This window comes from Lynx canadensis, chromosome B2 (assembly GCF_007474595.2).
Source record: "Lynx canadensis isolate LIC74 chromosome B2, mLynCan4.pri.v2, whole genome shotgun sequence".
NCBI classification, from domain to species: Eukaryota; Metazoa; Chordata; class Mammalia; order Carnivora; family Felidae; genus Lynx; species Lynx canadensis.
In genome coordinates this window covers 35,497,972-35,552,741 of record NC_044307.1, presented here as the reverse complement: position 1 = coordinate 35,552,741, position 54,770 = coordinate 35,497,972, and the positions used below count along the sequence as shown (strand labels likewise).

At 46.1% G+C, this 54,770-nt stretch overlaps 1 protein-coding gene and 2 long non-coding RNA genes across 5 annotated transcripts; 1 reads left to right on the top strand and 2 right to left on the bottom strand.

Moving 5' to 3' along the window:
* Positions 1-26,163: 26,163 nt before the first annotated feature.
* LOC115513870 lies at positions 26,164-30,112 on the bottom strand. 2 transcript variants are annotated; one of them, XR_003968820.1, is made up of 3 exons: positions 28,499-30,112; positions 27,055-27,096; positions 26,164-26,868 (listed from the first exon to the last, which is right to left on the bottom strand). It is a non-coding gene; the product is annotated as an uncharacterized LOC115513870 (long non-coding RNA). The 2 variants fall into 2 exon arrangements; XR_003968819.1 differs by lacking the exon at positions 28,499-30,112 and adding an exon at positions 27,347-27,459.
* Positions 30,113-32,399: 2,287 nt separating this feature from the next.
* Positions 32,400-35,523, top strand: LOC115513869. Its single transcript, XR_003968818.1, has 2 exons — positions 32,400-33,031; positions 33,912-35,523. It is a non-coding gene; the product is annotated as an uncharacterized LOC115513869 (long non-coding RNA).
* Positions 35,524-43,693: 8,170 nt separating this feature from the next.
* Positions 43,694-51,260, bottom strand: SRSF3 (serine and arginine rich splicing factor 3). 2 transcript variants are annotated; one of them, XR_004343625.1, is made up of 7 exons: positions 51,124-51,260; positions 49,375-49,582; positions 47,979-48,113; positions 46,695-47,151; positions 45,699-45,737; positions 45,375-45,461; positions 43,694-45,214 (listed from the first exon to the last, which is right to left on the bottom strand). XR_004343625.1 is itself a non-coding variant. In XM_030315380.2 (6 exons), the coding sequence occupies exons 2-6, from the start codon at positions 49,578-49,580 to the stop codon at positions 45,187-45,189; spliced, it is 495 nt and encodes a 164-aa protein (XP_030171240.1). In that variant the 5' UTR covers positions 49,581-49,582; positions 51,124-51,243; the 3' UTR covers positions 44,233-45,186. The 2 variants fall into 2 exon arrangements, 1 of the variants encoding a protein (XP_030171240.1); XM_030315380.2 differs by lacking the exon at positions 46,695-47,151 and having other exon boundaries at positions 44,233-45,214; positions 51,124-51,243.
* Positions 51,261-54,770: the final 3,510 nt, after the last annotated feature.

Genomic DNA, 54,770 nt, shown 5'->3' with positions numbered 1-54,770 from the left:
GGCTATACTTAATAACAGTTTTAGAGGATGTAAATCAGAACTAGCCAAATGAAGAGACACATAGGTGAGGTCTGGGAGGGTCCCAAACATAGACTTTCCCTGCCCCCTTCCCTGTGGAATCAGGATGTGCCACCTTCCCAGCACATTGATGGATTTACTAGCCAGGAGGCTCCCCCAAGCTTTGGGTGTCCACAGTTTTTGTTGGGATTTCATTATATACACAATTGATTGAACTGACTCTCCAGCCCCCTCCTCTCCCAAGAGGAAGTTAGGCTGATACCATGTGGCTCAAATCCCCAACCCTCTAATCACATGGCTAGTCTTTCTGGTGTGACCAGCCCCATCCTGAGTTACTCATTAACATAAACTCAGATGTGGTCTAAGGGTCCCATCGTAATTAACAACGATAGTCTATTTGGAAAATTAGGAAGGGTTCAGAATCTTCCCTACAGGAACCCGGGACAAAGACCAAATTTTTTATATATAACATGTATCATCAGATTAAAGAATCATTGAGGGGCGCCTGGGTGGCTCAGTCAGTTGGGCATTTGACTCTTGATTTCAGTTCAGGTCCTAATCTCACAGTTCATGGGATCAGGCCCTCCATAGGGGTCTGTGCTGACAGCAGGGGTCTGCTTGGGGTTCTCTTGCTCTTTCTCAAAATAAATAAACTTGGGAAAAAAAAGAATCATATTGAACCCAAGCAGAATTTTCTTTTTAGCTTTATTGATTCCTTTTTAATAATCTCTACACCCAATGTGGGGCTCAAACATGCAACTCGGAGATCAAGAGTCACATGTTCTTGACTGAGCCCACCAGGTGCCCCGAGCAGAATTTTTTTTTTTAATTTTTTTTTTCAACGTTTATTTATTGACAGAGAGAGACAGAGCATGAACGGGGGGAGGGGCAGAGAGAGAGGGAGACACAGAATCTGAAGCAGGTTCCAGGCTCTGAGCTGTCAGCACAGAGCCCGACGAGGGGCTCGAATTCACAAACTGTGAGATCATGACCTGAGCCGAAGTCGCATGCTCAACCGACAGCCACCCAGGCACCCCTACATACATTCAATCTTAAATAAAACCCAAACCATTGTTTTAATGATTTCTGATGTAACTCATTCCAGAGTATATCACCCCATCCTTCGCTTCTTAACAGAAGGTTCAAATTCAACATTAGTGTGCTCTTAGATAGTGAGACTCCCGGAAATTACTGAGGTCTGCTAGGCTGTTTGCACCTGCATTAAATAGTCCCACACTGCTGTGCTTTCTATTTCTCTCTGCTTTCATAATTCGGTCTCAGTGTAGTGGTTTTATTGAGCCTTTTAATCTGTTGCTGCATCTAATATGCAATTGTTTGAATATGGGCCAGGGGCTTTCACTGTCTTCCTAATGTCTATAGCTCACTATATGGCACTATGTGGCAGATTATTCCAAAAATGGGCACCACAACATATCATATCCAACATGTTCTTACAATGTAATGTTGACATTCCACCCACCACGTATGCTTTCTCCCCTTGAATCTGAGTGGGTTCATGATGCTATGTGACTTACAAGGTCATAAAAGATGATACCGGTTCCACTCAGTCCTCTAGAAATGCTGGTTCTTGGAACCTAATCATGCCACAGCAAAGGGGCAAACCCACGTGGAGAGGCCACATATGGGTGTGTGTAGCAGACAGCTGAGGCCCCACTCACCAGCCTCTACCCATCTGAATGAGTGAGTCTTCAGGTGATTCTAGTCCCAGCCTTCGAGCCACCCTAACTGATGCCAAGTGGAGCAGAAATAAGTCGTCCCCGAGGAGCCCTGCCCAAATTACGGGTTTATGAGCAAAATAAATAATGGTTGTTTTCAGCCTCTAAGTTCGGGGTGGTATTCACGGCAATAGATAACTGGAAAACCGTGTGACTCCTTTTTCTTCACTGCTTAAAAGCTGCTCCAAGTGTTGGTTGGAGCTCTTTGGGAGCCTTAACCCAAAGGTGTCCCTTGCCAATTGTAAGGAAGTTCAAACGTAAGTTATTTCGTTTCCTCCTGCTCTAGACAAAGCTTCTTTGGTTTCAAGAAAAAGAAGCCCATTCGGTTTACCTCAGGAAAAGTTATCCTGAAGGATGCAGCAGGCTCGTGGGAATCCAAGCACAGGAACTGCGGCCGCCATGCATGGGTATGTGTGGTCTTTCTGCCCCTCTGCACACATACCCTACTCTTTTCTCATTGCATATGTCTGGTTTATGTACTCATCAATCCAGAAGTGGCTCATCATACCTTTTGCCACTTCTGTCTATATCACAACCTTTGTAATTCAAGTGCCATGACTGATTCGACGGCCATTCTTGGATTTCCCAATTCCCAGTTCTTGAAAAGGCATCTGACTGAAACAGCTCCTCTTTACTAAGCCAAGTCCCACAAAGCACGAGAGCAGCGGGGCTCGTCACAGCCCAACTGACCTTGCTCAGTTGTCTGCCTTGGAACAATCAGCTGGGACCCTGAGGGCAGGTTTTCAGGTAACGGTCCCCCAGGAGGAATGGGGGTGGGGCACGCAGTGACTGCGTCTCTAGGACACCGCCTCAGTAAGGCTGTGAACTGGTCAGAAAAATGAAAGCTAAGACTGAGCATAAGCATGAGCTCCCGATGAGAGCAGCACATCATCAGGAACTGCCAGTCCAGTGGAGGATCAGGAACTGGGGAGGAGGAAGAGGAGCCGTGGCTGGGAGCAGATGGTGGGATCTGCAAGCCTCAGTAAAGCTTGCAGGTGGCATTTCACCCTCGAAAGCTCCGTGGCATCCACAGAGTCTCTGGAGTCTAACAGACTTCGTTCAAACTCCAGGTCAGCTAATTTAAAACCTGTGAGACTTCGGGCCAATTACCCTCACCCTCTCTAACCCTTGATTTCTTCATCTATAAAATGGGGATAACAGTACCAGCCTTGCAGGGTGAGGGTGGGAATGAAACAACTCTGTTAAGTATTTAACACACAGTCTGGCTCATCGGCAGCTGCTCACTAACCGTGGGCTCCCTTTCTTCCTACCCTTTGGAGTTGGGAGTTCGCCCTTCCAGATTGTGAAATGTGCTGGGACAAAGATCCTATGACTGGAGCTCAGAAAGCTTCTCACCCATTACTCACCACCTCAAAGGAGTTCTCTGCCTCAGGGCTTTGCACCTTGCAAAGGTGAAACTAGCGTTGAGTGGGTCCAGAAACCCCCTGATGGACCCTGGAGCTACCACCCTCACCCTTTTGGCTCCCCCAAATCTGCAAAACAATTAGGCTGCAATTAGGTTTGGAGTCATAACCAAAAAAACACACATATTAAAAATCAGTGACTAGGGGCACCTACTTGGCTCAGTCTGCTCAGCCCGTTGAGTTTCTGACTTCAGCTCAGGTCCTGATCTCACAGTTCTTGAGTTCGAGCCATGCATCGGGCTCAGTGCAGAGCCAGCCTCAGATTCTCTGTGCCCATCTCTCTCTCAAAAATAAAAATTAAAAACATTAAAAAAAAAAAGAAATCAATGAATAGAGGGCCTCCTGGCTGACTCGGTCGGTGGAACGGTGGAGTGTGTGACTCTTGATCAGGGGGTCATAAGTTTGAGCCCCATGTTGGGTAAAGACTTTACTTTTAAAAAATAATTTTAAGAGAAGACGTCAATGAATAGAAATTTATGGTGCAACAACACTGAAGCAGTGCTTTTGGATGGGTCCTCTCATTTTAAGAACTCAGCGAAATTCTGAAACCATGGGGTAGATCTCACTCCTCTGAAGACTCTCTGTCCTTAGGCAGTTCAAGAGCAGTTACCCAATGGCAAACATCACACATCAAATGCCAGCGCTGAGGCTGAGCACTAGATCAGGCTTGGGGTCCATTCCCAGCCCTGCTGTTGACTAGTTGTGTGTCCTGGGCAAGTCACTCATTCTCCAAGCCTGGGTCTCCACACCTGTAACAGAGAGGTTGGGGGCGCCTGGTGGCTCAGTAATTGAGCAGCCAACTCTTGATTTTGGCTCAGGTCATGATCCCAGGGTCATGGGATGGAGCCCTGCATCAGGACCCACGCAGAGCATGGAGCCTGCTTGAGGTTTTCTCTCTCTCTGTCTCTCTCTCTCTCTCTCAATCTCTCTCTCTCTCTCTCTCTCTCAATCTCTCTCTTCCCCTCTCCCTGTCTCTCTCTGGTTATGTGCACTCTTTCTCTAAAAAAAAAAAAAAAAAAGTTGGACTAGATGATTTCCAAGAGGCCTCAAACTCAGGGAAGGGGTATCTTAGCAGTTAAAAGAACCCTTAGTTGGTGTGCCTGTGTGGCTCAGTCAATTAAGCATCTGACTTTGGTTCAGGTCATGATCTCACGGTTCATGTGTTCGAGCCCTACGTCAGGCTCTGTGCTGACAGATCAGAGCTGGAGCCTGCTTCGGATTCTGTGTCTCCCTCTTTCTTTGCCCCTCCCCTGCTTGCTCTCTCTCACTCTCTCTCTCTCTCTCAAAGATAAACATTAAAAAATTTTTTTCTTAAAGTTTATTTTTGAGAGAGAGCGCTAGTGAGGGAGGGGCAGAGAGAAAGGGAGACAGAAAATCCCAAGCTGGCTCCATGTTGCGAGCACAGAGCTCAACACAGGGCTTGAACTCATGAAACCACGAGATCAGGACCTGAGCCAAAACCAAGGATTAGAACCTTAACTGACTGAACCACCCAGGCACCCCAGAATGGGCATTTTATTTATTTATTTACATTTATTTATTTATGTATGTATGTATTTATTTATTTATTTATTTGTTTATTTGTTTAGAGGGAAAGAATCAGAAAGGGCATTTTAAACCAGTGCCCAAGTTACTGGTTCTTGTCAGGGAAGCTTAGGAACCCCTGGCAGAGAGGGTGTGTCGGCCCTTCATGGCCTGGTGCATTGTGGGGAGGAGAGGGAAAGATGCAGGGGAAGCACGAGGTTCCCTGTGTGCCAACGGACCCTTCCCCAAGGTGGCATGGGGGCAGGGAGTGGCAGGGAAGGGAGAAGTGCCTCTATGAAGTGACTGAATATTTATCTGTTAGATGCAGTTTATTTTTATTTTATTTTATTTTATTTTATTTTATTTTATTTTATTTTATTTTACTTTACTGTACTTTACTTTATTTTATTTTATTTTATTTTATTTTATTTTATTTTATTTTAGTAGGCTTCATGCCCAGCCCGGAGCTCAGTTGCGGGGCTTGAACTCACAACCCTGAGATCAAGATCTGAGCTGAGATCAAAAGTTGGACGGTCAACCATCTGAGCCACCCAGGAGCCCCTAGTGAATGGAGTTTAATGGGAACAGACCAAGATGCCTAACTGGTAAGTTGTCCCCTCCCTTGCTGGCTCCTACTGCCTGAGGTGGGGCTCAAGAGACAGATTGTATCAGTAACGGAGAAAAAGAAACTATCTTCTTTACACATCTGAGTGTCCTGCAAGTGAATTGTTTCTCTTGTTACATCACATCAGCATCAAAGTGTCACATCATTGTCATCAAGAACTCTTCATAGGACAGTCTTTCAGGCTTTAAAGGCTGTGGGCCCAGGGTCACTCAGGAACGAAGCCAGGTTTGGGCCCTTTTATGTCCTGGAAGCTGCCCTTCGTTCTCAGGGCAGGAGCCAGGAAGGACTCTTCCAGTCTGGCTGGGAAACAATTTGGGGGGGCAGGAGGCTGGGGATTAAATCTTCCCCAAGGGATTTCACAGCCACCAAATTAAAGGGTAAGCCCACGCAGATGGATTTTGAAATTCCCAGATCATTGCTTCCCTGGCCTTGGCATTCTGGGTTTCCCCTCTGGTCATACTGCTTCTGGGCTGAATGGTTCGAATCCCTAGGGCTCTGCACACTTTGAGGGGGATTTCCTTTCTCTCTTTTTGCTTTTTCTAGGCACTTCTCACTCTGCCCTGGTACAGATGCAAAATTCGGAAATTCTGAACGTCAAATCTGTTTGATTATTAATCATGGAAATATTAATTATAATAAACTCAGATTTGAATCATCATGTATACTGTTTATAAGTTTTAAAAAATTGGGGTAAAATAAATATAACCTAAAATTTACCGTTTTAAGCACTTGAGTGTACAATTCATGGCATTTAGTACATTCATGGTGTTGTGCAACCGTCACCTCTGTCTAGTACCGGAACATTTCCGTCACCTTAAAAGGAAACCCCATACCCATTAATCAGCTACTTTCCGTTTCTCCTCCCCCAGCCACTGGCAACCACTAATCTCTCTTTCTTTGTATATTTGCCTGTTGTGGATATTTTACATAAATGAAATTATGTGTCTGGCTTCTTTTGCTAAGCACAATGTTTTCAAGGTTCATCCATGTTGTCACGTATCAATACTTTGTTCCTTTTTAAGATTGAATAGTATTCCATTGTATTGGTATGCCACATTTTGTGTATCCGTTTGTCGGCAGACGTCCTTTATACTTTTTTTTTTTTTTAGCGTTTGTTTATTTTTGAGAGAGCTCGAGCGCGCGTGTGTGCATGCAAGTGGGGGAGGGGCAAAGGGAGAGGGAGACCAAGGATCTGAAGCAGCTCTGAGCTGATAGTAGAGATCCTGATGCAGGGCTCAAATCCGGGAATCATAAGATCATGACCTGAGCCAAAGTCGGGCGCTTAACCGACTGAGCCCCCCACGTGCTCCCATCCTTTATGCTTTTAAAATGCTTTTATATACATTATGTCAGCTGATCCTCACAGAAAGTCTGGGAGATAGGGAGGGACTATTCATTATTATAATGATTTTCCCCATTTTGTAGATAAGGAGACTGAGGCTCATAAAGGCGAAATTACTTGTCCAAGATCTCATAGCTGGTTAATGGTAAAGCCAGATTCAGAGTCCAGGTCTCTCCAGTTTGGATGACCCAAATCTTTGCTGGGCAGTTTGGTTTATAATCACTAGTTAGTGTCCTTCCACTGAGGACATTCTGAGGGGACACGTGCTCCCTATGGCAAGGCAGTTTAGGACCAGTGAGAGCCCAACCCTTGAACAGGCCTAATTTTAGGCCCGATTTTGTCCACTGTCAGAGTCCGTCACTGCCTACAAGGCCTGATCTTGCCAGGCCTCTGCTCAGACCTTCTTGAGGACCCCTGTTCTCTCTCTGCATGAAACCTCTTGGCCTTGGGATGCCATAGGAGCCTAGAGCCCAGCAAGGGCAGGGACTGGATTTTGGTACCCTGTAGTCCCAGCACCAGGCCTGGCAGTCAGGATTCCCTAAATGTTTGCCAACTTTGAAGGGCCCAAAGGTGCTCTGATTTGGGCTATTTTTCTCCCCAGCAACATGTCACCGGTAGAAATCTCCCACCACCATCCAGGGCAACTCCTTGGGCTTCGTGACTTGGAATGAATAACAGTCAGGGAGCTCAGGTCCTTAGCACAAATCAGCAGCACTTCAGGGATCCCACTCTACAGCAGTGAGGGTTCCATTCCTGCTAAAATAACAATGAAACCACATAATGAAAAGTTTGGAAAACTGAACAAAACAACAAAAATGACTCATTATCTTACTTCCCTAACACAACTGTTGTTTTGAAGAACTCCCTTCCACTAGATTCCCTCCCTCCCTTCCTTCCTTCCAGGTGTCATGAAAATAATACAAAATATTGTAATGTTTTAAAAATTATCAGGGCATCTGGGTGGCTCAGTCGGTTAAGTGTCCGACTTCGACTCAGGTCATTATCTCGCGGTCCATGAATTCGAGCCCCACATCCAGCTCTGTGCTGACAGCTCAGAACCTGGAGTCTGCTTTCCATTCTGTGTCTTCCTCTCTCTCTCTCAATCTCTGCCCCTCCCCCACTCATATTCTGTCTCTCTCTCTCTCTCTCTCTCAAAAAAATAAACACTAAAAAAATAAAAATTATCTAATATCTCATGACAACCACTGTGAACATTTTGCATATTTCCTTCTAGTCTTTTTCAACCTTGTTTCCATAATTCAGATTATACAGAATATACAATTTGCTTAGTATATATGTATTTTCTTATGTCACAGGTTTGTTTCTAATAATAAAATTGGGTGCCTGGGCATGCTGACAGCACAAAGCCTGCTTGGGATTCTCTCCCTCTCTCTCTCTCTGCCCATCCTCCACTCATTCTCTCTTTCAAAAATAAATAAACATTAAAAAAGAAGTAGTGTGTGTTTATTATAGAAATTTGGGGGGAAAATTACAAAAAAGAAAGGAAATAAAAATTACCCAGACTATCCCTTCCACAAGATAGAAATTTTTAACATGCATTTATTTTACATGTTTATAATTCTGAATACAGATTTTTAAAAATCTTTTTTTCTCACCTATCTTATAAACATTTTTCCATGCTGCCTCATAATCTTTATAGTTAACTTTATTTTATTTTTATTTTTATTTTTAACAGGTTACATATTTACATGATACAATATTCAAAAGATTCGCAGGCTCTTCAGTGGAAAGATCTCTTCCTACCTTGTTCCCCATTTGCCCATTTTCCCTCCCATGATGCTCACTGTTACCCATTTCCTGAGACTTTCCCTAAAGACTCTTCTACACATATGGAAACAAATAGGTATATATTTAAATACATTCCTTTCCCATTACTCCAGTTTTTACACTACATGAACTACTACACTCTTTGTCAACTTCTGTTTTAATGCAACAGTATGTCTTAGAGGTTTTCCTATTTATATCCAAAGAGAGCTTCTTCCGGCGCCTGGCTGGCTCAGTAGGTAGAGCATGTGACTCTTGATCTCAGGGTCATGAGTTCAAACCCCACTCTGGGCACAGAGTTTACTTAAAAATAAAAACAAAACAACAAAGACAACTTCTTTTTTTTTCATACTGCGTAGGATTCTGCTCCGTATAGGTGTAGCATAATGTATTAAATAGACCCCATAGGCGCCTGGGTGGCTCAGTCAGTTGAGTGTCCAACTTCGGTTCAGGTCATGATCTCACCGTTTGTGGGTTCATGCCCCACATCAGTCTCTGTGCTGACCTCGGAGCCTGGAGCCTGCTTCGGATTCTGTGTCTCCTTCTCTCTCTGTCCTTCCCCGTTCATGCTCTTTCTCTCAAAGATAAATAAACATTAAAAACAAATTTTTAGGGGCACCTGGGTGGCTCCGTCGGTGGAGCGTCCGACTTCAGCTCAGGTCATGATCTCACCGTTCGTGAGTTTGAGCCCCGTGTCGGGCTCTGTGCTGACAGCTCAGAGCCTGGAGCCTGCTTCGGATTCTGTGTCTCCCTTTCTCTCTGCTCCTACCCTGCTTATACTCTGTCTCTCTCTCTCTCTCTCTCTCAATAAATAAACATTAAAAAAAATTTTTTAAGTAAAAAAATAGTCCCCATAGATGAACATTTAAGTCGTTGCCAATCTGTTGCAAACAATACTACAGTGACACCATACCTGTATCATTTCACATGTGTGAGCATCCATCTGTCCAATAAACTCAGAGAAGTGAAACTACTGGGTCCAAAAGTGAATGCATTTATCATGTTGAGAGCTGTGGCCAAACTGCACCCTGCAGGCAGCGGTAACATATGATTTAACCCAATGTCTAGCCTTAATTACTCTCCCTATCATCTGTTATCCCTAAATAACAGAGTTAGGACCAACTTCAGGCATAAACCAATTTCCCTTCGTGGGCACACAAATGTAGTCTGCAATATACTGGAGCCCTGTTAGATGACGGGCACTTGCTGGGTGCTGAGCTACAAAGATGTGTATGACAGGGTGCTGTCCTGGGGAGCTGGTCTAGGAGGGAGTGGGGGCCGGAAAGGTGGGGGCAAGGAGGAAGGGATATGTAAGAAGAGCCCCTGTCCAGCGGGCCCTAAACTCCCATAGAGGCAGAGCTGGGTCTGTTTTTCACTCTCATCCCAGCACCCAGCGGAGCACAGGGTAGGTAGCCAGCACTCAATATATGCTGATTAAATAATTGAATGTCTGGTGTGGAGGAAGTGGGGACAGGCACCGGAACTGGGACAGTGGTCAGGTCAGGTTTCACAAAGGAGGAAGAACATTCGAGGGCTACCTTTTTTGAGGATTAATTTCACCAAGTGAAATTCCAAGCCAGAGGGATGAATCTCTGTTGGTCTCCTGACTCACAAAGCACAACTGGGCAGGTGCGATGACAGGGCGTTGCGGGGTGGGAATGGGGTGATGGGTGATAGCAATGATCTGGGGGCAGATCTGAATGGGTATAGTTTGGGCGTCCTTCTGATCAGCCCTGGACAAGGGGCATTCCCAAAATAAGGCTGAGGGTCTCTGCGCTGAGACACAGGAAGGGAAGGGAGAACAGCATGTGAGGACTGCCAGAGAGAAGTTCCCCATTTCCCCACTCTGGTGCAGAATGCAGCTGTGTGGGGAACAACCATTCTCTCTGCCCCGCCCCAGACTTAAGTACACCCTGTGCAGTCCAGAGGCCACACCCTGCCGGTGTGGGCTGCAGAAAGGATGCCCAGCCCCTGTCCCACCAAAGACTCCAAACCCTGGAGGCTGGTCTGATAGTTCACAAGCTCTGGCTCTATCCCCAGGAACGCAGGTGCCCGTTTTTCTCCTTAGGGAGGAAACCAGCATGATGTCAACTCCTCTAGTCCATTTCCTAGAATTTTAGAAAGAACAGTTAAAGATCTGACTCTTACAGAAAATCCAGCACTAACCCTTGTCCTATCAGCCTGCCCATTTTACAGGTGAGGAAGCTGAGGTCTGGAGACGTGAGGTGGCCTGCCTGAGGTCACGGAGAGAGTTAGAAGCAGAGCTGGAGCTAGAAACCGAGCTCCTGGCTCTGCATCCAGGACTGTCTGCTCTGGACCAGGGGACGGAGGCCAGGACGGTGACCTAGATGTGGGGCCAGGGAAGGGAGACCAGCGGAGAGCTGGAGGCAGGGTCAGAGCTGGGGTAGGGTTGGGGTCAGCTACCCACACCTGTCCCAGTTGCTGGGTTATAAATCCTCCAGGAATTCCAGACATTCCACTCATGTCCAAGTTTTCTGCTTGGAAACAGGTTTGCCAACGTGGGTTTCGGAGAGGTGTCGGCCCAGAGAAGACAGGTGTGCTGAGAAGCAGCCTGGCCGAGGCAGGGGGTTGCCAGGCCATTGGATTCATGGGACCACCTTGGCGGGGAGCTGGCCCAGCTCTGCACTCCCGGGAGCCCAGAATGGCCTCTAGCAATGACAAGACTTGCAGGCAATGTTCTGGGAACCCAGCCAGAGGGGGAAGGGGTGGCAGCAGGCCCGGACCCCTCTGTTTCCTGGACAAAGGGTGGGAAGCTACCCCTTCTCCTGGCCTCTGGGGACATTGACTCACCTTTGGAAACTGCTTGAGAGTTTGCCAGAATTGACGTTATCTGCATAAAATCCTTAAGAAGAGAGTCTCCCCTGGGGATTTAGACTCTGAAATACCTTTCTGGATATCCCTGTGTCCCTGGCCCACCCCCAGCCAGGGATCCCCGAGGGGTGAGGGGTATGTGCATTCCTTTGTCCTGAGATGGTAGAGAAACAATTCACGTACTAGAGTAGACAGACCTGAATGAAATGATGAAATAACAAAACCATCTCTTACCGCATTGAGTGTGTGCCTTCAGGTGCTTTGGTTTCTAGTAATCTTCATAGCACATCTGCGAGTGGGTTTGGGAGAGAGGGAAACTGAGGCCCAGGCCGGTCATGTCACTTGTTGCAGGACACAGAGAGGAAAGAACCCAAAGTCAGGGCTCCATGGCTATGGCCTGGACAAAGTGACTCTGCCCATTCAGGTCCTCCCCTGAGGGTCCTTTCCCCACCCCCCCATCCCCACCCCCACCCCACCGCACCACCCACCCCAAGCCTCCTCTGGATGGTTGACTGGCTTTTCAACCATCAACTTACTCAGAGGAAAATTGAAAATTGCTGGTAAATCAGTGTTTTTATTTTTTTTTTCCAGACTTTGTGGATTGTAAGTCACAGTAAGAAATGCATTTAATACCACAATGCAGTAACCAGACACACAAACATAACTCATAGCGTTTAGAATAATGTGTAGTTACTTCATTTGTTTATTTACAAATATGTAAAACCAAATTCAAGTTTCAAGAAATAATGTTTCCCTTCCTGCCTGAGATGCACTCTGGCATTCTCTAATCTCTGCTATTCAGTGTCATTATTTTTGAAAAGTGCTCATGTGACTCACTGCATTGATTCCATGGCCTGGCATTTGGGTTTTGAAGATTTCTTTCCCTTTTCAAATTTTTCTTTAAATTCTGGTTAGTTAACATACAATATTGCAATATTGGTTTCAGGGGGTAGAATTCGGTGATTCATCGCTTACATACAGCACCCAGTGCTCATCCCAGCAAGTGCCCTACTTAGTACCCATCACCCATCTAGCCCATCTCCCACTCACCTCCCTCTTCAACCCTCAGTTTGTTCTCTATTAAGAGTCTCTTATGGTTTCTTTCACTCTCTCCACCCCCCCAACTTGTTCATCTGTTTTGTTTCTTAAATTCCACCTATGAGTGAAATCATATGGTGTTTGTCCTTCTCCGACTGACTTATTTTGCTTAGCGTAATGCACTCTAGTTCCATCCACGTCATTGCAAATGGCAAGATTTCATTATTTTTGATGGCTGAGTAATTCCATTCCATCGTATATGTATATACCACATCTTCTTTATCCATTAATCAGTTGGTGGACATTTGGGCTCTTTCCATAACTTGGCTATTGTTGATAGTGCTGCTATAAACATCGGGGTACGTGTGTCCCTTTGAATCAGTATTTTTGTGCCCTTTGGGTAAGTAGTAATGCAATTGCTGGGTTATAGGATAGCTCTATTTTTAACTTTTAAAAAATTGTCTTAATGTTTATTTATTTTGGGGAGACAGGCAGAGCACAAGCAGGGGAGGGGCAGAGAGAGAGGGAGACAGAATGTGAAGCAGGCTCCAGGCTCTGAGCTGTCAGCACAGAGCCCGACACGGGGTTCGAACTTACAGACCGTGAGGTCGTGACCTGAGCCGAAGTCGGACACTTAACCGACTGAGCCACCAGGAGTCCCTATTTTTAACTTTTTGAGGAAACTCCATACTGTTCTCCAGAGTGGCTGCACCAGTTTGCATTCCCACCAACAGTGCAACAGGGTTCGTCTTTCTCTGCATCCTCTTCAACACCTGTTGTTTCTTGTGTTGTTAAGTTTAGCTACTCTGACAGCTGTGAGGTGGTATCTCATCGTGGTTTTGATTTATGTTTCCCTGACGATGAGTGATGTTGAGCATCTTTTCATGTGTCAGTTGGCCATCAGAATGTCTTCTTTGGAGAAATGTCCGTTCATGTCTTCTGCCCATTTCTTAACTGGATTATTTGTTTGTTGGGTGCTGAGTTTGATAAGTTCTTTATAGATTTTGGATATTAACCCTTTATCAGATATGTCATTTGCAAATACCTTCTCCCATTCCGTAGGCTGCCTTTTAGTTTTGTTGCTGCCTTTGCTGTGCAGAGGCTTCTTATCTTGATGAAGTCCCAATAGTTCATTTTTGCTTTTATTTCCCTTGCCTGCGGCAACATGTCTAGTAAGAAGTTGCTCTAGCTGAGGTCATAGAGGTTGCTGCCTGTGTTCCCCTCTAGGATTTTGATGGTCTCCTGTCTCACATTTAGATCTTTCATCCATTTTGAGTTTATTTTTGTGTATGGTGTAAGAAAGTGGTCCAGGTTCATGCTTCTGCACGTCGCTGTCCAGTTTTCCCAACACCGTTTGTTGAAGAGACTGCCTTTTTCCATTGGATATTCTTTCCTGCTTTGTCCGTGACCTGAAGTTTGAACAGTATCGTGGTGGTTGGCAACTGGTTCCCCCTTCCCTTGCCTGCAGGTGGGCAAGGCAGGCAGTGAGGACAGAGGCCCAAGCGTGTATATTTTGTGTGTGGCATTGAAGACCCTGAAGACACAGGAAAGCTACATCTGCCTGGATCTCACCTCCAGTTATTTATAAGCAGAGAAACAAAGTCCTCACACATAACACAAGGCTGACACAAATTAATGTCAGAAAGAATCAGTACCTCTTAAAGACTGCATTAAAGTATTCTACAGCTGCCATAACAAAATACCACAGGCCATGATTTAAACAAGTGTACTTGCTCATAGTTCTGGAGGCTGGAAGGCCAAGATCAGGGTTGCCAGAAGGCTTCATTTCTCTGGAAGCCTCTCCTTGGCCTGCAGACAGTTGCCCTGTTGCTGCCTCCTAACATGGTCGTCCCTCTGAGCATTCATGCCCCTAGCGTCTCTCTGTGCCTCCTAATCTCTTTTTATGAGGACACCAGTTAGACTGGATTAGGGCCCACCCTAACGGCCCCATTTTAACTTAATTACCTGTGTAAGAGCCCTCTCTCCAAATACAGCCACATTTAAGGAACTGGGGTTTAAGGCTCTTCAACATATGAATGGGGAACGGGGTGGGCACAATTCTGGCCTAACAAGGAGCAACACTGCGTTCAGCACATCAGCTCATGTAATTTCACCCCAGCCTGGGCCCTGCAGGCCTCGTTCCTGTGTGAAAGATGGGGGAGCTGGTGCTGGGACAGGGGTCCACCAGCTGACAAGTAATGGCAGAACGTTTGAGTTCGCACCCCGCCGTCTCACGTGTGGCCTTTTGTGGGAGAAGCGGAGGGAGCCAGGCTAAGCTCTCCAAGACCCTCCTGCAGGCGGAGGGGAGGTGAGCGAGGCCCCAGGAGTGGCAGGAGGCCATGCCTGGACAGGATGGACCTGGCAGGTTTGTCCACATGGAGGAAGAGGAGCTGGCTTTCCAGGCAAGGACGCTGAGAGCTGGAAGGCCCTCCTGAGAACTCGAGCTCTTCTCCCATCTGATGGTGAGGAGACTGGCGAGGGAAGTTTCCACAGCGTGGTCTGCCTGTGAGCATCCCGTGTCCTCCCTCTCCTCAGACCCGGCCTCGCTAGGTATTTCTCGGTGCTCCCTGTGGAACCGAGATTCACGTATTTACAGAACACTCTAGATATGGACACTGGGAGGAAATGGGACAGTGCAGAGGTCTCAGCCTCTAAGGGTGGCTGAAAATGTGCACAACACCTGAGGGGAAAGCAAGCAGTTGCTAATCACAAACATTCCTAGAGCATGAGGGTGTAGATTACACACACACACACACACACACACACACACACACACTCACTCACTCACATATACACACTTTTTCCCCCTTTTTAAACTTTTCACACAGAGGCACTCTGTAGTTGACTATGGAGTCAGCATCAGAGGGTCGTTTCTGTCTCCTGGCTTCTCTCCCTCTTCTCCCCGCATTCACTGGAATTTTCCAGGTCCTCCCATGCTTCTTCAAGTGAGGCTTTTGCTAGACAAACTGATCTTTCTGTGACAACAATCAATCACCTCTCAAAGTATTTGTTCTTTTGCTAAAAGACCTGACCAATGGTGTGCTGGTAAATGTTGAACCATCAGCTCTCCGGGGGGGGGAAAAATATATATATATATATATATATAACTTTGAAAGAACCAATGATAAAAAAAAAATTAGGGGTGCCTGGGTGACTCAGTCGCTTGAGCACCCGACTCATAGTTTCAGCTCAGGTCATGATCTCATGGTTTGTGAGTTCAAGTCCCATATCAAGCTCTGCATGGAGCCTGCTTGGGATTCTCTCTCTCTCCCTCTCCCTCTGCCCTACCCCCCTCAAAATAAATAAACTTTTAAAAATATATAGTAAAATAACTAGAAAGTGATGTGTTCTCAGTATACATTACTTTTATTTTTAATATAATATATTTGTGAGTTTATAGCCTCCATTTTCAACAGGGGTGAAAATGCGTTCTTGTTGGGGACAAAAACAATCTTATTCTTTTTATGTATAAAGATAGGCTTTTGGTACATAAACAGACATATAGCATGTCTTGTGACATTAAATTCTCATGGGGAAGGTGGTAGGAAATTAGGGGGAAAAATGTCTGAAAAGTCTGTTTAGTAGGCAATAGTGAGCAAAAGGATGAGAAACACTGGTTTGTATAATTTAATTTTTTTAATTTTTTAACATTTATTTGTTTTTGAGAGACAGAAACAGAGCGTGAACAGGGGAGGGGCAGAGAGAGAGGGAGACACAGAATCCTAAGCAGGCTGCAGGCTCTGAGCTGTCAGCACAGAGCCCGAGGCGGGGCTGGAACCCACAAACTGTGAGATCATGACCTGAGCTGAAGTCGGACTCTTAACTGACTGAGCCACCCAGGCACCCCTAATTTTTTTTAGTTTTTTAAAATGTTTATTTATTTTTTATAAAGATTTTTTAATGTTTACTTATTTATTTTGAGAGAGAGAGTAGGGGCATAGAAGGAGAGAGACAGAATCCCAAGCAGGGTCCACAATCACCATGGAGCCCGACATGGGGCTTGATCCCATGACTGCGGGCGAGATCATGACCTGAGCTGGAATCAAGAGTCAGATGCTTAACCGACTAAACCACTCAGGCACCCCAATGTTTATTTAGTTTTGAGAGAGAGAGAGATAGAATGAGCAGGTGAGGGGCAGAGAGAAGGAGACAGAGAATCCAAAGCAAGCTCTGTGCTGTCAGCACAGAGCCCCACATGGGGCTCGAACCCACGAACCATGAGATCCTGACCTGAGCTGAAGTCAGCTGCTCAACCAACTGAGCCACCCAGGCACGCCTATAGAATTTAATTTTCAGCGATGGCTGTGTTTAACAATCAGCTCACAAAATTCCTGAATCTTTAACAACTGACTTTTGCAAGTCTGTATCAACTGGCTCCAGCACACCCCACTTAGAGTGAGGCAGGTGGGCGCAAAGTAGAGGAGGGGGAAAGAAACCCCTCCTGCGGTATGGCAGGCTGGTAGGAAAGATGATGTCAGGTGTTCAGAAGACACAGAGAGTCTCTGGACCACCACAAATCAATGGGGGCCGCCCCTCTGTCAGCCACTGAGTGTCTGTCCAAGACCCTGGGTCCTGGCCTGTGCCATCCCATCAGGTGACTCCCCTGTCCTGGCAGGTGGGTGGCGGCATCCTGCAGGGCCCCCCAACCCAACGGGGCACAACAGGGATTTGTGCACAGGCCCTCACCCTGGCGCTGAAGGGAGGCTCAGAGAATTCAAGTCGTCTTTGTTCAGTGCCTCTGGTCGGGTGGTTCTGCTGAAAGACCTACCTCAGGCAGCAAGGGGAGTCAGGAAGGGAGGGGCCCGTATTCCCATGGGGAGCCAGAGGGGCCCATTCAGTGATGTGCCTTCTCATGAGATACTCCCGGGCGATGAGGATGACACAGCCCTCAATTAGTCTCGATTAGGTTGGGCCCGTGGAAACTTGGACGGCTTTGGGCACCTTTCAGTGCTGTCTGGGGTGGGGGAAGAGGGTCAGGGCCCCAGGCATGCAGATCCCAACTGACGCCAGCATGGGGCCCCCAGCTGGGCTGACAGCTCGGTGGATGGCGGGAGGGGGTGGAGAAGCGTGACAGTGGTTGCTCTAATTGCTTCAGGGCAACCAGTTCAGAGTCAGCCAAAGGCACTTTGTTTTCTGTAAACAGGGCAGAGAGAGGAGAGGGCGCCGGAGACAGGAAGTGGGGGCTCCCTCTCCTCTAGTCTGTCTGTCCCCCTTTCTGACCCATTAGGAGGCTAAGGTCTTGCCCGCTCATCCCAGAGCCTCTGGACCCTGCATAAATCCTCTGCAAGCCTTTCAGAGTCTCATGTGCCGAAGGCCCAGCTGCCTCTCAAAAGGGTCAGGCTGAGAAGTGGCCCCAAGCTCCAACTTTCCTCTGTAGCCTTGCCTTTCCCTTTCCCTGTCCTGTAAAATGGGCTTAATCATTGCCTCCCCACCCGCTCAAGGCGTGGGAGGTAATTGGTATGAGTTGAGTGCTCTGACTCCCAGTGGAGGCTCTGGTGGTTCCGGGAGGGGGCGATCATTGCCTATTTGAGCCCCTAGCCGCCTGAGGCTTCTTTTTACAAAGGTCATTTATATGGTGCCCCCATTCACTCACTCTTCAAAAACTCACTGAGGACTTGCCCCACTCCCTATCCAACAAGACTGTCCCTGTTAGTCCCTTGACCAGCTTCTAGGAGCTTTTTCAGGCCTCCCTCCAGAGGCCCCTGAGGCCAGCCTGTTACTTGAAGCTCAGGGAGGTTGGTACCCACACTACTAGGTGATGGCCAGCCTCCAGCAGGATCCAGGAAGGGTTGGCCCTGGGGCTCCGAACTGGACTGGTGGGCTACGTGCCTGGGAGGGCTGCCAAGGCCAGCTGGCCAGAGTTTAGGGGCAGGACTTACAGTTCTTACACTCATACCCACCCCCCCCCACCCCACCCCCACCCCCACACACACATCTCAGCGCCTTTGCAAATGCTGTTCCCTCTGCCTGGAACATTCTTTCTTCTTTCTGTTCTACATCTGATTAACTTCCGCTTATCTTTTATGCCCCAGCCCAGCCATCACATCCTCCAGGAAGCACTCTTCTCATTTTCACATTTATACCAAATAACAAATGTCTGTGGTTACAGTTTTCATAGCAAAGGGAACCTGTTTATTGGAGCTGACTTTTTTCGGTGTGGAAATTTGGTTAATGTCTGTGTGTCTACTAGAGGCTTGTCCCAAAAGCAGGTGAAATGTCTGTTTTTGCTCATCATCACACCCCAGTCTAAAGATTTATTGGATGAATGGAGGACACGAGTTGCCACCTCTGCGAGGCCCTCCCTATGTGGCGTTCACTACCTGTGCCGCCATCAGCTCTTCACGTGTCTGGTCTCTGGACAATGAGGTGACTCGGTGAGGAATGTGGGGAGCGAAGTCACACTAATTGGGTTCATATGGCCTCTGCCACTCACTAGCTAAATAATAACCCTAAGCGAGTTACTAAATGGCTCTGTGCCTCAGTTTCCCCATCTGTAAAATGAGGGTAACTAGTAAATGAGTTAATGTACGTGAGATGCTTACAGCAAGGTCAGGCAGGTAAGTGCTCCAATGAACGTGGGTGCTGTTACTATTTTTGTAGCTTAGGTCCCCAGTCCCCAGAACCGGGGGGCATAATAGGTATTCAATAAAGGTTTCTTTTTTTTTTTTTTTTTTCAATGTTTATTTATTTTTGAGAGAGAGAGAGAGAGAGAGCCAGGGAGGTATGGAGAGGGGGACAGAGGATCTGGAGCGGGCTCCGCGTTGACAGCAGAGAGCGCAGAGAGCCTGATGCAGGGCTCGAGATCATGACCTGAGCCGAAGTCGGGCACTTAACCAACTGATCCACCCAGGCACCCTCAATAAAGGTTTCTTGATTGAACCAGCAACGTTTGGGATTGGTCCTGGAGAGAAGTAAACTGAGAGAGGAGACAGGGAGCCTGAGGTGAGGTGGAGAGAAGATAGATAACACAGAAGTCCAGCTGCCCCACATCCCCTGACAGGGGCAAGGCTTTTCCCGCCTGACAGCACCAGTTCATTCCAAGAGGGGCAGTTGATTCCAGTTTGCTTTTCCCCTGATACTTGTAGGACCTGCCTCATGGTTTCAAGGGACACCAGCACCACCAGCTGGCATCCGCTCCCCAAACGTCTGGGTTTTGGCTCTGCAACCTTTCTCTGACTTTCTAGATTTGATTTTTTTTTTTTAAGTTTATTTTTTATTTTTCGAGAGAGAGAGACAGAGCACAAGCGGGAAAGGGGCAGAGAGAGAGGGGAGACACAGAATCCGAAGCAGGCTCCAGGCTCTGAGCTGTCAGCACAGAGCCTGATGCCGGGCCCGAACCCACAGACCGTGAGATCATGACCTGAGCCAAAGTCAGACGCTTAACTGACTGCGCCATTCAGGCACCCCTTCTAGATTTGAACCATTGCAAACTTTTCTCTGTGTTCCTCTGACGCTAGGGAAACCCTACTGCCCCTTGCACTTGGGACCCTGGGATTCTCTGGCATTCTCTCTTTGCCTTTTCAATTCTTCAGTACCTAGTTAACAATTCTTCATATTAGGTTCTCTCTGTGAAAATGACTGGTGTGGTTTCTGTCTCCTGAATGGACCCTGACTGATGAACTCATGTATCCTTGAACTTGAAGCTCAGAGTGATACAGTCAGAAGCTGGAGACTGCCCCACTCCCCTTGCGCCTTGCTTCAGCCCTAAGGGGTAACAGCGGCTTCGGCCCCTTTGCGGGAATCCTGTGGACCACGGAGGGATGGATATACCGATCTCAGGGATATCTAATCAGCTCTGGAAAAACTGGGCCAACAGTTAAACCACACAAACAAAAGAGCTGCAACTCCACACAGAACCGCCTGCTTGGGCAAATGCCAAGACAAACAGTTGCAGAGCTCTGGGCCCCAGCAGGGCTGCAGGCTTCCTGGGCGGGCATGGAGTCATCTCAAGGAGGGGCTGGGCCCCCAGAGTCTCTCCTTCCTGGACTCCGAGTCTTCCGTCATTCGCTCCAGGATTCTCTGGTACAGGCTGCCCTGTTCTTCTATTCTAGAACCTTCTGGTAAAATGTGGATCCCTGCAGAGCTTACCTTCCTGGTGCATGTCAAAGGCAGAGAAGTGCACAAAGGGAGCCTCTAAAAATACTGATGCCTGGGCCCCACCCCAGAGATTCTTCTGGTCTGGCCCAGCATTGGTATTTATCAAAGCTCCCAAGTGATTCTACTGTGCAGTCAGAATTGAAATCCAGAGTTAAAAGAATGTATTAGCATGGCAGTTCTCAAATGTGAGAGTGCATCAGAATTACCCGGGGGGCCATGTCAAACCGTAGCCTGCTGGGCCTCCCCCCGCCCCCAGGTTTTAGGAGGTCTGGGGCAGAACCTGAGAACGTGCATTTCTTACAAGATCCTGGTCTGGGGACCACATTTTGGGAAGCCCTGGCGCTGGAGTTAGCTCAGGTTCAAATCCCACCTCTGCCGGATGTAGTTAACTATCCACCTGAGAAGGTTTTGTGAGGCCTGAAAGACACAACTTTCATAACACAAGACGAAGAGCCTTACATGTAATAATGTTGAATGAACATTGTTACGCTACGGTTATGATGTTTGGCAGGTGAGGCTACAGAAATCTTGAGTGATAGCATGTTAGTTTGAACCGTCATTTTAATCAGAGCCTCGGCTTCCCCATCTGTAAAATGGGGCTAATGATATCCTGGCACAGCCCACTTTTAAGGTAGTGGAAGGATCAAAGGAGTTCCCTGACGTGAATGTGTTTGGGATACTATAAAGCCCGGTAAGAGAGTTTTATTAGAAATGGGTCAGGCAGGCACAGCCTCAAACTGGAGCTCAGTGAAGAGATCTGAAACACTTTCACACGCTGGTGAAAGAGGAATTCTAGTGCTTTCCTCCAGCTTGCCTGTCACCCTCAGGCGTTTGACACGCCTGAGTCGGGGAGTGGCTGGTTAGCTCTTCAAACATCTAAGGGGAAGAGATAGGGGGCTGGGGCACAGCCACCCCCACCTCACCAGAATTTCTGTTAAGAAAAGGAATGTGCTGGAAGAGCCCAAAGCTGTGCAATGAAATATTCCCTCCTTAGACCCTCACCACACGCCACACGGTGGCCACCCAGGTGTCTTTCCTCCTTGATCCTTCCCCCTCCATCCCGTCTGCCAGCCCACCCACCTCTGACCTCCGCCCACCAGCTCCAGGCTGCCCTCCCAGGAAAGCCGAAGGGGCAGGCAGAAAACCTATTCTCAGTTCAGGAACCCATTTACTTGGTTTCATCCCTTTTCAGTTCACCTCGGACACATACTGCATGTCTGTTGGCGTAAGTCTTTTTATTTTTTATTTATTTATTTCAACGTTTATTTATTTTTGGGACAGAGAGAGAGCGTGAACGGGGGAGGGGCAGAGAGAGAGGGAGACACAGAATCGGAAACAGGCTCCAGGCTCTGAACCATCAGCCCAGAGCCTGACGCGGGGCTCGAACTCACGGACCGCGAGATCGTGACCTGGCTGAAGTTGGACGCTTAACCGACTGTGCCACCCAGGCGCCCCGGCGTAAGTCTTTTTAAAAGGCTTGTTCGGGGCGCCTGGGTGGCGCAGTCGGTTAAGCGTCCGACATCAGCCGGGTCACGATCTCGCGGTCCGTGAGTTCGAGCCCCGCATCAGGCTCTGGGCTGATGGCTCAGAGCCTGGAGCCTGTTTCTGATTCTGTGTCTCCCTCTCTCTCTGCCCCTCCCCCGTTCATGCTCTGTCTCTCTCTGTCCCAAAAATAAATAAAAAACGTTGAAAAAAAAAATTTTAAAGGCTTGTTCACATTAATGCTTTCTGAATTAAAAAAGGCTTGTTCGGGGCGCCTGGGTGGCGCAGTCGGTTAAGCGTCCGACATCAGCCGGGTCACGATCTCGCGGTCCGTGAGTTCGAGCCCCGCATCAGGCTCTGGGCTGATGGCTCAGAGCCTGGAGCCTGTTTCCGATTCTGTGTCTCCCTCTCTCTCTGTCCCTCCCCCGTTCATGCTCTGTCTCTCTCTGTCCCAAAAATAAATAAAAAACGTTGAAAAAAAAAATTTTAAAGGCTTGTTCACATTAATGCTTTCTGAATTAAAAAAAAAAAAAAAAAGACGGCTGCCTGGGTGTCTCAGTTGGTTAAACATCCGACTCTTGATTTCGGCTCAGCTCATGATCTCACCGTTGGTGAGTTCGAGTCCCAATTTGGGCTCTGCGCCGACAGCGCGGAGCCTGCTTGGGATTCTCTGTCTCCCTCTCTCTCTGCCTCTCTCTCTCTCTCTCTCTCTCTCAAAAATAAATAAATAAACACTGTTTTAAAAGACAAATTTGGGAGGAATGGCCTCCCAGGGGCTGGGCTGGAAAAAGCCGGTAGCCCTTGGAAGTTGAGGACAGGAGAAGTGAGTGGTCCCCACACTGGTGGTTGGGAGGAGCACTTGGACCTGACTTTACTCAGGGGCAGTTTGGCAGAAAGGTCAAAAGCCTGAAGATGTGCATTCTCTGACCTGGGATTCTTCTGGTTGAGGAACCCTCCCAAAGAAATATCACAAAATGGTCAGCCTGGTTTGAGTCTTGGCTCCAATCGTGGATGACTCTGGACAAGTCATGGCTTCATCCCTAAAACAGGGCTTAATAATTGGATTCCATCACCCAGGGTTGAGGAAGAAATGAGACAATGCCTCACAGATAGTAAGGTGCTCAGAGATGTTAGTATCTTGGTTGGAGTCCCCACAGATGCAGATCCCAAAACAGGGATTTGGAAGGGGAGCCCAGGAGGCTCATGGGGCCATGTAGACATGACACAAGGAGGGAAGGAAGCCCACACAGGGTGCATTTACACATTTATCAAGCTCCACACAGAATGAGCTGCCTGCTTGGGAAAATGCTTGGACTTAGAGTTGGGAAGAGGAGGGGTACCTAGGTATTTATTCCTTTAAGTCTTAAAATGCTCAGGGGGCGTCTGGGTGGCTCATTTGGTTACTCATCCAACTCTTGGTTTCAGCTCAGGTCATGATCTCACAGTTCGTGAGTTCGAGCCTCGCATTGGGCTCTGTACTGATAGCGTAGAGCCTGCTTCGGATTCTGTCTCCCTCTTTCTCTGCCCCTCCCCCACTCGCACCGGCGCACCAGCGTGCTCTCTCTCTCGCTCAAAAATAAATAAACAAACATTTAAAAAACTACTTTAAACGGGGCACCTGGATGGCTCCATCGGTTAAGCGTCCAACTTCGTCTCAGGTCACGATTTCAGTTTCTGAGTTCGAGCCCCACGTCGGGCTCTACGGTGACAGCTCAGACTCTGGACCCTGCTTCAGATTCTGTGCCTCCCTCTGTCTCTCTGCCCATCCCCTGCTTGTGCCTTGTCTCTCTAAACTAAATAAATAAACATTTTTTAAAAATACTTTGAAATGCTCAGGACTCTCTGCCTCCACAATTCATTTACGTGAGCGGAAAATAAAGCTTTTTCTGATTTAAGCCACTTATTTGGTTTCCCGTTACACGCAGCTGGGTTTAATCCTCACCTAAAAGCTGGAGGCCAGTGGCTGTCCCATCAGCAAGTTGTCCAACTGACCCATGGAGACCCCATGGCACAGGCAGGTGCCAGGGAAATCACACCACACCAGGGAAATGATCTCACCAAGGGACCCTACTGGCCCTACCCCACCCTCTTGAAGCCTAATGATGCAGTGAAAAAAGTCCTCCAAGGTCAGGGTTCTCCCGTTTTGCCCAAATCCCTGGCTATCCGGCACCTCCTTGCTGCTCAAAGGTGCCATGGCATCTCCCCAAGCTTGTGCCCCGCGCCCCCACGCTCCCCCACTCTCCTTCACAGCTTATGCGTTCTGCGGCCCCTCTCCTCGGCCTCTCCTCTGTTAGGCAGCAGCTAGCACATCCGACAAGTGGATTGGTGTTACTGGGTTAATGTGTCACCCTCCCAATGAGCAGATGTGCATTTTTGATAGGGCCAGAGGAAGACAAGGCCTCGCGTGCCCAGAGCCGAATGACGAATGAGACGAGAAAATCACCAGAACAAGAGGCCGCCCTGGGGCTGGTCTCACTTCCCTGTTCCCCTCCGGTGCCCTCCTTCATCCCCTCCCTTGGCACAGCTGGTCGTGGCCACAGCTCCGCCTCACCAAGGGCCGGGGCCCCCACCCTCCACCGCCATTTGGCCTCACTGCCGTACTGAAAGCGAAAGGAGGAGTTGGAACAGAAAGAAAAATAATAAAACCACTGAAAGAGCAGACACAGCTGGCAGAATATTGGAAAAATTCCCAGGCGGGAATTCCCAGCCCTCCAGGGCGCTGCCAGGCTGGGGACATTCTTAAAGGGCAATCCTAAAGTTCGCTCTCGGCACCTGAGCCCCGGCCCCTCCCCCACCAGAGGGGGTATCGGTGTGAGTCGGTGGGTGGCGCTGTTTTGCGGTGGGAGCAGAGCTAGGGTGGGAGGGAGAGGGTAGGGCTAAGGGGGACACCGAGAGGCGGGGACCCTGGTCGCTAGGCTAGGCAGCGCCTGAGGGTCAAGCCCTTCTGGGGTTTCCGGGGCCGGGGCCTTTCCCTGGGGCAGAAGGCGGCGAGCAGAAGGCTTGGCAAAGCCCCGTGGCGCGGAGGGGCGCCTGCAGGTGTGGGGAGGGGCGCTGGAAAGAGGCGGCCCTGGCAGCAGCTGGGCGGGGGCAGCCAGAAAATTAAACCGGCTGCTCTTACTGAAGCCGCAGGGAGATCGTGCATCCGCTCAGGAAACGTGGATGAGAACTGGACGAGATTGAAACGGGGAGCTGGCTTGGGCTTCTGGGAGCCTGGAGTGGGCACGGCGGTGGTGGGCAGGCCGCCCAAGACGAGGGCAGGGGTACCGCCGCCCCCGGCAGCGCGGCCCCGGCCCACACAGGGGCCGGAGCTGGGACTTCCAGAAGGGAATGCAGGGGGCCCTGCAGCCGGGAGGGGGCCGCGGGAGCGGGGGCGGCGGCGCACCTGAACACCGGGCTTGCGGATTGGCTGATGGAATTCGCAGAGGAGGCGGAGTCTGGCCACTGTGCAAATCATCACGTCTTCTGGCCTCGCCTGGAGGCCTTTGGAGCTCCTGGTTGCATGCTCAGGGCTCGACCCACCGGAAAGGCGCTCTCACCGCTCATGAATTGCAATGAATACTAATACAAGTAATCCACACTGAACTGTCAGTCAGTCCTATGATCTGCCAAGTTCATTAATTCCAGGCAAGGTAAGCCCAATCTACGGATACCTCTCCCCCTCTTCAGTGAGGCCAGGGGACTGCACTGCCCCCACCCCCCGCACCCCCCCCCCCCACACCTCCAAGTCCGCCTGCCAGCTGCCCCCCAGTTGATTCCACACACACCCGCAGATCAATCTTCTGAAAGCGCTGGATCCCCACTCCCCTCCCTGGTCTTTGCCACCCTCCAGACCGGTCCACATTACCTGCCAAGCTGACCTCACCCCTTCTTACTGCGGGTACTGGAGTAGTGAGGAAACACGGTCAGAGCACAGGCTCTGGGTTTGAATCCTGCCTCCACCACTCCATGCCTAAGCTTTCTCGTCCGTGAACCAGAGACAAGACCCATGCTTCCTTTAGGTGGGCATTTTGAGGGTTAAATGAGTAAATATATATAAAGTACTTGAAACAGGGCAGGGCATGTAGTAAGCTCTCAATAAATGGGAGCTACCATTATTTGTAGTGTTCTGATTTCTATTTATTATTTACATGGCTTATTAGGATAAATGACATTTGTTATTTATATCTGTTATTATGCTAGAATGTCTACAGAGGAGGCAGTCTGGTTTACCAACTTCATCCTGGTAATTTGAGCAGTGTTCAGCACCCAGAAGACACTCAGTGGGGTGTGTTGGATTTATTTATTGTTGTAAACTCTGTTCCAACCAAACTCTTCCTCACGTATACGTTCCCACCTCCATGCCTTTGCTCATGCTGTTCCCACCTCTTGAAGGGCCTTACCCCATCCAGCATAATTCTTCCTCCTACTTCGAATTTCCAGGTCCCTGCCTCCTCTCCCCTCAGAGGACCTCCCTGGGCTCAGAACCTGCACGGAACAAGCATTCACTCAAGGCTCAGTGGTTTGTGGCTGGGGGTTTTTTATGCTTTGGCCCCAAAACACAGTTTCCTCACTGACCTGGCACTTAGCGCTCACCGCCTCCTGCGGTGGCCCCTAAGAAGAAGAAGCACCCCAGCTCCCATTTGTGTCCTTTATCTTGTAGCTTTGACATTCAGAGAGGGCTCCCCAGGTGAAGCCCCCCTGAATAACGAGACATAACTAGACATGCGGTCTCCAAACCACAGTTTCTGGGCTTCCTGTTTGGTGAGTTGAGAGACATGGCATCTGTTTGCCTAAGAAATATGAGCCAGGCAGCTCCACATCAACAGGCGGCTTTCCACCCCGGACGGGGCAACAGCTGCCTGTAACTTGGCTGTTTACGCACTAAAAAAAGAAATTCCATGGTGACCAGTTGACTCAAGCCAGCTCCCAATGTGAGGCGGTAGTTTCAAAGTGATCCCAATGACACCAGATGCTCTCCACCCAGTCCTTAATAAAGAGAAAAAAGAAAACAAGGGCAAAACTTCAACAGGAGTATGCCTGAGTCAGTACTCGAAACCGCCTGGAGGGGGCAGCGTCTGAGCTGAAGTTGGATCTGGAAGGTGTTGGCCTAACAGCCCCTCCAGGCAGGCTGGTCCCCTGAAAACTCCCCTTCCCCAGAGACGGGGCACTTACCACTTTGCAGCAAGGCCCGTTCCACCATTGGAAAGGTCCTGTCTGGAAAAAAGAAAAAAAAAAAAGAAAGAAAGTGAGACAAAGAAAGAAAGAAACAAAGAAAGAGAGGGAAAGAAAGAAACAGAAAGAAAGAAAGAAAGAAAGAAAGAAAGAAAGAAAGAAAGAAAGAAAGAGAAAGAAAGAAAGAAAGAAAGAAAGAAAGAAAGAAAGAAAGAAAGAAAGAAAGAAAGAAAGAAAGAAAAGAAAGATCCTGTCTGGAAGGCTGGAGAAGGGCAGAGGACAGGAGACTGACCTTACAAGTGGCAGGTATGGTCCAGGCTACACAAGGGCCTTCTTGGGGCGCCTGGGTGGCTCAGTCAGTTGAGCGTCCCACTTCAGCTCAGGTCATGATCTCACGGTCCCTGAGTTCGAGCCCCGCATCGGGCTCTGTGCTGGCAGCTCGGAGCCTGGAGCCTGAATCCGATGCTGTGTCTCCCTCTCTCTCTGCCCCTTCCCTGCTCACACTCTCTCTCTCTAAAAAAGTAAACATTAAAAAAAAAAAAGGAGGGCCTTCTTGAATAGTGTGATTTCATGTTTTCTCCACGAGCAACGGACACACACTCACCACACACTAGGCCTCCTAAGTGCATGGCATATCTCTGAATCCTCACACGAGGCCAAGAAGGCAGGCCCAATTATTCTGCCATTTTACAGGTGGAGAAAAGGAAGTCCAGGAAGCACCTGCCCCACTTGAAAATAGCTGAGCTGGTTCGAACCTGGCTCTGCTGGGCCCAGAGTCCATTCATTTTTTTTTTTTAAGTTATTTGTTTATGAGAGAGAGCGTGTGCATGGGAGGGGCAGAGGGAGAGAGAGAGAGAGAGGGAGACTGAGCGAGTGAGAGAGGATCCCAAGCAGGCTCCACGCTGTCAGCACAGAGCCCGACATGGGGGCTTGAACCCATGAACCATGAGATCATGACTGAGCTGAGATCAAGACGCTTAACCGACTGAGCCACCCAGGTGTCCCCAGAATCCATTCTTAACCCTGGGGCTAAGTGGAACTTAGTGTCCTTGGCCCTGCCTGTCCCACTGGAGAGCCACCCCCGCCTCTCCAGCACCAGCGTCATGCTTCGCTCCTCCCAGTGGCTACTATCTATGTGAACTTTGCACTCTGCCCTTCTTAACCCAGGTGAAGGGCTTGCTGATAAAGGTTTATGGTTTCCTCCCAGCCTTGCTGGCGACAGACACCTGAGCCTGCTGCTTCCCCCTTCCCCCATCCCCACACTCACGTATACAAAGTCACCAGCCACCCTCACACACACAACACACATACATACCCACACGTTCACATATAGACACATAGACACTTGTACATTCACACACACACACACACACACGCACCCCTCTGTGGTGGTTGATGGCTGAGGACTGACAGGCTTAGAGATTTACTTTCTAGAAAGTCATACCTGCCTCTCCTTGCTGCCCTTCCCCAGCTATCGGGCTTACAAGCTTCTGCCTCATTTCATGTTTAATAATGAGCCACTCTGGAAGGACCACGGTGGACACTTCTCTTGCCCACAGGCCAGCCTGGGCGTCCTCAGCAGGGAGTTGGGAACCAGCTTTCTTCCCCCATGCTGCCACCTTGTGGCCTGAGCTCGGAACTGCAGGTTCCCTGCTGGGGGTATAACCACTTCCCAGGGAGGTTCCAGTAGCCAAGTGGGCTGCTAAGGGAGGTCTACATCCAACTGTCCCCAGTCCACAGATGCACAAGCTAAGTAATGAAGATGCCCTCTTCCTTCACCCGATCCTTACAGGCACGCTCCGTTGGCGGGAGTGACGGGAGACGGATGTATGAACCTCTTGGACCAGGACCCTCATGGCAACCAAGCCCACAATCATCATACAATCACGGGACTCTTGGCTTATATCCATGTCTTCTTGACATCCTTAAAATCAACCCAATAGTGGATTTGGCTAAACCACCTGTGACAGCAGGTGACTGTGTGACCTCTGACACTAACCCAGGAGCTACTCTTCCCTCCTTCCCTAGGGTTCTGGAGGGTCTGCCTTTGGCTTCTCACCTGGAGCTTGAGCTCAGAGGTAGGTGTGACAGACTGACCCCCTGACCTCACTTGTTGCGTCCAACGACACTCTTCCAGGCCTCTGTCTTTGTGAGGCAATCCAGGATATGTCCCCACCTTTCCTTCTTGAGCCCAGAGCCAATGTGTTTCAGGCAAAGTGATTTCATCCAGTCTCTTAGTTTTACTCAGTTTTATTTTTGGCCCTTTGCTGCCGTGGGATGAGTTAATTCTATTCCCTAGGTGATGGCTCACGGTCATCATTAGTCCTGGCTAGTCCCCTCTCGTTTTATGTATTCCCCTTTACTCTATGAGTCCCTCCCATTTCCCTGCCCCAGAGGCAGCCGTCCTAGTATATCTTTTTATTTGTATGCATTCTGCAGTGCAGGGGTTTGTAGGCACGTATTGCCACCAAGCATGGGGCATCGCGTAGTGCCTTGTTCTTTTATTACCCTCTTTAGGTGCATATTATTTAATGTGTCTGGGGGCAGGATCAATGGATACAACATGTGAGAGAGTGGTAGTGCCTTAAGAGTTCACTGAGACTCTCTGCGCTGATGATAATGGAAGTGACTGCACCGAGTTATGTTTCCTAGAACAGACCCTCAGGATTGTGAGCCATGGCACCCTGATGAGGCACGGCTGCCCGCAGGCCTGGGTCCTCACCTCAGCTCTGCGGGACTTACCAAGAGCTCTGGCAGGTCTTTCGCCCTCTGACCGTGTCCTCATCCAGTAAATAACAGGCTAACCCAGGGCCCTTCGAAGGTTTCTTCTACCTTAAACAGTCTTTGAAAGCTGTTGTCTAGGATTCACCAGCCCTAGAATGTATTTAGTCTCTGAGATTCCTACTGAACACCCACTGCGAAGCCAGGCCGTCTAGGTTCCAATTCCAGCTTCCCCGCTTGCTACGGGACATTGGACAAATTACTTTTCATTCTTAAAATGGAGGTGGTGGGGTGCCTGGCTGGCCCAGTCAGCAGAGCGTGTGACTCTTGATCTCGGGGTTGTGAGTTCGAGCCCCGTGTTGGGCCCTGCACTGACAGTGTGGAGCCTGCTTGAGATTCCCTCTCTCCTCTCTCTCCCTGCCCGCCCCCCCATGCTTTCTCTTTCAAAATAAATAAATAAACTAAAAAAATGTTTTTTAATAAAAATGGAGATAGCCATAGCACCTACTGTCTGAGGGGGAGATTAAATGAGTTAATACAGGTGAACAGTGCCTGGCACCTACTAAGCGTTCAGTAAGGTTATTGCTGTTTTTATTTAAACCCTATAATAACCCTATGAAGTAGTGTAATTAGTTCCATTTTACAGACGACAAGACCAAGGTTCAAGGAGCAAAGCAATTTGCCCAGGCTTGCGTAGTAGTATTGCCGGGAGCCAATTCCAGGTCTCCAGACTCTGAATGCTGTGCCCTTCCCCCCGCAGACAGACACAAGACCTCAATCCCCAGTGTGCAACCTGAAGTTGTTGCGCAAAACCTTCTCACTGCTGATCTGATGCGAGGTGACCCAGGGGCCATTGTGGGGACAGCCACTGGCCCTGGTGGTCTTTTCGGTCTTCATCGGCATCCTTCTCCCATACCGTGACCCCTTCTAAGGAAGAACCTGCTTCCTCCGGGGGGTTCGTGGGTGTTCATGTTCGCCAGGCAGCCTCTGAGCCGCCCTGAATCCCAAGGTCAGGCCTGTTGGTAGCATATACATTCAGCCGGGATGTGCCAGAAGAGAGTGGGCCCGACGAGTCAGACCTTGGGTTCTAGTCCCGGCTGTGCCATTTCCTCTGGGCTAAGTTTGCTTCAGTTTCCACATCTGTACAATGGGCAGTAACGCTGAACAAAGTTGCATGAGCACTAAGTTTTAAGAGACTCTTCCAATCTTGACCGAATGCTAGCAGTTGCCCGATCCCTGTAGAACAAAATGCCTGTTATATAGCCTGATGTGGCCTGAAATGACTTGTCCCCCACTGTGTGCATTTAACATTTTTCCTTTCCCCTCCAGGAAGAGGACTGTCTGGACCTCTGCCATCGTTCCAAAGAAACCACCTCATTCTTTTGGGGGAGTTGCCAAATCCTAGAACGTCAATGCTGGAAAGGACCTTGTTGTGGGCCTTCTGGTCCCAGCGTGGCAAACTTGTCTCTCAAGGGCCACCCCCGCCTGAAGCCGTAAGGGAGGCCGGGTCGGAGCTCCAACGGAAGGAAGAGCACCGTGGTCCTTCTGCTCCAGGTACAGCCCGGAGGGGATGCAGGCCGCCACGTGAGCTCCGTGCCACCTCCAACTCTGCTGCCTCCTACAGAGGTGCAAGCCGAGTACATGAAGGTCTCTTGTCATCTTTCACCTGACCCTCAGGGCTACCAGATCTGCCAGCCACGTTTGACACAGGAGGTAGGTTTGTACATCACTCAGACCAGCATAGGGCGGGGCCTACATCACACACGACTACTTACGATCATCACACAACTAGGGTTCCCGGGCTGATGGCTCTATCTTTTCGGCATTCTTTAGAATTATCATAGTAGATTTCAGGAAACAACTTGACCTCCACCTCCATGCACAATTTTAACCATGGAAACAGTGCACCTTTGTTACTATAGCCATTAAAACAGCGCAGGCTTCTTTCTTTTAGGAAAACAATGGAAATATTTGCTGGGAACCCCCAGACAGCCAGCTAGAAGAAAAGGCCAGAAAAGAGCAAACACAGGGTATAGAGCACCCTTTAAAGTGAGGGAAAAGCTCAGAAGGACAGCACTTATGTGCTGGCAAGCCTAAGGACAGCACAAAACGTGGGAAAGAAAAAGGAGGGGCCTAAAAACCCCACCTAACTGCGGTGTTTTTCCACGACCTGCCCACTCCCGGGACTCTAGGATTGGGCAGGCCACGAACAGGAGCTCGTCTTCAGTGGGGAGTGTGAAATCTTGGACACAGGCTCCCTGCGAGGGACAGGTGGCTGAGACCCACCTCTGAGGCCCCTCCTGGTCCTGACACAAGTGCTGGGCTTGGGCTCAGAAGCTGGGGAGTTTTAAAAAATCGACTTAACCTTCCTACTATCTTTGTGACCTTGGGGAAGGCACTTCCTCTTTCTAGAATTCAGTTTCCTCATTTGTAAAGTGGGGCCATGATATCACCTCTCTCACACCCTGTAAACACCAATGAAGAAACTTCCTACTCCAAACACACAAAATAAAACGGGATTTTTTTTTTTATGTTTTTATTTATTTTTGAGAGAGCCGGGGGGGGGGGTGCGGGGCGGAGAGAGGGGGAGACAGAGGATCCAAGGCAGGCTCTGCGCTGACAGCAGAGAGCCAGACGCAGGGCTTGAACTCACAAACTGAACCCTGAGATCATGACCTGAGCTGGACACTTCAAACCGACAGCCACCCCAGTCCGGTGCCCCAAGAAAACAGGATTCAAAACAAAACAAAACAAAACAAAACCTACTTATAAAAACTAGAAGCTATTGGATCACTTTATTCTTTTTGTTAGGTGTTCTATAATTTTTCTACCATGATCATGGATTACCTTTGAATTAAATGTGCGTAATTAAAGGGGATGGAATAGAGCTGATGTGAGGGGAAAATGCTGAGCTCGGCAACTCTCGGGGCCTCCTCTGCACCTCTTGTGGATGCTTTACACGCTGTTACCTCAGGTTTCTGTCTCAACAAGCCTGGAATGGAAGCAGTGGGGCTCCCCCTTCTCGACTGCAAAGACTGAGTTCCCAGAGCCGCCAAAGGCCTTGCCATCACGAGGCCAAGGCCCCGGTGATGCGCCAGGAGCAGGTATTCAAATGCACAGCACTTTTATCAAGGTCAGACTTCCAACTCTGGGAAAAGCAGAACCTTCTTCCTTTCCTGCAACCTGACCACAGAGCCTCTGAGAAAAGCCTTCCCCATCCGAGCAACACTCTGGGAACCTGCTTCCTCCACTTCAGGTCAGGTTCATTTATTATTAAAGAACAGTCTTGTGTCCAGCCAAAGGTTTCTGTGTATGAACTTACTTTTTTTTTAAGTTTATTTATTTATTTTTGAGAGAGAGAGAGAGAGCAGAGGAGGAGGAGGACAGAGAGAGGAGAGAGAGAGGTGCCCCAGAAACAAATATTTTAAAAGTAAGTTCAAGGGCGCCTGGGTGGCACAACTGGTTAAGTGTGCCTTTCTTGGTTTTGGCTCAGGTCATGATCTCGTGGTTGTGCGTTCAAGTCCTGCATTGGGCTCCACGCTGGCAGTGCGGAGCCTGCTTGGGATTCTCTCTGCCTCTCTCCTGCTCGTGCTCTCTCTGTCTCTCAAATAAACTTAAAAAGAAAACTTAAAAAAAAGTATTTCTGTGTAAAAGCATGTTTGCATGTGGTATTCTCTTCAGTAGCAACACAGTGCATTCTCTAAACCAAATCTCTAATTATACTGTGATAAGAAACATCTAGTAACGATTTAATATAAATGCTTTTCTGAAAAAAGGAGAAAAAAAAAAAGCAAGTTAAATCTCGAAATGTCCTGCCATGTGTATGCAGACTGCTTCTTTCAAAGGGCAAATACTGATCAATGGGGCTTTTGAAATCCCGTGGAGGGGCGGGGGTAGGCAGCCCACCTGTTCTCCCAAGCTCCAGAGTCACCACCTGCCGCCGACACACACACACACACACACACAGTCTGCACCCTGGCAACACAGCGCCCCACCCAAGACGCTGCCCCACCCTGATACTGAAACCGAGGCTGATGGGGCAATGTCTGAGCCGCCCAGGGGAATGGGGCAGATGAGGCCCTCTGCGGCCCGGAAAACCCTCCTTAAAAGAGCCGGTACCATTCTTCCACCCACAGGTGTCCGCCTGTTTGTTGCTCAAGAGTTCCAACCTGGCCACAGTAAGGAAGTGATACAGTGGAGCAGAGGATCGGGGGACCGCTTCGAAGCTGGCAGGGACACAAACCACCGCCTGAATCTGACCTGCACCGACTCCTGGAGCCGTGGACTGTTTGCTCTCTGTCTGAGGCTTTATCTGCCAGGGAGATGGGCAAGCGGCCAGGGCCCTCTCGGGTGAGGGGTTGAACAGCCAGGTGGCGGCACGCTGCCATACCAGATGTCATGGCTGGTCACTCAGAGGAGCTCTGGGCCAGGAGTCAGGAGGCCGAGCGCCGGGAGATGGCTCCAGCTGGGCTCCATGCATCTGAGCGACTCTCTCCCCCACAACCCTTCACTTCAGGCCCTCCAAGTGTGGAGTAAAGGGCTGGGCAGCAGAAGGATTTCTCATCCGTGCTGCACGAGTCTCGCAGACATTTATGTTTAAAATATATACACATAGGTCGAACGATTTTCTTAAAGTATTTTTTTAAAGATAAAACCTATTCAACCATATGCATATTAACATGCTGAAGTTAATCTGCTTTTAGGTTGTTTTGGGGTAGACTTCCCTGTCACTTCTGGAATTGCAACATGTTAAAAAATGTAATCATTTGCATTTACTTCTCTCTATGACCAAAATACGGGAAAAAATGGGTTCTAAGGTCAATCTAAGACCGCATTCATCAAAACATTACTTTTCTTGTCTTTATAAGCCAGTATTATCCAGAATTCACACTTTTTATAGCAATATCATCTAAACTGTTTTATGCAATTTATATTTCTTATAGAAGATTTCTTTCCAAAAATACACTGGGCTAGTTTTCACCTTTGAAAATCACCATCCCCAATAACCTCTAATTCCTCCTCTGGCTCAGACTTTCCACTCCTCTCCAATTCTAATCCCTGGACAAATTCATAGGGTCTTAAACTTAGTCCACAGAGAACCTTGAAACCTCTTGCCTTTACTTTGACACATGAGGCTTTTTTTCTTTATATAACTAGCTTTGTACCCAAATCCCATTCTTCAGCACTCAGCTCAAGTACAACCTCTTCTATACAAAACACTTAACATGGTCTTGGACCTAAGCCTCTGTTTCTTCATCTGCAAAACGTGATAGCAGAACCTCCCTCAAGTGGTGAGGTTTAAGTGAACTGGTGGAAGGTGTATCTAAAATACCAAAACATCGACACATGAGTGCAAGGAGCGCTCACTATTCTATTGTCTTTATTACTGTCTCTCGTGTTATCGTCACAGTGGAAAAGACTTTGGAGTCAATGAAGTCTCAGTTCTACCATGCAATAAATGTGTGACCTCAGGCAAAGAATTTGGCCCAGTATTCTCAATGGGGTAGTAATGCCTCCTAGTGGGTGGTTGGGGAATTGATGTGGTGTTTTTAGGACTGTCCCATTGGTCACGGAGCATAACCGGCTTTAGGGGAAGGGGACAGAGATACTAGATGTCTGGCACACAAAGGATTGCCCATGTCGTGGGACTGGGCCAATATGGGTCAGGTACATAGTATGAAAGGTGCCTGGATAAGGCCATTATTAAAGAGAATGAGTAAACGGAATAAAGACATTGTCTAGAAATAATTGAATTGCCCTGTGCATTCAGACTACTCAATTTTTCCTAATTCCTAATTCCAGTTATTCCTCTTCTTCTATCAAGGGATATGTGCTATTTAATACTTACACAATATTTTGGTGCCAGGAACTGTTTTGAGCATGTATCAATTCACTTAAAAACCTCCTAAACCCAGGGGACAGGTACTCCTCATTTACTCCCCTCCCCCTACTCCATGTGATAAGGAAGTTGTTTTTGACATTACAGTGTTAAGGCCCAGCACATCCGTGAGAACACTGTGTGTACCTCATTTCTCCAATTCATCAGTGTGTTGTCTTGGCATGTTATCCTTACCCCCACCTCTTATCATATTCAAGTAAGTCTGAACGAATCTCTCATTTCTTCCTGGCTCTAGTTTTTATTCTGGTGTCTACATGTGCCTTCACTTTCATTTTCCTGTAAGACAAGTATGGAATGATTTCAAGCAGGTTCAAGCATCTGACTTATGTCTTCCGGCAGTTACACCTGACTTTCATAAAGAAATGCACACCTTTAATAAAATGCTTTCCTTTTTTTTATCTCAGTTAAGGCTTCATCTTGATTTTTTTTTTTATAATGAACATAGAAAATGGACTTCACTTTCAAATAGTCAAGGATCTTTTACAATTTTTTTTATTTTTATTTTTTTATTTTTTACTGTCCCTATCTGAGCTTCTTGAGTAATGGGAAATAATAACCCCAATATCATGGAGTTGGTAATGAGAAAAAGCACCACACGTGTGCTCAGCATACAGTAATTTGAGCTCCCTTCCTGTCTGATTGTCTACCTTTTCTCTCCACACCTTGCTCAAGGGGGATATCCCCAACACCAACACTGTGAATGTGCTGAAAGAAGGCTCAAGCCAAGTGCCATTTTCGGGTAACAACAATCTCATCCAGCTGTTAGGTGACACCAGAGCAAGTGCCTAAGGGACGCTGGATTTTCAGTCCAGCCCCACAGCCTCTCTACAGAAGCTGCCTCTCCCTGCAAGATTAAGAGGCAAGAACAGGGATGGGCACAGGGTATGACCAGTGGGCAGGATCCCAGGCCAAGGGCATGGATAGGCTTTGTTCCATATACAAGGGAGGCCTGGGGTAAGGAAAAGACAAATAGACCAATAGGACGACTGTGGGATCAGAAGTAGATCTTAATCCTTACTGCTCTTTAGAATCACCTGAGGAACTTTTAAAGTGTACAGACATCAAGTTCCCACCTCAGATAAAATGTATCAGGACTTCTGGGGACCAGGGTCCAGGTGTTAGTGATTTTTCAGAAGTTTTCCAGGTGATTCCAATATGTAGGCAAAGAGTAGAAAGTCACTGACAGACTCATCAATGATACCATGTTAGGTCTGTTTTGTTATCCCCAACTTTACAAGAAAGAAATTAAGGAAAATAAGTGACTTGCCCCAGGCACACAGCCAAAAGATGGAAATCTGAATCCAGACTGGACTAATTTGAAAACCCATTTTTATTTACTTTTTCCAAGTCTATTTATTTTGAGAAAGAGAGAGAACAACCTGAGCCACCCAGGCGTCCCTGAAAACCTGTATTTTTTTCTTAGCTGATGCCAGATATGAACCTTTTTTTTTTTTTAAGGTTTATTTATTTTGAGAGGAATAGTGAATGGGGACGGGGCAGAGAGAGGGAGAGAGAATCTCAAGCAGGCTCTGCACTGCCAGTGCAGTTCAAACCCATGAAACTGTGAGATCATGACCTGAGCCAAAGCCAAGAGCCGGATGCTTAACTGAGCCACCCAGGTGCCCTGAAAATCCATTTTTTAAAGAGCCATCTAACACTCCTCTAACCCTTCATCCTATCTTTCCCACCCACCTCCCTATATCCCTAGGACTTCAGAAGCTCCTTTCTTGAAATCTGCCTAGATCCTTTTAACCACAGAGGTCTCTCTTAACCTTGGACCCCTGAAGTCAATCCCTTCAAACTGTACAGACTCAAAAGTTGGTAAAGGACCAGGGTCAGTGGAAACACACCGTCAGTATGTACTGGGGAATGTGAAGAGTGAACTGGGGGCACTCTTGCCTACCCAGCACCATAAAGGAGTCAGTTTCACTAAAAAGTCATTCCTTGGGTACTTACTGCATACAAGTGTGAGGCTATTACTAACTAAGCAGTATATCATCACATGGTGAGTGACACATATATGTCACATTACTACATTCTCAAGATAGTAACAGGAAGCAGTTGTTTTCTATTTCTGTCCTTCGGATGAGAAAATGAAACCCTAGAGATTATGCAGCTGGTCCAAAGTCATGAGCTAGAAGCAAGGAAGCCAGAATTCCAATCCTGACTACTGGCTTCAAAGCCTGAAGGCCTTAACATTATGATGCTCCCTGAAACTAGCACTGGATTAGCTGTTGGGGCAGTCCTTGTCCCAGCTCTGCCAAGGTATCCTTGTTGTCACCTTGGGCAAATTCAGCTTCTCACCTCTAACCATAACACTGGGACTATGGATTCTAAGACCCCTTCCAGTTAACCCACACCTGGTCCTGCAACCTGGGCTACACCCTTCCAACTCAATCACTACTGGACTGCAACCTTGGACAACTTGCCCAGCCGTCTCTGTACTTCAATCTCAATAAAGTGGGATGATCACATCTGCCTTATAACTAATCATCTCAATCATTTTCTTCCTCTCAACTGCCATCAAATCCAAAAAGTTGGCCCTGGTTTAGGAACCAGTCTTGGATGAGGCACATGGTAAGTACTTAACCTTTCCCTTCATCCATCTGTTGAGAATTAATCATAATCATCTAAAGAATGGAGCATTCTTCCGGGTCAGTAGACTGCAGCTGCTAGTGGACAATGAAGTAGCTTTAATCAGGGTTCCTGGGTGGCTCAGTTAAGCATCCGACTCTTGATTTTGGCTCAGGTCATGATCTCAGGGTGATGAGATAGAACCCCATGGCAGGCTCCATGCTGGGTTATTAAGTCTCTCCCTCTCCCTGCCACTCTCTCAAAAAATTTTAAATAGCTTTTTTTTTTTTTTAATTTTTTTTTTTCAACGTTTTTATTTATTTTTGGGACAGAGAGAGACAGAGCATGAACGGGGGAGGGGCAGAGAGAGAGGGAGACACAGAATCGGAAACAGGCTCCAGGCTCTGAGCCATCAGCCCAGAGCCCGACGCGGGGCTCGAACTCCCGGACCGCGAGATCGTGACCTGGCTGAAGTCGGACGCTTAACCGACTGCGCCACCCAGGCGCCCCTAAATAGCTTTAATTAACAAGTCCACTGTCAAAATGTAAGCAATCATTGAGATGTGCCTGCTTTTTCTCCCAAGCCAATAAGAAATGTTGCACAATAGACTCCTAACTTGAACCACCTGGTTTTGAAGCCAGAGAAGGTGCTGTCTTGAATCTGCAATAGCTTTGTCCAGCCAAGGAATTCTTCTGCAGTGTTTTCCCGAAGAGTCCACTAGAGGAGAGGGGAGGAGAGGGGAGGGGAGGGGAGGGGAGGGGAGGGGAGGGGAGGGGAAGAAAAAGAAAGAAGAGCACCTGGGTGGTTCAGTCAGTTAAGCAACCGACTTCGGCTCAGGTCATGATCTCACAGCTCATGTGTTCAAGCCCTGTGTTGGGCTCTGTGCTGACAGCTCAGAGCCTGGAGCCTGCTTCAGATTCTGCATCTCCCTCTCTCTGTCCCTCCCCCACTTGCAGTCTCAAAAATAAACATTAAAAATAAATTGTGCATTTTTCTCTATTAGGTTGATGGTTAACGGGGCACCTGGGTGGCTCAGTTAGGCGTGCAACTTCAGCTCAGATCATGATTTCATGGTTCATACGTTGCAGTCCTGCATCAGGCTCTGCACTGACAAGTGTGGAGCTGGCCTGGGATTCTTTTCCTCTCTTTGCCACTACTTGCATTTTCTCAAAAATAAGCTTTTAAAGTTAAAAGGCCCCAAAATTTACCGGTCCTTGCCTATAAGATGCCACATGCACCAATGTTGCTCACATTCCTGAGTTAAAACTAGGGTGATGTCGAGACTAGGAGACCAGAGTAGCCACAGCAACTACCCATAGCTTCAAACCACTCACAAGGTGAATAACGAACTTAAGACGCATCAGTGTCAGCCTATTCACGATGTACAGCTTTGTCTTCCACAGACAAGGACAACATGGACATTCAGTGGTCCTTTGCAAGAAATCTTAGCTTACTGCTTTTGGTACCTGCCCAGATGGCAGCATGTACTGCATTTAGTATATACACCTCAAATATGCAGGCTTCAGGTGTGTAAAAAAGAAAAACCTGGACACATGGTTAGCATTTCTTGCTGTATTAATACTTGCTCATCCTGGGGCACCTGTGTGACTCGGTTGAGTATCTGACTTTAGATTTTGGCTCAGGTCATGATCTCCTGGCTCATGAGGTCAAGCCACACATCCAGCTCTGCGCTGATGCGTGATACTCTGTCCCTCTCAAAATAAGTACTTGGTTCATCACATGTATCTAAATTTCTAGGTTGGGGGGGGGACACCTTTTACCAAGTTACTTCTAAAAAAAACACGGAGGTCACATACAATTCACACTTTTTGCCATGAATATGTTTGCAATTAAAAAGAGAGCCCCCAGAGGCACCTGGGTGGCTCAGTTAAGCATCCAACTCTTGAGGCTCGGGCCACGATCTCACAGTTCGTGAGTTTGAGCCCCACTTCGGGCTCCATGCTAACAGTGCAGCACCTGCTTGGGATTCTCTGCCCCTCCCCTGTGCTCTCAAGATTAAGAAGAGAAGCCCCAAATCCTGACAATCAACTGAATGACAAATTGCAGCTTATGAATGGGTTGAGAAAGCTAAGGTGTAGAATGGAATACAAGGGCTTTCGAGTCAAGGCTGCCCTGGGTTATAAATACACTACTTGTTTAGTAGGATGAGGAATGTGTGAGAACTTCTTTCTTCCCTGTTATTCACCTCTCAAGTGGTTCAACATCACGTAAGAAAAAGGCCCCGCACAATGTTCAGCAGAGTGGTACTCAAAACACTTTCTTTCCTGACCACTGCAAGAGTCCTTACCAAAGCATCCAGCACTCTAAAGCATGGGTTCCTAGCCCCTCCAAATGATAGGTGTGTTCATCCACTCCTTACTATCCACAAAGAACGCAGCTTCTGCTCCCAACCTCACTCCTGGGGAGTCAATTTCATGTCAGGTGGACAGTTATATACATTGCTAACTGAAGTCTGACCAGGACTGCCAGTTCAATTTCTTGTCCCCATTGAAATCGGACAGCTGGAATGTAGGAGCCAGCCATTAATGCAATCTGATACATCAACTTCTCAGCGTCCAGCCAGGACGATGAACAAGTTATCCCACACCCGTTTATTTGGTAGTACAACCGAAAGGAAGTCAAAAATCCTGACTTGGAACTACTTCCAATTCACGGTTATAGAATCCTTTACCTCCAAACCCTAGTGCAGTTTGCACACTCAATTGCTTATACCCTCAACTCCTACTTTATGATTAAGGTACTCATTTCTTCACCTGATTCCTTATGGCTTACCTATGAGCTCCACTTTTAGTCCCAACACCTTGCCATCTGATCCAATTCATCTGTTTTCCTCTGTTGCTAAGGGACTTTTCAAAGATCCCTCAACTAAAGATTTGCACCTCATGCCATGTCCAAAAACCTTTCTTGTAGGCCACATGAAGCCCTACAACCAATAGCTCTCAAGTCATCCTAAAATGGATGAAACACTAAGAAATTAGTGAAGCTTAGGTCTCACTCTTGAACTCAGGTCAAACAACTACTTGCTAGATACTGAGCTACTATGTGCATCCTTGAATCCCACTCCACAAAGTCCCTGGGTCTTAGACTACCATACAAGAAAAGTAGGACACAAAAACAATTGAATGACAAATTTACATTCCAGTTTATAATTATTTGTAAAGCACTCTTGTTGAATCTTTTTGTTGTTGAAAGTTTTTTTTTATCTATAAATAAATTCTGGAGGCAGAGAGCCAGCTGGAATGGGCTATTAGCATTAAGCAACCTTCCCCCTTGGCTTTAATTTGCAGTTCGGATGGTTAAAAAAAAAAAAAAACCCACCCCTGAAAGGATAGTAACTTGCCCCATATGAAATCTCAATGAGATACACACTGAAACAAAGGTGCCATTTACAGGTGAAGCAGAGTTAAGGGTACTTGGCTGGCTCAGTGGGTAGAGAGGGCAGGACTTGACTTTGAGCCCCTTATCAGTAATAGAGATTAAAGAATAAAAATAAAAGCAGGAAAAATCGCCTATGTACTATTTTTCTGAAGAGCTCAACTGTGCTCTGCAAAGAATATTCTCCATAGAAGAACCTCTCCAAATTACTAGGAAGCAAGTAACAATGTTTCCAGAAAGTTTCACTTTCTCAAAACCAAGTATATACCTGCACCAAAAGTTGTAGTAAAGGCACTAAATGACCCCATTCTAAGACTTTAGAACAATCCTTAATATACAATGTTATGTATGTCACAGAGTGGAAGAAAAAGTATAGTAGTATTATACACATGTATTTCAGGTTGTTAGTTTGGGAAACTTTTTGGCTGTTACATGTTCTGAAGGATTAAGAAGAACTGAGATACTGAAGGAGTCTAAAAACTGTATCACGAATTTCAGCAATCCCAATTAAAAAAAAAAAAATCAAGCAGGTGATGTATTAGGTTTATCAAGACAAATTTTCAATGACGTCTTCTCAGAACCTCCCAAGTGTGCTGTACAACTGAATTTTTTTGAGGTATCCAAGGAATATTTAATAGGATGAAGAAAATTTGTGAGGACACAGAAAACTGAATTCAACACTATCAGTTTTGATAAAAATATACTCCAACCCAGTTTTTCTTCAGCTACTTTAATCAGAAGTCTTTTGTTCTCAAAAAAAAAAAAAAAAAAAAAAAAAGAAAAGAAAAACCAGAAGTCTAGTACAAAAATATACAACTGACAGACATTACCACCAACTAGATCTGTCAACTAAATCGTGTTGAGGATTCTGAAAATAAAAAGTACTAAACCAGTGGTCTTAATCAGGGACATTTATCACCTAACTCTTCCAAGTAACACAGTGCTTACTCTTAAAAAAGTAAATGAGCCTGGCAACAGGCTGTGTATATTTTAAAAAACTTCTATGATCAACACCATTCCTGATAAAGAATTGTAATAATATGAACCATATTAACTAATAAAAAAGCAGGACTTCTCATCCAGATATAGGTGAGTCCAACTAAAAGAGATGCCATCTAATGACCACACCTTTGTAAGGAAATATTCAAAGTATATAAACAGTAGATAAGAGGTATCTACAATCTGACAAAATTCAAATTTCTCTGGCTAATTTATCTTCACCTTTCTGCTTAAGACACGAAGGTCAGAAGTAACCCACAATTAAGTGAGAACTACAGATAATTATTTTGAAAAATCATAAAACTAACAATCCTTCTGTTTCCTTCAATTACCACCCAGGATTAACAGTGACCTCTAGGGAACACCTGCAGTCACTACACTAAGAGGTCAGTTTTTGTGACTGACCTCTTGCAGTATTATACTCCTCCATTCAGGACACAGTACACAGTTGGCTAATGAAACTTAATTTTTGAAATTAGAGTAGCCAGAACTTTTAATGGCCACAGCTAAGTGTGCAATAAGGTTTTTAACAGTTTCTATCCTCCATTATTTTTTGTCACAAGCCATAAAATTGCTGGGGCTTCTGGTTAAAGTGACTGCAAATTTGGCCTAGAAGTCAGGATAACTCCCTGAGATCAACTTTATCTTAAGTTCTGTATAAGCCACATTATAACCATGACCTATCTCCTTTTTACAGAAATCCATTTTAGGACTTTGCAAGTTGTATGTTGCCAAAAACATCCCTATCAATGTCCAATGTAATTAGTGATGTACCATATTACTTCCATGACCTTTAGTATCTTGCCTTGTTCTGAACAAGTTTTAAAACGCTAGGAGGAAATGCCAAAAGACAAAAGGCCCAAAGCCAGAGCTCCCAGTACATCAACAGTCTTAAGTATCTTCTATAAGAAGGCTCATCCCAAATCTGAATTCTACCTTGTGACACCAATCTTCCTTTGTTGGTATCTGCATGAAAGGTTAGTAAGGACCACTGGAAATTTATTTAGGCCCTCCCTACACCTTATAAAGTATCTTTACAGACTGAACTCAATGCAGTGACTTCTTTCAAATTAAAGAAAGTCAGTATAGCATATTCCAAAACTATCTTTAAGTAGCACATTTAAGGAAACTAAGCCACAAGGTAGTTGCATTATGATTTAATCTAATCGCACAAAAATTTGAAATTACAACTCCTCTGGGTTTCTAAGAGGAAGGTTATGCATGCCTCCATATTCAATTCTGCACCGTTACATTTGAACCATATAGTGAAATTTACATCATAATGGATCAATTTAGAATTTCCATGCAACACCTCTGATTATAAAATGGAAGCAATTTTTAAAGCTTTGTGGAAGGTCTCATGCTAATGATAAAGCCTTTTCTATGGGCCACTTTGGGTTATAATGTACCAGGTTGCTATACTTTAAGATGTTGGTCACGGAGTATCACGGTCTTTGAACTGGCTCCTACTCCTAAAAAATGGTTAAGTACGATCACTTAGGTGACACCAAGAATTCCCTTCAGCCTCAATTGTGTTTAAGATTTGTGTAACCAACGGATTTCCATGGGACAAGAAGAACTATGGTAATAGTGGGTTCGACTATTACACAATTATGCTAATATTTTATTAATTCAAAAGCACTTTACAAGAAAATATAAGTATGGCTTCCAATAGGAATGTTATACCTGGACTTGATACCAAGCTCACAGACTTTAGTTTTGCAAGGAAAAACAGGCTTTCAGGTTAAACAACAATTTGTAACCAAAACTTTAATCCCAAGGATTCTCACAAACATATTACAAATGACAGCATGAAAAAAAATCTTGCACAGTAACTCAAAGTTCAGCTCTACAATGTACCCTTAAACTGGCAGGACACTGGTATCTTGAATAGTTTCAAATTTCCAAAGAGAGAATGTTACATAGAGCTGTGTGTTCATATACAGCAATCCTGTTAAAATGAACTTATGATCTAAAGCAAAAGGAAACTTTCTTGAAACTTCCAATTCTACACCAACTGGACCACCTCTGCCCAGTACAAAGACAACTAGGATTCATTTTATTTTAAACCTCTAACCTAGTTTAACAGTGCAGCTTAATTTTTAGCTGCTGACTTGGGTTCACAGCAGCTTTTAAAGACTGTTCAATTACAGCTGCATGCACACTATCTCAGCTATGGAAAAACTGTTCAATTTTTGCCAGTTTTGTCTTCATAATATGAAATGTCAAGCTTTAACTGGGCAGGAGTTAATAGGTTTATTATCAGTCTATGTAAGACTAAACTTCAAAGCAAATTCAATTTTGCTTAAGGGAACATTGTAAAGTAACAACTCTTAATATTACATGCCTCATATGATCCATTCAAATCATAGAGAATTACATCTTTATGTGTCACTGTTCCGAGACAAACAAATGTGAACAGCTAAAACATCTTAAAAATGCACCAAGCTTATGAAGTCTCAAACAAAACTTGAATTTTCTGTACATACTCCTGTCAAATGAAGTTATTTCCTGTACACCACTCCTCTTGCAAACTGGTCTTCTATTTCCTTTCATTTGACCTAGATCGGCTAAAAGACAGAAAACCAAAAAAAGGTTACATACATAACTCAGTGACATAACCAGGGAAGAAAGTTTTTATGGGAAAAATAAAAATCAAAACAGCCTAAGAAGATCACCTTCTCTTTTTAACAAGTTATTTATAAATGATCAAGTCATCAAAAATCTTACCTACGAGACCTAGAAAAGGATCGGGACGGCTTGTGATTTCTCTCCCGAGACAGTGATCTCTCTCTCCTCCTATCTCTAGAAAGGGACCTAAAACCAGAGGAAAAAGAAAAATAGGGCCATTCAGAATTATACACAACAAATATCCTAAGAAGTCTTCAAAAACTAAAAGCTGGTTCACTGGTGCAACTTATTAACACTGGCTCTATATGCTACTTTTTCATTACTAAAGCCAGTCTTTTACCATTAACCACATCATTTGGAACACAGCTCAGGAACAGCAGAAACATGACTTTCTGAAGGTGGCCAAAAAAGGTAGTTATTTACCTGCTCCGGCTGCGGGAGAAGCTTCTCCGTCTTGGAGATCTAAAAGCAGAAACAGGAAAATTAGGCTAATTGTCAATTAGTATTTATGGCGTGAGGCATTTCCCAACTTTTCAATTTCACTGTTGGGCCCAGTGAATGTGCCGAAGAACTGGCACCCATCGTCCAAAAACAAAACAAAACCGAAAAAACAAAACCAAAAACAAAACCAAAAAAAAAAAAACAAAAAAAACAAAAAAAAAAAAAAAAAAAAAAAACCAAAACAGAAAAAAAAAAAGAAAAGAAAAAAAGGCACAGAAGGATTAAGGAACCAAAAGCTCAAGTGAAAAGCAGGTATTCCAACCATGGATTCACTTTAACAAAGAATGCTTCACAGCAGATCTGTCCAATGCAAAACTTCATGTCAAACTAACTTCACTACCCAAACACCACACCAAAATATAGTCCCACAAGTAGTTCCAAAAACAGTACCATAAACCAGTATTTGGAACCCATGCAAACCTGTAAGTCCATGACAAGACTTAGGTACCAGGTGGATAGTGTAATTTTGTGAAAACGCGCTAGGTGTAAATACTGATGCCATTAAGTGCTACATTAGAACTGCATTTGTGATCGTCACATTAAAGAGTGTGTTTAGGCTTATAAAAATTACCTTAGCTTGGCCCACTTTACCCCCAAAATTTAAAATTTGAAAACTGTTAGTAAAACCATTTAAAGGTGATAGGATTCAACAAATTTTTGCTAGAAAAGAAAGCTAAATCTGTTAGGAGTTATTAAAATTTTTAGTTTGGCATCTCACACATGCAAATAAGTTTCACCTGAAGGTCTAGTTACATTATGAGTTCCCTATCACCCTTAAAAGTTTTATTCAAGCAATATATATGTACGTTACCATTCAATTATGCACAGCCAGCCTTTGATCCAGAAAAAAGAATTACTTTAAAGCCGCTTACTCCTTATTTTAACCAGCAGTAAACTGTATAAGCAGGAAAAACTTACTAGTTTTGGGTTTCAACAAGCTAGAAATGGTGAGGTGAGGCTGCCGGACTGACGGCCAGGAAGAATTTGCTGAAAAGGTTTTGCCAGATGTTGCGTTGGATTTAGTTGGTTGGCGAAGGGGGTGTTGTGGATTTTTCCTGCTTTTTTGTTAGCCGAAGGCTGCTGCTGTAGTTGTTGTGAAGACATTTGGTAAATAAACAGCTGAGCTGATTGGCCAGGAATGTGTGGGCGGTCGAGGTGGCTGCTGCCGATTTGGTTAAGGTTGGAGAGAAGGCTGAGAGAAAACAGCATGCTCGGGAACCAAAGGGCGGTGCAACCTGACGACTGGCCATGCCTGGGTCATGTGAAACGACACCAGCCAAGCTGAATGGGGCGCGCTGGTCACATGACGCTGAAAGGGCTAGTTGACTGGCTAATGCAGACTCAGAGGGTGGTGAGAAGAGACATGATGGTGACTCTGTAACGGGGTTCATTTTTATTAATAGATGGACCAAAAAGCACAAAAAAAAAATGAAAAACAAGCCATCAGTACAACCATCTATTTAGCTAACAAATACTCTTTATTATGATGGGCAACAGTGTGTTGTTTTGTTTTTCAAAATAGCAAAAGGGGCAAGATTTTGAACTCCTATCTCCTAGAAGGACTTCACTCACCTGTAAGAGGTAAATTAAGTCCTACAGAAACTATTTTGGAGGAGATGTGGAGTTAGCATCCAGACAATACTGCCTGGTCCAAGAATGATGCCATTTTCAATTATAAAAAAACTGAAATCTCTCCTATTTGGTTTTGAAGAACAGATGACTGGGATTACTTTTTTAGCCCCCTTTATCGGTCAGTGACTTAAGTTAGTTTCAGAATGATTTCTACTTTACCAGTTTTAACATTACAACAGCTGCCTGTTTGATAAATACTACAATCGTGCTAATAGTAGAAAACACATTTTTGTGAAGAGCTAGAGTTGAATGTAATGTTTGTCATTATGGAGTCAAGAAATGGAAAAAGGCCTAAATTGAAGTATAAGGGAAGACTTGGAAAGATGCAACTAGAAGATGAACTAGAAGATAGATCCAAGATAGAAGTTACTGACTACCAACATGAACAGTGACCTAAAGACAAAAGCCAACACTCAGCACAACTCACATACCCCAAACTACACCCAGCAAATGTTTCATAAAAACCTCCGATTCTTCAAAGTTTAAAACCCACCAACAAACTTTGAGAGAAATACCTGCTCCTATTAGCTACTCCGTTACACCAATACCTCTAAACACGCTCTCAAGTACCTGCGACGAGGTGGAGGACTCCTTCTCCGATAATCATCTCGAGGGCGACGACCCCAAGAAGGAGGTGGGCCACGATTTCTACTTCTCTTTTCACCATTCGAGAGTTCCACTCTTACTCGGCAGCCACACAGTGTTCTAAGGAAAGAAACATTACTAAATTTAAAAGAGCAAAGACGTGTATACTAAAGCAAAAAGAAAGCACTCCTACTTAGCCTTTTCTGTAAACTACACACCTGAAACATCTGTAGAATCCTTAATAGCAAAACAAGTTTTTCTAATAAAGAAAACCAACTTCCTTATGCTTTAATGCCTTGTTAGAGCCAGTCTAAATCATTGGGCTCAATGTTAATTTGTTAAGTTACAAGTGTGAAAACCTTGGATTCTTCCTCAAAGAACCAGTTCATCTGTACATCCTGCTGGGACTTCAAGATCCCAGAAGTTGTTTACTGATCTTGATGTTACTAGACTGTTGGTCTTTCTCTTCCCCAGATAACCCCAATTCTCCATGCCAACAGCAGTGAACAAAAGCATTTTGGCCATTTTACATCACCATCTCCCCTCAATCATCACACAATAGCTGACCCGTTAGGAAACTGAAGCTGAGGAAAGTCGGAAAAAAGTTATCCTCCACCTCTTGTTTCACATCCATTCAGATAAATCACCTTTATTGGGCCAGCGATTAAGAGGTGGGAACCTGGAAAAATGTGTTTCTACCATCTGCTTGGATAAATGACCTTCTCTACAGCTTTACAGCCAACCCTCAGATCCCTTAACTTTTGGATCTTAAAGATTAACCATTTCCCCTGGTTTCCTGAAATCCAATGGTTTTCCAACAAGCAGGAAGGAGAGAAGGGCAGCACCTGGTCATTCTTAAAACTCAGGTGTTACTTACCAGCCATTAATGGGTGACTAAACACACACACAACACAGCTACATATTCCACACTTCCTACGTATTTCAAACACATAAAAGATAATGGTACAATAAAGCCCATGCAACCATTATCCAACTACGAGAATTACCAGTTTGTGGCCATTCTTACTTGAAAAGATCTGATTTCACAATTGTTTCAGAAACAATTCAAAGGTGACACCACAAGTGACAACTTTGTGGAAGGTTTAGATTAAAATGCTTCAACTACATTTTGGATGCAAACATCCACCCACCAAGAATCGACCATTAAAAACATTTTCTTCAATGGCCACTTGGGTAAAAAGTTACTTCCTATTGATCTTCAGTACAACACTTTTTCTTTGCAGAAAAGGCATATGTTAAGTCTCCAGTAACATTAACTTCAGATAGCCAAGAAGCTATCTAAAAGTCACATAACCTAGGAATTTAAAACATTAAAAAACACAAGCAACGTATTTGTCATTGACATTAGTCATTAAATTACCTCCCATCTAGCTCTCGAACAGCATCAGCTGCATCTCGGGGATCTTCAAATTCAACAAAAGCAAAGCCGGGAGGGTTTCTAGCAACCCACACACTTCGGAGTGGTCCATAATAGCCAAAAGCTCGTTCCAATTCAGTCTTGTTACCATTGTTTCCAAGATTACCTACATAAACTTTACAGTCCAGTGGACAGGAATCACGATGCATTTCTGTAATTAAAAAAAAATTACCCGAAATGTTAATCATTTACCCAATAAACCTACACAGTGAAAAAAGATCCTTAGAAAAGAATGCTGAAACACTAAAAACCAAACAATTACTACACTTGAAACACCCATTTCTCTCTAATCTGTACTTCTAACTACCAGGAAGCCAGCACAAAATGCATTAAGAAGAAAAATGCCTCCTGGAAAAATTGGTGGAGTGGAAAGCACTGAAGAAGCATTTACAATCTGGGCAGTTAGTAACTTTACCAATTATTATAACTAATATCAAAGATAAAGCACTTAAGGTAGAGTAACTTGTGCAGAACCAAATCCTAGAAACATAATAACCAAACCTAATAACCGAAGGGATACTAATGTGTCTTCGTGTAATTAAAACCTTAACCAGCTTCATTCCTAAAGTGTTAAGAATCCAGACACAAGCGCACATATTCCAATTCTATGTATATAAAATATCCAACAGGTAAATGCAGAGACAGATTCATGGTTACCAGAGGCTGGGTGAGAAGGCAGAGGGAATGAGACCAGCTGCTTAATGGGAATAGGTCTCCTTAGGGGGTAACAAAAATGTTTTGGAACTAGACAGATATGACAGTTGCACAGCACTGAGAATGTACTAAATACTACTTAACCGCACACTTTAAAAGGAAGCTTATGTTAATTTCAGGTGGGGATTTGTTAGTGCAAAAATTTACTGCACTTTGGGGGCTTATATTTGCTAGAACTTCACTACATGTCACTTCCAAAACGAATCTAATCAACTTGTAGGACAGATTCAATTGCAAAGAGTAACGAACCCAATAACTCAGCTTAAGGGCTTCTCATAAACACCACATTCTGCTCACTCTGGACTTATCCAATTAAAAAAACTAGTCCAGACACATCCTATTTGCATGACCCCACCCTGTACCCAGGAGTCTTGAGACCAAACCATTGCTGGAGATTTTTTTTTAACTTCGCTGTGAGCAGTTTTAGGAGTTAAGTATCAAAGGTAAGCTGCTACAAGTACAGTGTGGTTCAAGGAAGACCGATCAGTTTAAAAAAAAAAAAGTGATTAAGACTGTAAAAAGTCAAATTAAGATGAAAATACAGGTGACTACACAAACCACGTAACATGGATTGAAAGGCCCAGCTTTGATTAGTGACTGTGGAAAAAAATCCTGAGCTTCCGAAGAAAACGTGGGGGTGGGGGAAAAAAGGCGCCATAAATTGAAAGGCCGCGGCCCGGAGTACAATTCGGTTAGCGGCCCTCTTTCCCGCCTCAACTTTCGGGTTATCCCACTTCTCAGTTCACCACCACCACCTCTCCCCCACCCCCCCGGATAGGGGAAGATTATAAACACCTCCACTTCGAGACCGAGGTACGTTCTCTGATGGGCCAGGAGCCCCCGCCACCGCCCCATGCTGAACGTCACAAAATGGCGGCGGCGTCTCTTTGTCTCAACCTGGCGCCATTGGGCCTGGCCCCACCGCGGTCCTGTTAAGTGCCATTTCCCACTGCACTCCTTTAGTCGCTGGTCTCTTACCGAAATCTTGGGTTACAAAGCAGACGCTCAAAACCACACACCCTCGGATGGGTCTTCCCGCTTCCCGCTCCCCTCCGGCCCGGCTCCCGCAGATGCTCTCGCTGACCTGGCGTCCACGAAATGGCGGACCACCGCCTTCTCCTCGCCCTTATTTATACGCCGTGCTGAAGTCACATGATTGGACGGGCTCGCCCAATGAGAGGCGGAGGAGGCTGTGACGTAGCGGCCATCAAATCAACGAGAATCGCGGTTGCTGGGAGCGCGCTCTGGCGGTGCCGCTTGGTCCGTGGAGACGTACGCTGCCGCGCTCCAGTCGCCTTAGGCCTGGGGCTTCCTCGGGTGTTTCTGGATGGCCGACCTCCAAGTTACCCTCGATCCCCTCTCCCTCATCTCCAGATACAGTAGGGTTTCATAACACCACTGCTGTTACTCCCAAACGCAGATAGAGCCGTTTGCCCCAAATAAGATTTAGATCGTAAACTCATTACTTAATCCTCGAGAACGGTTAGACTGGAACTAAAGCATCGTGTTTACGGACGAGCTTCAGAGTTGCTCCCAAGGTCACTGAGCTGTGGGTGACCAAACTGCCACCAGATTGTGCCCGCCCACGTCTCACACTACGGAAAAGCCCGATCCTGGAAAGTCGGCCCAACTCTGGCTGGTTTCCCGCCTCTCACCCAAACTGCAGGATTTGGCAGAGAAGGGTGGCGTCATCATCCCGGACTCTTGAAAGGTTTAATAGAAACTCAAACGCAAATGAGACCGGCCAGGCCATCTGGACGCTGACCTTTACCAAATAACAGTAAAAAGAAATTTCTGAAAATTAGTTTAAATTCTGGGCCCCCAAACAAATGCCAGGAAGGGTATGTCTGGCCTCTCTCCAGGAAAAGCCTGCCTGCGTATTGACGACTTCGGGGTGGGGCTGGGGTTCTTGGACCACTCACACCTTCCTCTGTTTTCCACTTCTTCCTAGGAAAACAGAGCCTCAAGAATAATTCACTACTGGGAGAGAAATACCGCAATCGTGCTCGAAAAACCCCTCCCTCTCTGGAACAGTGAGTCAAGCTACGAAGTTTGTCTGGTGTCGTGAAACCTACGCCCCTACCCCTCCCCCCCTTCAGTTTTGTCTGACTTATTGTTAAAATTTAAATTTGCTTTCAAGAAAAAGAAAACTAATACCTTGTATTTTCAGTCACAAAAATGAAAAAGATATGCCAGTATTTACTTATCACTCCCGGATATTTTCTTTTGAATCCTTATCTCGTGGCTCTAAAAGGTTGGGGGGGGGGGTGGAATGCAAAGATTTAATCGCTCTGAGCCTTAGTTTTCTCACCGTACAATAGGAATTTCATACTGCAGGGAAAGAGGAGGGACAGGAACTACAGTCGAAGAGCCAGGACCTGTGCTGGCCTTACCTGGGGTGTTTCCCAGGTGAAGGGGGATTCTAGCATACCCTTTCTCTTTCTCTTCTTGCTTTTCTTCCCTTCTGTAAATATTTCTCTCTTCTGGCTCACTTCTGTTATCTCGATTTGATCCCCTCCTCTGGGTAAGCTTTTCTCCTGGTTTGAATTTTATTTTCTTCTGCCAAAGCAAAGGCTTTGAAGTGAGACAGTCCTGGATCTGGACTATCAAAGTCCCACTACTACATACTGCTAAAGTGTCTTGAAAAGAATCCACAGGGCGCCTGGGTGGTTCAGTTGATTGAGCGTCTGACTTTCACTCGGGTCATGATCTCGTAATTCCGTGGGTTTGAGCCCTATGTCTGGCTCTGTGCTGACAGCTCAGAGCCTGGAGCCTGTTTCAGATTCTGTGTCTCCTCTCTCTGCCCCTCTCCTCGTGCTCTGTCTCTCAAAAATAAATAAATGTAAAAAAAAAAAAACAAAAAGAAAACCACAACAAACCAACAAAGAATCTCTTACCCTGTCTCAGGATTATTTCCTTCTGTAAAATGGGAGAATAATGCCAGCCTTTCAGGGTTGTTATGTGCTGTCTCCTCTCACAGGAACTTCAGCTTTTGTCTGGGGTGGTCACTCCTGCATTCCTAGGGCCTAGGAACAAATCTGGCACACAGCACATAAACATATTTAATTATTTAATTACTTAGAAGAAAGTACGAAAATCACCTGACAATCTCTATTCAAAAAAATGCTGACTGTTCAAAGAATATCCTATCCATTCCCACCATTTTTCCTGTCTTTGGGTTTGTGAGTGTAATGCTAGTCTAGCATGCATCTTTCGATGGAGCACTCTTAATCCCTCCAGCTGTATTCCAGAATACATTTTGAACCTTCTTTGGCCATCCACACATGCTTTCCACCTTCTGGTAACTGCAGCCAAGTGAATTATCCATTTAAATTATGGATTATTTTTAATGTTGCTTGAAATATATTCAATCATTAACCACTCTTGTCCAGATTCTAGAACCACATGAAGCTGTCAGAGGGACATGTCAATATTTCTTGGTAGGGGCAAGGAATGGAGATCATACGCTGTGGTAAACATCCCTTGATTTCATTTGGAGAACTACCTTCCTCGTAGTAGACCATGGCATTGATTCAGGTGTGGTTGGGTTCATGAAAGCATTCTAGTTCTTAGCACCCCCTCCCTATACCAATTAGTTCAGGAATGGATGAGTAATACAATCAGACCAGTCAACTGCTAATTCTAGTCCTGCTGTTAGGCCAACCAGAGATGTGCTCATTTCCTCCGACTAGTGACTTACCTGAGCCAGGGAAGCCATTCTCTTTCTAGAGGGAAGAGGCAGCCCTTAGAGGATCCAACCTACAGGGAGGGAGAGAGCTGAGAGATGGGAAATAAAGAGCCCTGGAACTCTAGTTAAAGAAGCCCTGAACCCAGTTCTATTTTTGGAATTCCCTAGTAGCATACATTCCTAACACTTCACCCAATTTGCCTAAGCCACTTGAGTTAGGTTTTTTATTTTTTGTTTTTTTTTTCCTGACATTTGCAAACAGAAATACTCCAGGGGGACTGGGTGGCTCAGTTGGTTAAGCATCCGACTTCAGCTCAGGTCATGATCTCACAGTTTGTGGGTTCCAGCCCATCATCCGGCTCTGTGCTGACGGCTCAGGCCCTGGAGCCTGCTTCAGATTCTGTCCTCTCTCTCTGCCCCTCCCCAGCTTGTGCTCTGTGGGGCTCAAACTCATAAGTCACGAGATCATGACCTGAGCTGAAGCTGGTCACTTAACCGGCTGAGGCACCCAGGCGCCCCTAAAGTATTAATTCTTATAGATATATATTCGTGCCTGGCCATAAGTAATATTTTTTCCTTAAAAAAAAAGTACTTAGTGAATAGTTAATGGGTGCATTTGAGAATCAGAAGAAAACTCAGGGCCATGGTTCTCAATTTGAGGTACTGAGAAAGTCGGTGTTAGAGTAATTTTTGTGTTTGCAGTTTTTCTTTTTTTTTTAATTTTTTTTTAACATTTATTTTTGAGAGACAGAGCAAGTATCTGTCTGTCTCTCTCTAAAAAAAAAAAAAGAAAGAAAAATTCCCAGCCGACTTCAGCTCAGGTCACGATCTCGCGGTCCATGAGTTCGAGCCCCACATCAGGCTCTGTGCTGACAGTTCAGAGCCTGGAGCCTGCTTCAGATTCTGTGTCCCCCCTCTCCCCCACTCATGCTCTGTC

Bases quoted from the DNA above. Each gene is read 5' to 3' on its own strand.
- SRSF3 (XM_030315380.2), bottom strand. From the start codon at position 49,580: ATGCATCGTGATTCCTGTCCACTGGACTGTAAAGTTTATGTAGGTAAT. The intron at 45,738-47,978 runs GTACTTGAGAGC...TTCTGCTTTTAG, and splicing joins AGTCCTCCACCTCGTCGCAG to ATCTCCAAGACGGAGAAGCT. The intron at 45,462-45,698 runs GTAAATAACTAC...CTCTGGTTTTAG, and splicing joins TTCTCCCGCAGCCGGAGCAG to GTCCCTTTCTAGAGATAGGA.